This window comes from Sus scrofa, chromosome 7 (assembly GCF_054392235.1).
Source record: "Sus scrofa isolate SSC_HxYL_T2T_F1_AM1 chromosome 7, Sscrofa_HxYL_maternal_Yorkshire_Landrace_v2.0, whole genome shotgun sequence".
In the NCBI taxonomy this organism is placed as follows: Eukaryota; Metazoa; Chordata; class Mammalia; order Artiodactyla; family Suidae; genus Sus; species Sus scrofa.
The window spans coordinates 120,548,921-120,621,009 of record NC_139389.1 but is presented as its reverse complement, the minus strand read 5'-3'; positions in this window follow the sequence as shown (position 1 = coordinate 120,621,009).

Genomic DNA, 72,089 nt, shown 5'->3' with positions numbered 1-72,089 from the left:
ATTGGCTCAAAACATCTCCTCCAAGAATTATTATTAATTACACATTGGATAAAAACACCTCTTCCTCCCCTATTCTCACAAAGAAGCAAGAAATTGACAAAAACATAAAAAAAAAAGAGAAACTTAAACCTAGCAAGCAGTGCTTAAAAGCAGAAGTAAATCGAGGCGTGACTCATGATGTTAGGCATTTATTATTCAAACAATTCACTATTAGTGTCCTAAGTGGTTACTATGTCAAGCTCTGGGCTAAGTGCTAGAGATACAGAAAATGGATTTGAAATAGATTCTTTCTCTTAAGAGATCTTTCCTTAAAGCAGCTTAGAGCATTATGGGTAAAAAAGACCAAGAAAAAAAAAAATTACTATAGGCACTAAGATGTTAGAGCCCTCTGCTTGCCTGCCTTCTCTCCATTTTATTTAGGCCACCGGCTGTCTTCATTAACCCTTTCCCTTAAGTTTGAGCAATCTTTAAAGGGACTGACACAGACATCAGCAGAGATAGGTCAAGGAGCTAGGGGTGGGAGGGAAGCTCTACCAGCTCTGAGAACTGGAGGGAGCAATCTATACCCAAATGCAGATGGCACTGGATGGTATCTATGGTTCCCTACTCGAGGTCTTCAAAGCAGTCAACATTGACAAACTTTGTATGCAAACACTACAAATATCCATCGTTTGACGTAAAGGCTATGCCTAATGAATTTGATATTTTTGGTATTGCTAAGTTTGCCAAGGGAGGAACACACAAGGCCAAGGCAGTAAAGCAAGAGAGATTTATTAGGGCATCTGAAACGGATGCGATGAGTTCAAGATGGTGCCAGCCCTGACTGTGAGATGTTAGGCTCATAGAGGGTCCTTGGTGGGAATCTGTGGTGGGAATTTATGGTGGGAACTTGTGGCAGGAACAATTAAGAAGGAAGGGAGGATAACACAATTCAAGGGAGAGATGGGGGTCAAGTCCCATGACCATTGTTTCTCACTGCCCAACTCAAATAAACATGTGGCGGGGAGGTTCTCTCACCATCTCTTGGGAAACTATCAGGTATACAAAAATCTTTAAACACCTGAGCTCTTTGTAAGTTAATATTAACATAGTTGTAAGTAGGTTACAAAGTCAAAAGCTGCAGCTTCAAGAATGCAAACAATGCTAAGATATCATGAATGTCTCCTCAAATAGAGTAGGAGTTCCCATTGTGGCTTAGTGGGTTAAGGATCTGGCATTACTGCGAGCTGTAGTGTAGGTCACGGATGTTGCTGGGATCCAGTGTTGCCATGAGTGTGGCATAGGCTAAAACCGCAGCTCTGATTTGACCCCTGGCCTAGGAACTTCGATATGTCATAGGTGCAGCTGTAAAAAGAAGAGGAAGAAAAATAGAAAGCTTTCTGAACCATTTCTAAAGAGCTTAGAATTTAATTCTGTGCTATAGTTTTCTCTACTCTACATTGGAAAAAAGTTTAAATTTTAGAGGAATGTCTCAGAGGCATCCAGCATCTTTCGTCAGCATGATCTTCATGGACCAGACTTGCCTATCTCTGGCTGAAACTTTCACCCACGATGATAACCCTTGATGATCCCAAAACACCTCCAGTTGTTTCATGCTTCTGTGCTTTCTCTCTGAAATGCCCCCTCAATATTGAAACTAGACATGGCCCTGTAGGGCTCCTGGGCACAAATGCCTTTCTGTGGCCCCCATTTCTTGTTTTTAGGAAATGGGCCTCACTCAGCCACCATGACCTTCCCTGAGTTCCTAGGGACAGGTTCAGACAGTGGCTGATCAGGAAGGAAGGAAGAGCCAAGCAACAGTATCCTGGTTCCCTCTCAGGGAATACATATAATAATAAAGACATCTTACACACCTAAGAGAAAGGTTATATTCCTTAAGCTTTTAGAAGTGAATACTTTAAAAATGAACACCTTTGAGTCCTTCCTTCTCCGTCTCCCTAACTTAATTGCATCCTAAACACAATCACCTATAAACTAAAGATTAGGTACCCTGATCGTAATTGCCTGTGGGTTAAAGATTATTAGCACGTGATGTTTTTCAGGAACTTTCCTAGCTTGTTCACATCTCTGATCAATATGCCCTGTTTGCAAGTACTGTTATTCTGGGCAATAACCCAGTAGACCACCATCATAATCATACCAAGCTCTCCTGACTCCAGCTTCGATGACGAAGATCCCCCAAAGAAAGAGGAAGGCACATTTGCCCCAATCCTGATTCCTATCTGAAAACCTCTTTTTCTCCTTTTTACTATAAAACTCCTCGCAATTCTTTCTAATGGGGGAGGGGGCACAGTCTTTAAGGCATTAGCCTGCTGTGACAATCCTTTGCCTGGCAAAGCAGTAAAGCTCTTTTTTTCTACTTTACACAAACTCTTGTCTCTTCATTTCAATTCCACACCTTCAGACAGAGGCCAAATTCCGGCCACAATATCGCCCAAACTCTTATGCATTCCTAGGATTCCAGCTCTGATATCGCTTCTTCCCAGAAGCCTTTTCTCCGCCTTCTCAGGCAAATTAAGCATCATATTAAATTCTGATGTTTTGTTGAGGACGGATGGTAAATTCCAAAAGGTAGGATCGCCAGCCCCTTGAGCAAGGTCCAGCCCAGAGTAGGTGCCCTGCAGTGTTCATTGAATTAAACTGAAATGAATCATCCACTGACTTTGTAGAGATTTTAAAATGGACAAAAAAGGAGCAAACATTGATTTTTAGTTCCAGGGTTAGTCATCTCTTCAATGTCTGTTATTTCAATTATACAAAGAGAATGTCAAAACAATGAATAATTACATTGTGATGAATAAATTGTGAGGGAATAATGTTGTACTTGGGGATCTGAAGCTTAGGAATAAAATGGGTTGTGTCCTGATGGGGAAATGACTACCAAGCATTCACTTTTGTTTGTTTGTTTGTTTGTTTTTGTTTTTTGCCTCTTGAGCTAGTGATAAAAGATCCATCAGAAAGGTTTTTAGAATGACAAAGAGTTGAGTGCTTCTCAAAATGTGATGGATATTTGACTCTCTTGGAAATCTTGTCCAAGTTTATATTTTAGTAAGTCTGGGATGGGGGCCTGAGCATTTGCACTCAGACAGCTCTGAAGCGATGTCTGCACTGCAGGATTGAGGCCACTTTTAAAATAACAAGAATTCTGCATGAATAGAGGGATTGGCACAACTCTCAATAGAAAAGTTTTAGTAATTTTAGTCCCAAACAGTCACTCTGAAACCTAGCAGGACCTTGTGGGGCTCTTGGGCACAAAAGCATTTCTGTGTCCCCCAGTATTTGTCTTTAGGAAATAGGCCTCATTCCGACTCCATGACCCTCTCTGAGTTCCAAAGGGCAGGTTCAAAAGTTGCTGATCGGAGAAAAGAGGGGATGTGGAGACCAGGAAGGAGCAGTCAAGAAGCAATAATGCAGCCTTGGGGCAGGGTCCTGGTTCCTCTTCAAGGGATACACATTACAATAGCTTTGAGTGCTTCTGAGGGACTAAAACCCCCCAAAAATGGAAGATGTTAAGTATTAAGTACTTGATGAAGTATTCTTCATGCCAGAGAGAAGGTCACAGTTTGATAACCCTGAGAACCTCAGAAGCCCATCAGGACACCACCAGAGGCCAGATGATCTTTAGGCTGAAGACATGCAGACTCTGCTCACCTGATCCTTGTCAGCAACCCAACCCCTTGAACATTTTACTATAAGAATCCTCACAAACCTCCCCTGGTCGAGACACAGTTTTGAGGGCATTAGCTCATGGTGGTCTCCTTTGCCTGACAAAGCAATAAAGCTATTCTGTTTTACTCCACCCCAAATATCTCAGAGATGCAATTCAGCATCGATGCTCAGAAGCCAAATTTCAGCACCAAATTCTATATGCAAAAAGCACAAAAAATCAGTCTTAGACTTTTTGTCTTCCTACCTTGTGATTCAGATATCACGATCAATTTTTCTTCCCTCTATAAGTCTGATTTTGAACATGATTAAATACAAATTGGTTGCTAGGAGAAACAGCAAATGAGACTTCACAGTGGGAATAGACAGAAAACTCAGCTGTTAGGTAGCCAAGTGAGAAGAATAGAAAAGTAAATTATTAGCCAGCTTTATTCCTATTCATCATATAGCTTTTAAGAATAACAGGATATCAATTAAGTGCTAGATATCATCTTCCTCTACATTAAATGTGTTAATTGACACTGCATTTCTTAATCAATCTTGTTGTACACTAATTAAACAGCTGCAGATTTTTTTTTTGGGGGGGAATGAAAGAACAATTGGTTACCAACCAATAGCAGTCAATGTATGCTCTAAAATTTCCTCCTCTAGGTGAGAAACCTCTGTTTTTTGTGCTATTTTGTGGGAACTGTAAAAGACAAAACATCAGATATAAGAGAATGTTACCTATTCAGTTGCTTGTTCTAGGATCAAAATGGTGAATATAAAATGGATCTTGTTATCTGGAAAATAACAACAATAATAATGATAACAGCAATAACTATAAATTAAATAAATAAAATAGGGGAGTTCCTGTCATGGTTCAGTGGAAATGAATCTGAGTAGCATCTATGAGGGCCCATGTTCAATCCCTGGCCTTGCTCAGTGGGTTAAGGATCCAGCATTGCCATGAGCTGTGGTGTAGGTCACAGACATGCCTAGGATACCAGGTTGCTGCGGCTGTGGCATAGGCCAGCAGCTACAGCTCTGATTCGACCCCTAGCCTGGGAACCTCCGTATGCCATGGGTGCAGCCCTAAAAAGACAAAATATATAAATAAAAAAGTAGATAAATAAAACACAGAGTGTCAAGCTAATGGGTAGATCAGTGAGAAAAATTCAAGGTCATAGTTTTAATTGGGAAATGTCAGAGGTGGATCCTAAATATCCATTGATGAAGGAAGGAACAGAAATCTGGTAAGAAATTCAAGACACTTGTCTTCAAAACCCATTCACATGACATGGACATCTTTTTAATAAAAGGCTTTTGGGGAAGCCAAAAGTTCACTAAGAGGCCAAAACCTCTTGCTTCCACCCAAATCTCCAAAGCCAATCTCCAAAGCAATGTCATCAGGGTGTAGTGTTCAAAGATGTCCCAATATATACAAAAATGTGACTTAGCTTATAAAACACTTCACAAATTATAGTTGTTATTTTTTTCTATCATAATTGAAAGAAAAGAAGTCATAAATGAAAGCAAATGCAGTCAATCTGTGTTGAACCCATTTTTAAAGAATTGCAAGTGAAGTTTTAAACATCCGTAAGAATCTAATTTTGCTTCCATTGCTTAATGTATGGACTCAAATTCTGACTTAATTATTCTGCAACTAAATTTATATGTCATTTATGTAGTAAATCTCGGCAATTGCTCTCACAACTATCATTGGAAATGTAATTAACTTGGGCTAGATAAGTTTTTACAGTGAGAACTAAATGCAGTGTAATACCAAGGCATTATTTAAAAGGCAAAGGCTAAATACATCTTTCTAAACTTTCTTGTTTGTTTGTAATTTCTTTCCCCAGAAGGCTAAATGTTGAGTTTGTGTTCTTTTTTCAGCTTCTCATTTTAGTCTACTAATTGGAAGTATTTATTTTTCTTTCTTTTTAAGGAAAAGAATTCTTTTTTTTTTAAAGGTCGAACATGAAGCATATGGAAATTCCCAGGTTAGAGGGTTAATTGGAGCTGCAGCTGCCAGCTTATGCCACAGCCACAGCAATGTGGGGATCTGAGCCACATCTGTGACCTACACCACAACTCATGGCAATGCTGGATCCTTAACCCACTTAGTGAGGCCAGGGATCAAACCCGCATCCTCATGGATGCTGCTGAGCCACAATGGCAACTCCCATCAGTTCTACTCTTTGTATTACCTCTCTTACTAAAAACCAGTTTATTTTTAAAAAAGCCTCTCTGTGTGTGATGAAGCAGTTTGATTATATTTTCAAAGCTAAGCTCCCTTTGTCTTACTGTAGTTAAGTATTGAATCACTTTCTTTTTGTAATTTGAAACTAGGGCTTCCCTAGAAGATACATTTTACTGAACTTAGAAACAGTATTTTTTATGACTTATTGAGAATTGACAATATTTCAATTTACTATAAAACATACAATGCATGGCTAAAAAAGAGATAAAAGAAAAAGCAGATTCCCAGGGACAGTGACTACACTGTATTTTAAGTTGACTGAGGGTATACTGACAGATAATAATTGTCTTCCCACAGGTTTGAGATTTGGATGAATCATGACACCACATCAAGATCATGTGGAGTTTCTGTTGTGGCTCAGTAGTAACAAACACAACTAGTATCCATGAGGATGTGGGTTTGATCCCTGGCCACGCTCAGTGGGTTAAGTATCCAGCATTGCCATGAGCTGTGGTGTAGGTAGCAGACATGGCTTGGATCCAGCGTTGCTGTGGCTGTGGCGTAGGCTGGCAGCTATAGCTCCAATTCGACCCCTTGCCTGGGAACTTCCACATGCCATGGGTGCAACCCTAAAAAAAAAGAAAAAAAAAAGTTTTATAATGTAATCTTTTGTTATCATAAATCAATGCTTTTTGTTCAGTTAGTTCTTTTATACATAAGAAAAATACAGAGGATTTTTTTTTTGATGTTGGGATTTTTCTACACATTTATTTATCCTATCCATTCTCATAGGTTCATAGGTTTGGGTTTATATCAACATAAATTTCTTAAATTTATTTCATTTAATTATTATTCATCTGTTTTATTGGGCCTCTTGCTAAATAGTTTCATGTAAATATACATGGAGATGAATAAAAATGAAATCATACACATAAAAGTTAATTTAAGTACAATATAGATCAAAATATAATGTGAAAAACAATGGAGCTTCTAGAAATTACCTAGGGAAATATATTCATGACCTTGGGGTACATAAATATTTGTTAGAATTTATGAAGGGTTACAAAAATTCAACAAAAAAAGAAAAATAATCTACCAAAAAGACTACCCAAATGACCAATAAACATATGAGAATGTACACATCATTTATGATAGAGAAAATAAAATCAAAACCGTATTGTATATCACTATATACCAAATAAAAGAGCTAAAATAAAAATTCTAATAGGACAAAAAAAGAAAAAGAAAAAGAAAAATTCTGACAATACTGTGTTGACAAATACACAGAGCACTTGAAATTCTCATACAGCGCTGATGTGAATATAAATTAGCACTCTCCACTTTGGACAACTTTTTCCAGTGTATACTTGAAGCTGATCATATGTATAGCCTCTGATTCAGAAATTCCACAGAATATGTTCATATAAATGTATAATATGCTCAAAAAAGTTACATCAAGACTCCTCAGAGGAGACAGGTCAAGGTGCATCATAGGAAGATCCTAAACTCACCTCTTCATAGACACAACAGATCTACAGCTACACATGGAAAAACTCTCTATGAAGAAGTCTGGAAAACTAGTTGAGTAGCTCCTCCACAACAAAGGATAAATGCGCCACATCAAGACAAACAGGAGCGGTAGAGACACAGTCTCTCCAAAAACTCCATCCTTGGCATGATTACCCACAGTGAGGAGGGGGTCTCACAAATATGAGCTTCTTGTTTTGTGGTCCACATCAGGCACCTCAAACACTGGGACTTGCATTTGTGAGATGAGCCTCCCAAACTGCTGGTTTGAAAACTAATGGGAAAACCATAGAGATATAAGGAATAAAAAGTCCACTGTTAAAGGGCTCATGAAGACACTCATTTGCCCCAGGAGCTATTGCAATCGCAGCAGTCTGAAAAGTGCCTAGATCATATGTGTAGGAGATTCATTTGAAACTCTTAAGGCATCCTCTGGAGGGGCAGGAATCTGTTAGGACTCTCTGGAGATAGAGGTCCAGGGAGACACCATTTTTGCCTTTCCCCTCTATCTTGCTGGTGCTGGCACTGGTGGGCACCATTTCTTCCCTTTCCTTCCAAGTGACTAGCATCACTGGCCACACGCCACTGGGCATATTCACTCCTACAACACTGCTGCAGCCCCACTGATGAGTGAGACAAAGATGGGCACTAAATAATGATACAAGGGTCAACCAAGCAAGAAGATAAAACAAATGTAATATTTATGTACCCAATGTAGTAGCACCTAAATAAATAAATCAAATATTAACAGACCTAAAGGGAGAAACTGACATCAATAAAATAATGGGGAATTTATTTATTTATTTATTTATTTATTTATTTTTCAAATCTATTTTTTTTTTTATTTTCCCACTGTACAGCAAGGGGGTTAGGTTATCCTTACATGTATACATTACAATTAAATTTTTCCCCCCACCCTTTCTTCTGTTGCAACATGAGTATCTAGACATAGTTCTCAATGCTATTCAGCAGGATCTCCTTGTAAATCTATTCTAGATTGTGTCTGATAAGCCCAAGCTCCCGATCCCTCCCACTCCCTCCCACTCCCTCCCCCTCCCATCAGGCAGCCACAAGTCTCTTCTCCAAGTCCATGATTTTCTTTTCTGAGGAGATGTTCATTTGTGTTGGATATTAGATTCCAGTTATAAGTGATATCATATGGTATTTGTCTTTGTCTTTCTGGCTCATTTCACTCAGGATGAGATTCTCTAGTTCCATCCATGTTGCTGCAAATGGCATTATGTCATTCTTTTTTATGGCGGAGTAGTATTCCATTGTGTATATATACCACCTCTTCCGAATCCAATCATCTGTCGATGGACATTTGGGTTGTTTCCATGTCCTGGCTATTGTGAATAGTGCTGCAATGAACATGCGGGTGCAAGTGCCTCTTTTAAGTAGAGCTTTGTCCGGATAGATGCCCAAGAGTGGGATTGCAGGGTCATATGGAAGTTCTATGTATAGATTTCTAAGGTATCTCCAAACTGTTCTCCATAGTGGCTGTACCAGTTTACATTCCCACCAACAGTGCAGGAGGGTTCCCTTTTCTCCACAGCCCCTCCAGCACTTGTTATTTGTGGATTTATTAATGATGGCCATTCTGACTGGTGTGAGGTGGTATCTCATGGTAGTTTTGATTTGCATTTCTCTTATAATCAGCGATGTTGAGCATTTTTTCATGTGTTGGCTGGCCATCTGTATATCTTCTTTGGAGAAATGTCTTCGGGTCTTTTGCCCATTTTTCCATTGATTGATTGGTTTTTTTGCTGTTGGGTTGTATAAGTTGTTTATATATTCTAGAGATTAAGCCCTTGTCGGTTGCATCATTTGAAACTATTTTCTCCCATTCTGTAAGTTGTCTTTTTGTTTTCTTTTTGGTTTCCTTTGCTGTGCAAAAGCTTTTCAGTTTGATGAGGTCCCATGGGTTTATTTTTGCTCTAATTTCTATTGCTTTGGGAGACTGACCTGAGAAAATACTCATGATGTTGATGTCAGAGAGTGTTTTGCCTATGTTCTCTTCTAGGAGTTTGATGGTGTCCTGTCGTATATTTAAGTCTTTCAGCCATTTTGAGTTTATTTTTGTGCATGGTGTGAGGGTGTGTTCTAGTTTCATTGCTTTGCATGTTGCTGTCCAGGTTTCCCAGCAATTCTTGCTGAATAGACTTTCTTTTTCCCAATATAATGGGGAATTTAATATTCCACTTACTTCAGCATCTGCAAATCAATCAATATGATGCTTCCCATTAATAAACAAACACTAAAAATCCCATGAGAGTTCCCATTGTGGCTCAGTGGTTAATGAACCTGACTAGCATCCATGAGCACATGGTTTTGATCCCTGGCCTTGCTCAGTGGGTTAAGGATCTGGTGTGGTGTATGAGCTGTGGTGTAGGTCGCAGATGTCGCTTGGATTCCACTATGCTGCGGCTGTGGCATAGCTCTGATTCTACCCCTAGCCTGGGAACTTCCATATGCCAGGGAAATCACATGATCTCAATGGATGAATACAAAACATTTCACAAAATTAAACATTTTTTGTGATAAAATCTCTCAACAAAGTGGGTTTAGAGTGAATACTTCAACATAATAAATGTCGTATGTGACAAGCTCACAGCTAACATTACACCCAATAGCAAAAATCTGAGCTTAATATGAGGAAAAAGACAGAGATACAGAGATGCCCATTCTTTTTTGTTTGTTTTTGGTTTTTGTTTAGGGTTGCACCAGCAGCATATGGGAGTTCCCAGGCTAGGGGTCGAATCAGAGCTACAGCTGCTGGCCTATGCCACAGATATAGGAACGTGGGATCTCAGCTGTGTCTGTGACCTATGCCACAGCTCATGGCAACACCAGATCCTTGACCCACTGAGTAAGGCCAGGGACTGAATCTGTATCCTCTTGGTTACTACTCAGATTCATTTCAGCTGCACCATAACAGGAGCTCCAAAATGCCCATTCTTTACACTCTCATTCAACATAGTTTTGGAAGTCCAGGAACAATTAGGTACAAAAAAGAAATAAAATGCATCTGAATTGGAAAGGAATAAGTAAAACTCTCACTATTTGTAGATAACATGATTTTATGTATAGAAAATCCTAAAGATTCCACCAAAAAACTGTTAGAGCTACTAAACAAATTCAGTAATATTTCAGGGCACAAAATCAACATGCAAAAATCCATTGTGTTTTTATATACTAACAATTAGCTATTAATAAAGAGTAATTGAGAAAATAATCTCATTTACAATTGCAACAAAGAGAATAAAATACCTAGGAATAAATTTAACCAAGGGAAGTTCCTGTGGTTGCTCAGCAGTTAATGAATCCGACTAATATCCATGAGGACGCAGGTTCGATCCCTGGCCTTTCTCAGTGGATTAAGGATCTGGCATTGCTGTGAGCTGTGGCATTGGTCACAAACATAGCTCAGATCCTGCTTTGCTGAGGCTGTGGTGTAGGCTGGTATCTGTAACTTTGATTCGACCCCTAGCCTGGGAACTTCCATATGCCATGGGTGTGGTCCTAAAAAGACAAAAGACAAAATAAAATAAAATAAAATAAAATAAAATAAAATAAAATAAAATAAAATAAAATAACCAAGGAAGTGAAGGACTGTACTGAAAATTATAAGGCATTAATGAAAGAAATTGAAAAACACAAATAAGTGGAAACAAATTCTGTACTCACAGATTGGAAGAATTAAAATTGTTAAAACGTCCATACTGCCCAAATCAATCTACAGATTTAATAAAATCTCTATCAAAATCCCAATAATAATTTTCACAGAAATAGCACAAACGATTCTAAAATTCATATGGAACCACAAAAGATCCCTAATAGCCAAATCGAACTTAAGAAAGAAGAACACACTTGAGGCATCATCCTCCCTGATTTCAAACTATATTACAAAGCTATAATAACCAAAACAGTATGGTATTGTACTAGGTGTGGATTGTGAGAAAGTGAAGAGGAAGGGCTCTGTGGGTTTTCTGATTTGCAGTCAATAATCAACAAGTAAAAGCTTTCCAAATAAGATGGTTGGATAAAACTACAGCAAATGAATCAATTATGTATTTGTGCAGGATTTCCAGTTTATAAACTCATTTTTTTTTTTTTCTTTTTAAGGCTGCCCCTGTGGCATATGGAGAGTATTCCTGCATATGGGGTTGAATCTGGAGCTGCAGCTTCTGGCCTATACCATAGCTACAATGCTAGATCTGAGCTCTGTCTGTGACCTATGCTGCAGCTCACGGCAATGCTGGATCTTAACCCACTGAGTGAGGCCAGAGATCGAACCTGCATTCTCATATTAGTCAGGTTCTTAACCTGCTGAGCTACAATGGGAACACCCCAAATTAATTCTAATAAGTATTAAAGGACAATTTACATCATAGTATTTGACCTACCAATGTAGATAATTTTCAAGATGAATAGTGTACATATTGAATCTCAGTTTGAACTTTAAGTTTTTTTCCCAACTTCTCATTCATGCAATAAATATTATACAGTGATCACTGTGAGCCAGAATTTGTATTGGGTCAAAGTAATATAATAATGAGAAAGACAGATATGGCTCCAATAATCTAATAAAGAACAAGGGCAAGATGTTTACCATACAATGAAATAGGACTATGCTATGAATTCCAGACTTCTCCCCTTATTACCCATGTGACCTTTGATACATTGCTGAAAGCCTCTGATCTTCAATGTTCTTTTCTGTAAAGTAGGACCATTATGGTTAATTGTGTCACCTTGGCAGGGTTATGGTGCTGAAATATATGGCCAAACATTATTGTCAATATGAGAGTGTTATTGAGTGAGATCAACATTTAAATTGGTGGACTTTGAATAAAATAAATTTCTCGTCATAATGTCAGTGGACGTCATACAATCAGTGGAAAGCCTTTTTAGAACAAAAGACTGATGTCCCCTGAGCAAGAGCGAATTCTGCAGCACATAGACTTTGGGCTTCAACTGCAACATAAGCTCTTTCTGGTTCTCCAGTCTGCCTTTGGCCTTGAAATGCTACTTTTTCCTAAGTCTCCTGTCTGCTAGCCTCCCTCACCAGATTTTGGACTCACCAAGCATCCAGTTATGTGAGCTGATTCCTTAAAATAACAGTGTGTCTTCATCCTATTAGTTATTTGTTCTGTTTCTCTCAAGAACACTGAGTAATACAAAAACCATTAGCATTTTACCTCATCTAGATATTATAGAGATTAAACACATGTCAAAATCTCCATGTTTAATGTTTCTAGGTGAATCTTAATGGGGTTTCATTTCTTTCCACCTCAAATATAAGGGATATTTTACTTATTTTTATCTCATCGTGCATGCCACGATACTTGTAGACCAAAGTCAATTCAACTTTTGCTGAAAATTGACTTCACACTTTCAAGAGTGCAACTTTCTTAGATCAGGTGTTAACTTTTTATTAGAATGGTAATGTGCCGTGTTTCTTGGGGATGCAAGGTTGACAAGAGCCAATTGCTGACCTTTGCTATTTCTTCAGGCTGATGTATAGCCTGTTCCTTTTTCACTTGTATCTCTAAGAAAAATTGTCTTTTGTAAGTTTCTTGTAACTGACAAGTGGCAAAACAACTTGAGTCTACAAATATATTTCTGTAATAGATGATATAAAAATGATTCTTTCAGATGTGAAGGTGATATTTCTGTACAGATTTAGAAGTACTCAAGAAACTTAAGTTGAATAAGTGAAATAAAGTTAATATTGACATTTTCCCTAATGTATGAAAGGCTATAATTTGCCAATAGGATACTTTGACATATTTTTCCCATTTTCATAGCTATTTTAGTTCTCCATTATCATCATCTCAAACACTTTCGAGAGTGCCCAAATAAAGTGTAGCTTTATAAATGATTCATGTTATAAGTGACTTTTAATTTTTGCCTGTAAACAGAAATACATTCCTGGTTGACTAAGTGAGGCAAAAGAAAAAAAAAAACTCACCAGCATTTCTAAAATAATAGTTTGAAATTATATACATTTTATGGCTGTACCTACAGCATATAGAAGTTTGGAAGTTCCTGGGCCAGGGATTGAATCTGAGCTGCAGCTGCACCTTATGCCACAGCTGCAGTAACAATGCAGGATCCTTTAACCCACTTGCCAGGGACTGGGGATTGAACCCTTGCCTCTTCAGAAACCAGAGCTGCTGTGGTTAGATTCTCAACCGGCTGGGCCACAGCAGGAACTCCCTATATACCATTTTCATGAATTCTCTTGTGCTGTGGCAACCCACTTAGGCAAACGATAAATTCAGAAATGTTTATTCATGGGAAGTTCTTAGAACTTAGATATGTGAGAATCTACAGCCTGTGGCCCAAGGTGGCTCTTATTCCCCTCCCTCTCAATTCAGTTTGCAAAGTCCTTTGATCAGGGTGGGGTTGGCTGTGAAAACAAGAAGTTTTGCTGTTGTTGGGGCCAGATTTTATTTGGAGTAGAGAATGAAATTCATGTCCACTGGTATTGTTGGAAAAACAAGAGCAAGTTTGGTAGAAAACAAATAGGGAAAACACACAGCTCTATTTGTTCTGAGGTTGCAGACCCAGTGAGGGTTCTTATCCAGGAGCTGAGAGAGCCTGGGAAGGGAGACATAAGCTCCCTACACAGCCCTGGCTGATAGGAAATTTATACATAGGAGCAATAAAACCCCAGAGACTTATATTACTTTGTTTCCAAACCTGTTATAAAGACACTTGGAGAAAAGAAGTGTGCTTAGATCAATGGAACACAACAGGGAGTTCAGAGACAGACTCCACATGGTCAATCAATTTTCAACCAAAAAATTCCAGTGGAGAAATGATAGGCTTTTCAACCAATAGTGCAGGAAAGATTGGAAATTCATGCAAAAATATGAATCTCTGTTTGTAAATGACACCCTGTTAAAAATTAAATCAAAATGGAATTCAAATTGACATATAAGAGCTACAAGTATAAAATGTTAGAATTAAACACAGGATAAAATATATATTTTTTTGGCCTTGGCATGCTGTGGCTTGATGTGGGATCTCCGTTCCCAGATCAGGGGTCAAACAGGGGGCTGTAGTAGTGAAGGATTCCTAACCACCACACCACCAGGGAATTCTCAAGATAAAATATTTCTGACTCAGGTTAGGCAAAAATTCTTAGAGAAAATTTTCATGACATTGAATTTGATAAATTTGACTTTATCACCCGCCAGAATTAAAAACTTTTCTCTTCAAAAGACACCACTAATGAAAAGACAAGCCACAGGTGGGCAGAAGATATTTGAAAACTGTATATGTGAAACATAATTTGTATTTGGGATACATAAAGAACTCTTGCAACTCGCTAATAAGGGTATGAATAGATGATTAAAAAATTGGGCAAAATATTTGAACAGGCACTTTGCCTAAGATTATATACAGATATAAAAATTGCTAGTAAGCACGTGAAAAGATGCTCAACATCATTAGACACTGGGGAAGTACACATTAAAAACTACTGAGCCACACACTTACACACTCTTTATAATGGGTATAAGGATAGCTTTCAGAAGACCGGAAATGCTATGTTTTGTTAATTATTTGGAGAAATGAGAACCCTCATACATTGCTGCTGGGCGGGGGCCGGGGGGGAAAGATACAGCCACTTTGAGTAACCAGTTTGGAAGTTTCTTAACAAGTTAAAGCATAGATTTACCATGAAACCCAACAAGTCAGCTTCTAGGTCTTTACCTCTTTGTCTTTTCAATTCTTCACAAACTTAATTGTTTCCTCATCTAAAAAGTACAAAAGCTACCTACTTTGGTCACTTCTTTTAGTCTCTCTCTCTTTTTTTCTTTTGGCTATGCCCGGTATATGGAAGTTCCCAGGGCCAGGGAATGAAACTGTGTCACAACAGCCACCCAAGATGATGAGGGACAACCCCGATCCTTAACCCACTGTGCCACCAGAGAACTCCTGAGTCTCATATTTTTAATGGGCTCCCATATGTATGAAATTAAATGTACGTTTCTCCTGTTACTCTGTCTTATGCCAGTTTAATTATTAGACCAGCTCCAGGACCTAGAAGGGAAGAAGCAAATTTTCCTGCACCTGCCGTGGTGCTAACCTAGCATTGGACTGTGCACAGTGAGGTGTGATCGTGGACACCTGGTCTGACATCTTAGATAAGTTCCCCCCCACAACTAATGATATCAACTTTCATGAGGTTTTTTGAGATCAGTTCTTCCTTATCCTTATTGTAACATGTGCTTTCAACTTCCCCTAGAAGAAAATTTTTAGAATCAGAGCTAGTAGTTGACTCTTTATTAAAGTAGACTGTCCTTCCCTCGAATATGGCACAACCGTTCATTTCCTGCTCAAGGCATATGTTAGTCTTGTGAAATTTCTTCTTCCTTTTTTTTAATTTATTTTTTATTTTTCTGACTTTCGTTTTTTTAGGGCCGCACCTGTGGCATATGGAGGTTCGCAGGCTGGGGGTCTAATCGGAGCTATAGCTGCCAGCCTGTGCCGCAGCCACAGCAATGCCAGATCCAAGCCATGTCTGCAACCTGCTCCACAGCTCACAGCGACACCATATCCTTAACCCACTGAGCGAGGCCAGGGATTGAACCTGCAACCTCATGGTTCCTAGTTGGGAACTCCCAAATTTCTTCTTTCATGGACAGTTTTTTTTTCAACTTGATTGAGATATACTTGATATATGACATTGTGTAACTTTGAAGTGTACAAATTGTGGGTTGGATATACTTATATACTGCACTGTAATTATCATCACCATGTTAGCTAACATTTTCATCATGCCAGATAGTTAACATTTTAAAATTTTTATTTATTTATTTATGTTAGTGGCCGCCTGCAGAGATATGGAAGATCCCGGGCCAGGGATTGAATCCATGCCACAGCTGTGGCAGTGCTCGATTCTTTAGTCCGCTACACTGGGCCAGGGGTGGAACCCATGCCTCTGCAGTGACCTGAGCTGTTCCAGTTGGATTCCTAATCCACTGTGCCACAGCAGAAACTCCAACTTTGTTTTTTGGTAGTGAGGACTTTTCTTTTTTTTTTTGTCTTTTGTCTTTTTATGGCCGCACTGCTGCATATGGAGGTTCCCAGGCTAGGTGTCTAATCAGAGCTACAGCTGCTGGCCTACCACCACAGCTACAGCAACGCAGGATCTGAGCTGCATCTGCGAACTACACCACAACTCACCGCAATGCCGGATCCTTAACCCACTGAGCAGGGCCAGGAATCGAACCTACAACCTCATGGTTCCAAGTCGGATTTGATTCTGCTGGTAATGAGAACATTTAAGATCTACTCCCTAAGCAACTTTTAAGTATATATTCATCTATAATCTCAACGCTGTGGATTAGAGCCCCAGAATTTGATCGTCTTCTAACTGGAGGTTTGTGCTTTTTGACCACATTTCCTCATTTCCCTCCACTCTTCAGACCCTGGGAACCACCATTCTTTTGTTTCTACATATTTGACTTTTACATTGTCCCTTCTTTTACTGTACTATCAAATGCACATTCAGATATAATTACATAATTCTTTATTTGCAGAATATTAGCTCTTCCAAAATTACACTTTCACAGCATACAGAGTTTGCCTTCACTAAACCCTGTGCTATGGAAATGCTATAATCACGTTCAGTAACATAAATGGTGATTATCAGTAGAAGGTTATTCAGCATTCTTTTATATTAAAGTATTCAAATGGAAGGATGCCAATCCCAACTACAGAAAGACTTCTTTTGATTTTGAAACAGGAAAATTTATCTCCCCAGGATTCCTGTGATTAAGTCGCTCCTTACACTCATGCCCCACAGGGAATGACCATGCTTCTTTTGCATAAATACACCATGTGTTAAGACCTCTCTCCTATGAAAGATAACATTGGTATATTATTACCCTGATTTACTGGTTTAAGTGATTATAGCCTAGTGGATTGCTGTTGCCTTATTAATTACAAATTAATTTAATTTGTGGAGGTTGAAAGCATGAGCTGGTTTTCTTTAATTAATTATTTTTGGATGAATTGCTAGAGGAGTCTTTTATAACAGCGATATGGGCTAATGATATAGCCTTTCATTTGTGAAGACCAGGTTGTAACTTAGATGAGAGCCATAAATTATGTGACTACATCTTGTTTAAGGTGACACTCATATGGCTAGATACTAACTTAATCAGTTGACTCAGGGGAAATTGGCCTCATCATGGAGAAAAGTCTGAGGGACTTTCCTGAGACCTGTCTTTGAGAGGGATTTATGAACTGCTCTGTGAATTTGGTGGACTATGAGCTCTGAAGTTGTTGCTTTATCTGAATGTCTTGGGTCTCTTAGGAATTGAATCCTAGCCCAGTCTCATACTAGCTGCATATAATTTGCATGATCTTGGGCCAATTACTTCAGCTTCTAGATTTCAGCTTGCCCATCACAGAATTGGAGAAAATAATTATAATTACTTCACAGGGGTGGTGAGAGAATGAAATTAAATCTCAGGTACTGAAAGCATGAGTAGTACCTGACACATAGTTACATGATCAAAAGAGGTTAGCTGCTTTATTGTTGTTGTTTTTACAGTGATTAACCAACCACCCTTCTTCGTCCATTTCATTCTTTGTGAGTCTGGGATTCTTGAATCTTCTTTAACCTGGACTTAAAAATACTAAAATGAGTTTGTAATAATTTGTATCTAAAATAGCATTTTGTCTTTATGCTGTCTAAATGGATTTTTCCTTGAAGGTGAGAGGCATTTCCTTTCCACTTCACTGACTATTAAATGTAGGACTCATATTTTATGCCAATATGTCTAAAAGTTGATTGGTTAGTAAATTTTTGACTCATGTGTAAATCATTTTTGAAAGTACTTTTTGCAAGTATTATCCTCACTTTTTTTTGTTGTTGTTGTCTTTTTGCCTTTTCTAGGGCCACATCTGCAGCATATGGAGGTTCCCAGGCTAGGGGTCGAATTGGACCTATAGCCGCTGGCCTACGCCAGAGCCACGGCAACACGGCAGCTTGGGATCTGAGCGGTGTCTGTGACCTACACCACAGTTTTTGGCAATGCTGGATCCTTAACCCACTGAGCAAGGCCAGGGATCAAACCCGCAACTTCATGGTTCCTAGTCGGATTGTTAACCACTGAGCCACGATGGGAACTCCTTATCCTCACTTCTTACTCCGAGTATATAGGCATACCTCCTTTTAATATGTCTCACAGATACTATATTTTTTACAGATTGAAAGTTTGTGGCACCCCTGCATCTAGGAAGTCTACAAGTGCCATGTCTCTAATAGCATTTGCTCTTTTTACATCTTTGTGCCATATTTTGGTAATTCTCATTTTGAGCCTTTTAATTATTGCTATATTTGTATTATTTTAAGCCTTTTAATTATTACTATATTGTTATTAAGACCTTCCATATGCCACAGGTGCAGCTGTTAAAAAAAAAATCTTCCCATTTGCAGCAATGTGGATGCATCTAGAGGATATTTCAGACAGAGAAAGATGGATACTGTATAATCTCATTTATATGTTGAATCTAAACAAAACAAAACAAAAATAGAACAAAAATAGACTCACAGGTACAGAAAACAAACAGGTGATGCCCAGAGGTGAGGCTGTAGCAGGGTGGGTAAAATAGTTGAGGGAGATAGAGAGTTACAAACTTCCAGTTATAAAATAAATAATCCCGAGGATGTAAAACAAACAAACAATAGTGTGTGGAGCAGAAATCAACTATTTTCCCCAGGCCAGTGAAGGTCTGGTTTTAATTTTATCAATGAAATCATTAGTTGCATTGCCATTTCTGCTTTCAGCTCCTCCTTATTATCTCCTTTTTTGGAGTGAAACTTAGTCCACAAAGTACATGTAGCAACTTTAAAATGTGGGAATGTGAGAATTCATGCAGGTGTGTTTGCAAACTCAATTATATATGATTGTGTATATATGAATTTTTTTTCTTGCTTTTTAGGGCCGTACCAGTGGCATATGGAAGTTCCCAGGCTAGGGGTCGAATGGGAGCTACAGCTGCTGGCCTATGCCATAGTCATAGCAGTGCCAGATCCAGGCGGTGTCTGTGACCTTCGCCACAGCTCATGGCAATGACGGATCCTTAACCCACTGAGCAAGGCCAGGGATTGAACCCGCATCCTCATGGATCCTAGTCGGGTTCGTTAACCACTGAGCCACAAAGGGAACTCCATGAATGTTTAATTAAAAATGTTTTTAAAGCAGAGCAAGAAATCTATATTGTTGGAAATTGCATGGAGACCAGTATTCTGCATTTCACATCTGAGCACATGCATTGAGTTAAACATCTGTACACACCTAACTTATCCACATGACAGGAGCACTCACTGGTCCTTCAGTGGGTTTTACTGGGAGACTTGTTCAAGGACAGGCTCACACTAAGGAAGAAGTTGCTCTTTCCTTTTAATTGTTGTAGAAGAGCGAAGTTTTAATCGCTTTAATTAATGCCTTGAGTTCCTTTGAAATTCCCTTGCCCTTCTGTGCAGCCATGATAACATCACAGGCTTTTTGTGAATGAGTTCCAGGAGCAGTGAGGGACATTGAGTTTATTCTCATGAAGTAACCTCTGACTTCTTCTCATATAGAAGTAGCTTATCATGGATACCACCTTGGGTTTGCCAATTGCCCTGAACTAATTTCTCACTCCTATTATCAGAGTGATGTTTTATTTAAATAAAACTTCTGCAGAAGAATTTTGTTGCTGTAGTTTTGTTTTGTGGTAGGATAGAAAGAAAAATTATGGGGAAGGATGCATAAAATGATTTCCGCTCCCTTTGGGCTTTTTGTTAGTGTTTTTATTCGTCATTGATGATGATGGATTGGATCTGGAACCAGAGATAGACAGTAGGATAATATATATATTTGAAAAAAAAAGTCTGTAAATTAGACAGTATTGTGATATTATGAATAATTTCCTGATCTTGAAAATTATACTCCAGTTTCGTGAGATGTTAACATATTGGGAACCTGGATGAAAAATGTAAGGAGATTCTTGCACTGTTTTGGAAAATTTGAAAAGTTTTTGAAAAAAATCATTAAATGATTGTTTCCTCACTTCTTTTCAGAATTCATACAATTGTGGAAGATGAATTGTTTTAAAGCTAAATCTAAACCTATGTAAACTAGATGAAAATGTGAAAAAAGAGAGGCTACATGTTGAGGAAAATAGGAAGTCTGGTTGAAATAACAGATTTTGGAGCAAAATCATGAGAGTTTCTGGGAAGAGTGACATTGAGGAAGACCTTAGGGGAAAACATAGAAATTGCCAAAGTAATGATTGTGGTCATACTTGACAGGCTGTCATGACACAAGAGAGCAATTAGATCTTTCTCTCTACAAACGTAATGGGTTAATTAAGGCCAGTGGATAAATATACATAAAAGATGGGTTTGGGGTTATTACGTAAAAGACATTTCTGACAATTAAGTTTATTTAAAAAGGAAGTAGACTGCCTAATAACAGTTTCATTGGAAAGTTAAACCAGAGGATTTTTGCTTTTTAATTCTGCAGAGGGTTTCATAAATTGGGTAGGAAGCAAGGAAAAACAAGCCGTAAGGTCTTTTCCAACATTAGTAGTTCATGCTTTTTTTTCCTCACCAAATATTTGAGTGATGTTTCCAAAGATATGATTTCCTGTATTAATACTCTTTTTGCATAATGATACATATGTGTATATATGTGTTTGTGTGTTTGTTGGGGGGATTTGTTTCCCCCTAAGGTTAAAAGTGTTTAAAATATTTACCCCAAGATGATTTATATGGGTTATATATGTGGATAATATTAGGTGCTGCACAGTACTGATTGAATGTGATTTATTTGTCTGTAGAACAGTAGCCTAAGACTGCTCTAAATATATCTACAGGGTGCAGGTTTGAAATTAATGTGCAAGCATACTTTAACGTAGGGAGCATGCTGGCTGGGTTTGCTGATGTTTGGGGCAGCCAAAGGCTCTTAACTTGATGGATTGTTGTTTCTTTCTTGATCAATGCATGAATCATCTCTCCTAGACCAACAAAGAGAGAAAACGGTGGGTGGGCCTGCCCGTGGCTGGATTAAATTCAAAGCCTGGAGAGAACTTTGCATTTCTGGAGCAAATGTAAGAAGGTATATTTATTTGAATCTCTGGCACATTACTCGTTTTCACACGTATGTTGCCCATGAAGGATGAAAAAGGACCAACACTTTTCTTTACTCAATAGAATGACTTAGATAAGGTCATGGTAGACCATCCTTAGACTTGGGCTTGGATTTTCTGCAACGAATAACCGTTAATTCATAAATAAATCATATTAACTATGAGATCAAAATAAACTCTTGAAAATATCATTTAGGAAATTACAATTTATCCTTATAAAATAAAATAATATTTAAAATTACAGTTTAACACTTCCATTAGTCAGTCTTGTTTCAAACTCTAGGATGAGGGAAGGGGATCTTTTCTTCTGTAGTAGAAGCACGAATGTTACTGTAACAGTTCCTTCAGATGGACCATGAAAATACAGCCTAAGGGATAACTAAGGGACATTAACAAAAGGCCTTGGGGTTTCAGATATTAGTTTTAAGACAGTATTTGGAATATACAGATGTGATAAAAATAAAAGGAATTTTACAGGATAAATTCTTGGTGACTTAAATTCAACAAACAAAAGTATAGTTGATAGAACAGATAAAGAGCCCTATCCATGGAAACAACTGACTACGCTTGACAAAAAAATGGGATTTGAAATTAGGCAGAACTATACTGATTTTGCAATATCGGAAAAATAGCTCATTTTTCCTGAGTCTCAACTTTTTAAATTTTATTTTATTCATTTATTTTAATTGAATTATAGTTGATTTACAATGTAGTTTTAATTTCTAGTGTACAGAAAAAAATATATATACATTCATTTTTTTTTCTTTTTTTGCACTTTAGGGCTGCATCCATGGCATATGGAGGTTCCCAGGCTAGGAGTCGAATGGGAGCTGTAGCTGCCAGCCTATGCCACAGACACAGCAATGCCAGATCTGCGCCATGCTGCAACCTACGCTACATTTCCCGGTAACGTGGGATCCCTGGCCCATTGAGAGAGGCCAGGGATGGAACCGGTGTCCTCATGGATGCTAGTCAGTTTCTTTTCCCCTGAGCCACAATGGGAATCCCCATTCTTTTTGATATTTTTTTCTATTATGCTTTATCACAGGATGTTGAATACAATTCCCTGTACTATCCAGTAGGACCTTATTATTTATCCATTTTAATTTTATTTGTAAAGTGGATAAATAATGTCAGTTTCAAAGGAATGTTTTGAGAATTAGAGGAGATAACCTTGGTTGCTTAACAAAGTGTTTGGCACAAAATAGACACATTAAAAATTTAATTGAGAAATTAATCATGGGCAGCTGTAGCTCTGATTTGACCCCTAGCCTGGGAAACTCCGTATGCCTCAGGTGTGGCCCTAAGAAGATAAAAGACAGAAAAAAAAAAAAAAGAAAATTGTGGGGAGTTTGGGGAGTTCCCGTTGTGTGGCTCAGCAGGTTACGAACCTGACTAGTATCCATGAGGATGCAGGTTCAATCCCTGGCCTTGCTCAGTGGGTTAAGGATCCAGTGTTGCTGTTCTCTGTGGTGTAGGTTGCAGGTGATGCTTGGAGCTGATGTTTCTGTGGCTGTGGCGTAAGCCAGCAGCTGCAGCTCCAATTCGACCCCTAGCCTTGGAACTTCCATATGCTGCAGGTGAGGCCCTAAAAAAAAAATTGCTTGTATAATTACTTGTTTTTCTGATAGACAGTCATCTCAGTTAGGGCAAGACTAATGTTTTTGTTATTCCAAGAATCTCACACTGTCCCTTGGACTTAATAACTGATCGCAAAGTACTTATGGACTTAATTATTTCAATCATTTTATTTTCTATTCCTCTGGCAATCTGACTGAATTATGGGATTCGTGGTTGATAAACCCTTCTCTGGGTATATCCCCTGAAAGCAAACCTTCTTTAATATTAATATTCATACAGAATGTATGGACAGACTGTAACAGTTACAAGAAATGCTTCTCTAACCACTGTTGGGCGGTTCACTTCTGGGATGGAATACAGTAAAATAGTGCCCTTGGTGAACATTTTGGAAACAGAAAACAGGGAACCATTGTCTGGTATTAGCTCTACAGGCCTGTAGAGACTTAATTACCACTGTAGCTACTTGGAAAGTCACACCTTATAAAAAATGCCAATGAAACTAAAGAGTGAATGTGGCAGTGGGAGGGTTCATTGAGGCCGTCTTGTACCTCAGCAACCACAAGCTTCAAAGTCTGAAAACCTGGCTTGAATTCCTGGTCGTGTGATTTGTTATCTGCTGTCCTTGAGACTCAGTATTCTCTTCTAGAAAATAGGGATATTTACATATATCTTAGACCCTTCCTGAATGCCGCCGGATTGTTAACCAAACTGAGAGTATAATTGTAAATGCATGTAGTGCCATCTTATGTTTCCTGGTCCTCTCACAAGCTATAGTTTGAGAAGCCAGATCTGTCTCTGAAACTTATGTCCATCATGAGTTATCTGTATAAATAATTTACCCTTTGAGTTCTTTTCTTTTTTCTTTTTGCCATTTTCTTGGGCCGCTCTCGCAGCATATGGAGGTTCCCAGGCTAGGGGTCGAATCTGAGCTATAGCCACCAGCCTACGCCAGAGCCACAGCAACGCTGGATCCGAGCCGCGGCTGCGACCTACACCACAGCTCACGGCAACACCGGACCGTTAACCCACTGAGCAAGGCCAGGGATTGAACCCGCAACCTCATGATTCCTAGTTGGGTTCGTTAACCACTGCGCCACGACGGGAACTCCTCTTTTCTTTTTTAATGATGAGAGGCCCTTGGGTGCAGAAGGCTAAGTTACTCATCCTCTCCAATTCACTGGACTCCATTGTCATTGGTCCATGCACGGTTCCTCCCCTTGTGCTTATTTATTTCATTTCAACCCTGTTACTCCATCCCATTACTTTTAATTCCCTTTACATAAACCTTTCCAGGTTTCCTTTTATTTGTAAATGTTCTTATAAAACCTGTCTTAGTACCTTGTTTGCATATAGTTCTTCTAACATATAAATTTTATTGTGCAATTGATCTCTTTATTTTATTTTATTTCATTTTATTTTATTTTTTGTCTTTTTGCTATTTCTTGGGCCGCTCCCGCGGCATATGGAGGTTCCCAGGCTAGGGGTTGAATCGGAGCTGTAGCCACCAGCCTACGCCAGAGCCACAGCAACGCTGGATCTGAGCCGCGTCTGCAACCTACACCACAGCTCATGGCAATGCCGCCGGATTGTTAACCCACTGAGCAAGGGCAGGGACCGAACCCTCAACCTCATGGCTCCTAGTTGGATTCGTTAACCACTGAGCCATGACGGGAACTCCTGATCTCTCTCTTTTTTTCCTACTCCATATTTTGTTTTAGAAGCTCCATCTATGCCGTGTGTGTAGAAATCTACATTTTATTGCGTGTATGTCTTCCCCGTATGGTACCTCTCCATTCCCTCAGTTATGGGCATCTGAATTACCGTCAATTCTCCTATTGGACTGGCAGAGATTAGGAAACTGGGCATTTCCAAGTTATAGGCATGCAAACTCCTTATGAATCGCTAGTATTGTGGAGAGTAGTGTGTGTTTGTGTGTGTTTCCATGTGCATGCATGCTTTAGCAGAGTGGTATAGATCTAGGCTACAGAAGATATAGAAATGTACTCATATGCATGCACACACATGTATTATGGCCTAGAAAGTGTTCTCTTGAAGTCTGGGCAACATAAGTTCATGGCATTCTAGCCTCGGCAGTAGAGGAAGGCAAATCAGGAGGGGGTATGAAAAGAATGTTGAATGTCAGTTCACCATTCCACTGTAGTCTGGTAATGTGTGTTCTGGAAGACAGAAGGAACGTCCTTCTGTGTTCCTTCTGATGAGAATAAGGCAAGATTTCCTAATCCTTCTTGGGCCATGGGACCCTTTGGCAACCTGGGAAAGCTTATGAAGCCCTTCTCAGGATGTCTTTTTTTTTTTTTTTTTTTGTCCACACCCAAGGCAGGCGGAAGTTCCCAGGTCAGGGATTAAATCTGTGCTATGTCAGGGACCCAAGCTGGTGCAGTGACAATGCTAGATCCTCAACCCACTGCACCATGAGGGGACTCCCCAGGATGTCATTTTTAAATATATAAAATAAAATTTATGTGATTACAAAAGAAACCAATCATGCTAAAATTGTTTTCAAAATATAAAAATATTGTGTTATAATTATCTGTTTTTGTTACTGCATTAAATAATAAAATCTAGCATCATGTCTAATAAATAATTCTCTGTAACAATTGTAATGTGATAAGAAAATACCTGTGATGAAGTTGGTGATAAAAATCACAGATCCTACTGGTACGTCTGTGCTTTTTGGTATTCATCCCTGAAGGACAAGTTCTGATTTCCATGTTAAGAATCCTTGGTTTAAGGAAAGAAAATGATCAGAAACTTGGTCGTCACTGGCTGCTTTCAAAGACACCCATTTGAAGTCAGATGATTAGGTGTCTGCTTGTGTCAAGATCATAAATTTAACCTCTAAAGAAGAGGCATCATTGGAAGGGTCATCCTTTCCGATAACTAAGAAAGTTCGAAGGTGGAGAAACACAAGGCCAAGGGTGAATGTCCACCAGGATTTGTTTCATCAAAGTACCTTTCCAACAAGGTCTTTGTTTTGCTTTGCTGTTGCTCTGTGGACCCTGGTGACTTCCTCAGGGATTGAGGTGATGGTGCAGCCAATATATTTGCTAAAGAGGCAAGAGCAGAACTGAACACTCTTCAAACTCCTCTCCCTGCTCCCTCTCTCCACCTGCACTCCAGACCTCTGTATAGCCCCACCCCTCTAGCTCATAAGATCCGAAAAATTCCCCCAGAGTTTCTAGCAGTTTTGTTGTTGTTCGTTCTTTAGATCTATGATCCCCTCTTGCTCCAGTAGTTTCTTCAGGGTTAATTCTGAAGGGAAGCAACCAATAGTTCTTGCTAGTTCATCATCTTGACAGGAACATATTAGTTTCACTATCTGAAAAATAGCAGTTTAACACATACTCTTTATAGGATTGTCTTGAGAATGAAATGAGGCAAAGCCATGCACTTAGTACAATTGCTGGCCCCTGGCAGGTATGCATCCTAACTGCTCTAGATTTTTAGAACATGTGACGTGCCAATGGTGGTCCGGTATGTGTTCGTGTCCACCACTGGAAATGAGGTACATGGCAGAGGTCTTCTCTCTGAAGCAGTGGTCCTCAACCTTGGCTGTGAACTAGAATCACCAAGGAGCTTGTGAAAATCCGGATGCTTAGGCCACAGCCTGGTCAACAGGTCCAACACTGGAATCTCTCAGGGAGGGATCCAAGCACTTATATTTAAAAAAATTTTTTTGTCCTTTCCCTGCAGCATAGGGAAGTTCCCGGGCTAGGGCTTGAGTCAGAGCTGCAGCTGCCAGCCTATGACACAGCCTTGGCAATGCCAGATCCACCTACATCAGAGCTCATGGCAATACCGGATCCTTAACCCACTAAGCAAAGCCAGGGATCAAATGCTTATTCTCATGGATACCAGTCGGGTTCATTACCACTGAGCCACAATGGGAATTCCCTGCAGTTTTAAAAGTTTCTCATAATTCATCTATTTGACAAGCCTGGGGCAGTTAACAGTCTGCTACTCAGGTTTCCATGACAGAGGCAAGAAAAAAGAGTCCTTGCACTTTCTGTCTCTCTGATTGTGGCAACCCTAATTGAATGGGGAAATGTGGGGGCGGGGGGAGAAGGTTTCTCATGGATTTCAATATGTGGTCAAAATTGAGAATCTCTGAATGAGGTCCCTGACCTGTATATTGTTTCCTTTCCACCTCAGTAACCCTGGGTCTTCATTGAATAGGATGAAATTCCTGGGTAAGATATTCAGTGTCTAAATAAACTGACCAAGCTGAATGTTTTATGTGCCCCCACTCACACACAGTCACAAGGTTGATAAAACATGTATTTGAGGTGCTCAGGGGTGGGAGGGATTTGAAGAGGAAGAAGAGAGAAGGTGACATTTCTGACCAGCAGATCATTTTTTCAGTGGTATGAGGACATAGTCCCTATAAGCATTAAAATCCTAAATTTAGGGGAGTTTCCAATGTGGCTCAGTGGTAATGAACCTGACTAGGATCCATGAGGATACTGGTTCAATGCCTGGCCTTGCTCAGTGGGTTAGGAATCCAGCATTGCCATGAGCTGTGGTAGAGGTCACAGACCTGGCGTTGCTATGGTGTAGCCAGCAGCTGTAGCTCTGATTCAACCACTAGCCTGGGAACTTCCATATGCCACGGGTGCACACATGGAGAAAGCAAAAAAAAAAAAAAAAAAAAAAAATCCTAAATTTAGTGAGCTGACCTCTGAGCCCTTTGATAAAGGATCTATTTGCTTGAACTGAATAGAAAGAACACAGTAATATTCACATCATTCATTAGTAGAAAGTTTGTCTCCATAGTGCTGGGTCTGCGGGAGATATATTCTGGTGAAACTGGTGGTTCTGGGTTACATGACTCATTCGTAGTTCTTCTGGCTCCATGTAATTTGAAAGAAACCAGATTCAGAGCATATTATCTGGAGTAATTATAAACTCCAGTGTTTTAAAGTTGTCTGCCAATTCATAGTTATATCTGTGTGTTCTTTCCACGGCGTGAGGCACGGGAGAGGGAGAAAGACTTGGCACCAAGGGCCCTTCCTTGGGAAGAGAGAGAGCAGATGGCCCTGACAGCTGGGGGTGAGGAACTGCAAACCACGGAAGAGATTGCAGTTGAAGACGAATTATGAACTTTCCCTGGAAAATGCAGCTTGAACGAGAGTTCATGGAGGTTTATGCAGCTACATCGAATGAAAAATACACACGGAGCTTCACATCCAGCTTTTCATGGTGACCTTTCGAAACCCTTAAAGCTACCGTAATTGATCCGATGTCGATCGGAAATTCAGCACTAGTAGTGTGATTCTTGTGGGGTTTTTTTTCTTTCAATGTTAACAAAGTCTTCCAATTGTCACTCATTGTAACACTTAGCCAGCAGCTAAGAGCAGATTGCCAGTGCTAGAACGCTGAAATAAGAAAGCATGGGAGGATGAAAATTATCCTTATGGCAGCCCTGAAGGAAAAGAATCTGAGGCAGGTAAAGCATGTCGGCAGCATCCTCCTCGTCTCTTTAACAACATCAAAATTAAAATCACAGGAACCAATCTGCCAGTCCCTCTGACTCAGTGTTCAATTTGGAACTGGTCTTTTTTTTCCTTCCCCATCCCAGTCAAAAGTATCTCTCCTTGCTTGTTTTCTCTGCTCCTACTCTGCTAAGTGGCAGTAAATTTGACAGATGACTCCTTACTAATAGACTGAATGTTAATGCATTCATTAAAAAATAATCACAAGCATCTATGGAACGCTTTCTATATGTCAGGAAATGTATTAAAAGTGTTCACCTATCTTACCTCCAACCAAGGTAACATTTTCATTTTGAAAGGTACCTAATGATTTAATCCAAGAAAATGGCCAACGTGGCAGAACTTTGGGCTCCCAGGAAGGGGAGAAAGGATGTATTTACTGGCACCAAAACATGATGGAGCTTCTCCCATCACATCTGGGGGTCTAGCCTCTATTAGCATCTGTGGAAAGGTATTTATTAGAAAGTATGTAAGATAGGAGTCCAAAGGCCTAAATCATGAACATGAACATCTTTTATGAATAATGTTTGGCAGCCATCACTTAAATGCTCTGAGTCTCTTCTTCAATAAAAGCAATATAATCAACATGACCTTTATGGGTGGTGGTGGTGGAGATTAGATCTCACGATCTATTTATCTGTAATTTGAAATGACCCATCTATATCTTAGTTAAGCTGATCTTTCTCACTAATAAGTCTCCTGTAAATTTTTAGAATCAGTATCCCAAAAGGGATTTTGGGATTTCCAAAGACATCTTTTCAGTGCAATATTTGGAAGTCTTAAAGCCATCAAAAACTTCATTCTAATTCAAGAGAGCCATAAGTAAATATTTGCTATGCTTAGTGTGGATTAAAATTTAGCTGATAAGTGGATGCTTACACCTTGAGGTGGGCTATTTTTAATGAAGTACTAAAATGTTTTGTGGATGACTTCAATTTCTTGCTCAGTTTGTGTATTTTTCTAGGCTATGAGGATATCTAATAAATCCTAGTAAAAATTTAGATACATGACCCTAATAATTTCTACTTAAGCTTAAAACCGTGTTAGCCAGTAGCTACTAAATTATAAATTGTGGTAGTGTTACACAAGCACTTTTGAAAGGTTTGGGGAAATTATTAATATTTTTTTTATGCCAGAACTTATACTTTAATTCTGGCTTAGCCAAAAAAAAAAAAAAAAAAAGAAAAAAAAAAAGAAAGAGAGAGAACAATAGTTTGAGAAATTTGATGCATTTGGGAAATTAATAAAAATGACATAAGGATTTTTCTCTTTAATTTCAGGATGTTTTGCTTATCTGGTATGGAAATTTTTCTCACTAATCTTATAGGTCCATATTAAAGGAAAAGGATTCTGCTCTGGAAATTTGTTTTATGGTCACATATGTAATGAGAGAAGTATTTGATGTTTCCCACAAGTTTGTTAAAATCTGGATTATTTTTCTACTGGCATTGAAGGTATTCTAAATAAGGCTAGATCAGAGTTCCCACTGTGGTGCAGCAGAAACCAATCCAACCAGGAACCATGAGGTAATGGGTTTGATCCCTGGCCTCACTCAGTGGGTTAAGGATCCAGCGTTGCCATGAACTGTGGTGTAGGTCTCAGATGCGGCTCGGAGCCTGTGTTGCTGTGGCTGTGTCCTAGGCCGGGAGCTGTAGCTCTGGTTCGACTCCTAGCCTGGGAATTTTCATATGCTGTGGGTGAGGTCCAAAAAAAAAAAAAAAAAAAAGCAAAATTAATAAAATAAATAAATAAGGCTAGATTTATATCCAAGCCTTAGTTTTGATAACGCCTCACTCTCCAACCCTCTGTGCCATGCATCTTGCACCAGATGAGGAAATTTGCTCGGCTTTCTTTACTGGAAGATAAATGTCCCTGAGCATTCTCTCTGTGTTCTACTTATTTTTTTCCACAGCATCTTGCTCCAAACTTTCTCAAAACATTCAGCATGATCTGTGGCTCTGACATCCTGATTCCCCTGGTCTCCATCCTTACCTGTGAAAATAACACCCAAATTTCAAAGTTCTTAAAATTCTTTTTCTTCTTTTTTTTTTTTTTTTTTAAGCTAGGCTTGATCTTTTCCAATGCTGCTTTAAGAAATGTGTTTTCTATTTTCATGATCGTTATTGAGGCACTCAAAATGCTTAATAAATTGTAAATTATTTGAGGATAGATACAGTCACATATTGGCATGGTTCCCAAACCATGTGCTCTTGCACACTGGGGTCCCACAGTGAATTTACAAGGGTGTTGCTGGGTGTTTTCAGTTTTCAAGGGAGACAGTGACCACTGACGTCTGTGGGTCACTCCCTGAGCTACAAGCTTGTGGTAGTTGGTAGTTTCTATATTGGAACATGCTGTATTCCTGTTCATGACGTCATATTTTGCAAAGTTGAGTATTTTGGTAGTTGCTTTAACTTTTAAAAAAAAGCAAAAAAATAATGTGGAGCAAGAAATGAAGATAGCCATATCCACTCTGATCCCAATATTTGAGAATCTGTACTGTATTCAACAGGCCTACCCACCCCATTAAAAAATACAAATAAAGTAAAACGTTTTTCTATTTTCTCTCTTTTTGTTTGTATTACTTTTAAAGTGGCTGTTTACTTATTATGATGTAATAGTTAATAAGTTGGTAGAACTAATTACTTAATAAATGAAACTATTAGACATTTCTTTGCTGTAAGCGAATGCTGTGAAAAACCCCCATTGAGACACTGAGGGGGCTGTGAACCAAGAGAGTTCAGGATCCTTTGGTGTATTACATGATATTTGTATTCTTTGCAACACCTTTATGTACTAAATAGTTAATCAATAGTTTTTTATTCAAAATAAGTTATGCTCATGGTGTAGTAGTGAGCTTACTGCAACAATTTGCTTCTCTTTGACATGAGTAAAATATATGTAAGATTTCAAAGTGAGAAAACAGCAGGCATTAAATATCTAAACATGCATAGGTCTGTGCTAGGAACACTACCTGTGAGATGTAGGAAGAATTTTGCCTCCTAGAGTTCTCAAGATATATGTCATTCTTTCTTTTTTTTTTGTCATTTTACGGATGCACCTGCACCATATGGAGGTTCCCAAGCTAAGGGTCAAATCAGAGCTGTAGCTGCTGGTCTACTCCACAGCCACAGCAATGCCAGATCCGAGCCATGCCTGTGACCTACACTACAGCTCACGGCAATGCCAGGTCCTTAACCCACCGAGCAAGGCCAGAGATCAGACCTGCGTCCTTATGGATACTACTCAGATTCATTCCCACTGAGCCACAAAGGAACTCCTGTCATTCTTAAATTACCTTTTCATGTCATTTCTCTTAATAAAAAGACCTCTACACATATCTAGACTCTTCAACATCTGAGAAGATGAAGGGGGAAAAAAAAGGTATTTGACCTAATCGTCAGCTGTGGGGGTGGTTTTAGCTGGACATGAATAGTCAGCATCAGTCAATAAGAGCCACCCAATAAGGCTGCTACAGGTTTGGTTTTAGAAGAATCCTGAGAAGCCTGCCTCTACACATTCACACTGATTGCTCTTTATCATCAGATACTGGGCAAATCACACAAAATACTCACCATCACATGAAATGGGGAGAGTAGTGACATATTAGAACCACACAGTTTCTTATATTTAGCAGAAATTTCTAAAACGTCTTCATGAATATACAATAAATTGAATATTCAGGGCATAGCAATTTCTTATTCTCTGATAGGGGAAAAAAAAATCCGTGTGTCTCAGGCATTTGCTAGAAAGAACAGTCTGGAGCAGTGTACCATGGGAGGTTAGATTGAATGACCAAGGTGAGTGAATATTGTCACGGACAGATGGGTAGGAGAAAGTAGAGAGGTTTCTGGAAGAGGATGAGAGACATAGAAATCACACTTCGCAGATTTTACAGTTATGCCTCAGGCCAGCCCTGGGGCTACCAGATGGTTTGATTGTCATTTAAAATCTGAATTCCTAGTTCATTTAAGAGAAAGTGAACCTTAAAAATATATCTTTACCTTCATTTGCAGTAACTTCTGTCAGCAGAGAGGGCAAATAACAGTTTTCTCGCACATAACTGCTTGAGGTCACCCAATATGATTAACTTTGTAGAAATTTAATAATTTCTGTTACTGTTCAAAAAAAATCTGATGCCGACATTCCTTTTTTTGTCAATTGTTTTTAATAAATTGTGAAATTAGAATCAAGAAAGGGAAGGGAAAAGAAATAGGGAGTTGTTGTCTCCCTTAGAAAAATGATTTGCGAGGGAAATGTGTTGCTTTGACTATTTTTGCATCAGTTCATTTCAAAGGTGGGAGCGATAAGATGTTTGGTTAGTTAATTTTGAATAACACAAATAAAGTTGTTAGTACCTATATTTAGGAGCTGTCGTCAGTCAACAATGGGCTTATAATGTTAAGAAAAATTATCTAAAATTTGAAAATAAAGACAAAAGGATGTCTTTCAATGTTCTATTGGAATGTTTAACAGGCGGAAACATAGTTTACTTAATTATCTAGAAAAATGCCCACTTGTTTGATTTCGCTATTTACTATTTGATTAGAGTCCAAACACCAAGAAGTTACATGCTATCTTGAAGATGTCTTAAAATAAAAGAAAATCTCAAAGGTACAGTTCTATTGCTCTCTAGTACGTTGATCAATTTTATATCTATTACCAAACAAATTCCACTCTTCCTTTGACTGACTTACTGTATACATCACCATTTTTAAGGCTTTGAACTACCTTTATCCTCTTAACGACTTTCTTGTTAGTTAATGAGTTGAATAAAACATTAGGCACATGGTTATTCTATGTTCGCATGAGGAGTCATGTTTTTATCTTCTTGAAAATTTGATGGGGCTACCAATCAGACGGATAATCTTTGCAGCATTCTCTGGTCCACCTCTTTAAGTTAATCAGATCTCACGCTATTAACTGCTTAGAATTCCAGGCAGGTTTAAGCTATAATTTGGGTGAGAAAGACGTACTCATAAGAAAAAACTGCCTAGGCAGTTCAAGTTATTCATATGCGTTGACCATATGTCTTCTGGCCAGAAAGGATGCTTTTTAACTAGAATACGTGTTGAATCCCTAAAGCAGACATCACATTATCTTGGCAACTAAATGAAGATTATTTGGGAGATGAAAAGTAGTAGAGAATGAAACTGATAATTGCTGAGTATTTACCACATGTTAAGATGTTGTTACTCATGCTCTAATTTAGCTTTTATTTTTTTTTTAAAAATTTAGAAATATTTATTTATTTATTTATTTATGCCACACTCCTGACATGTGAAAGTTCCCAGGCTGGGGAGCAAACATGTGGCACAGCAGCAGTGATCGGAGCCACTACAGTGACAATGCTGGATCCTTAACCCACTGAGCCACTGGGAGACCCCTAATTTAGCTTTTTAAATAGCCCAAATAGTAAGATTATTATCCCTACTCTACAGATGAGAAAATGAAACTCAAAGAGGTAAACATATTTGGCCAAACTACATTACATGGGTTAAATCCAGGTTGATCTGACTCCAAAATCATGAACTTCCTACTACTGTGGAATTGTACCTGAGGCTTATTTCCATGACATTAGCTAGAAACTATTAGGTTAATAAGAAATCTCCCTATTTCATGAAAATCACATTTTTTTTTTTCCTTTGAGAGTGATCCAAAAGTTTTGGCTAAGAACATATCATGGTGTTCTGAGTACTGTGCCACCAGTGACTCACAGGGTTTATAATACACAGAACCAGAATGGACACATAAAGTAGATGAAAGAAAATATTCATTGAATAATTTTAAGGTAAGAATGTACCTTATAATGATCTCTTGTATAGCATATCCAATACTGTCTTCTGGTTTTCCAGGTTGGAGAGCTTTTCATCATGTTTGTTTTGATGGTGTTAAGTGCTGTGTCCTGCTGTGGAATTTGAAAGAGATGGACCCCTTTTCTGCTTATCTCTGTATATCTCTCTGTGGGCACTTACTGATTTTGTCTAGGTCAAAACAATGTGTCCTATTAAAGATTCCAACTCTTTAAACCATCTCTCCATCAAGAGCTGAGAGACTGCTCCCTTAACTCAGCTCTTAGGACCTCGAGGTGGTGAAAGCTCAGATACTTTTAGATCCAGAGCATCGCATTATCTCTCTGACTCCCCTCTATACACGTTTATGATCATCTTTTTGTGAACAAGCCTTCTTTGAGTTATTCTACTTTTGTGTGTGGTGTTTGTTTCCTGTTGGACCTCTGGCTGATATTCTTTGTGTTCAGAATTTGGAATCAGAGTATTACATAAGCTAGCAGGTAAACCAACAAAAAGGCTCACTATACAGTGACTTAAAAATATTGGACTGCATGTCTCCTTCATTTGGAGAAATCCTCCATCAGAGAAAAGTGGGCAGTTCAGGGCTGGTAAGCAGCTCTGCCATTCTTGACGGCATCCTGGTCTGCCGTCTCCCAGCCAGTGGCAGCAAGGGAAATAACCAGTGGGGTTCCCACCTTATTCTTTTAAGAGCAAGATTTCAGAACGGAAGCCGTCACTTTCTCTGCCTTTGCCTGGGCACTATCTTATTCTCATGGCTGCATTTAGGTTGACAGAAAGGCTGGGAACCGTAATCTTTCTTGGGCAATAATGTACCCTGTTGACATTCTAATACTATGGAAGTAAAGAAAAATTGTTATTGGGAGATGACTAATTTAAGGCCAGAGATTCCTTTTAGTTTAAGGACAGCCAGCCATATACTGACTATACGCCAGGGATACAATATTGAGTAACATGTTTCCCCTCTCAATGAATTGATGACTTAGTGAGAGAAACAGGCACTAAGACACATAATTTCAACACAGTATATGGGGCATACGAATGGTCTGGTGCAGGTACTACAGGAGTACAGGGGAGAGATGGTTAGTGCCAGCTTATAGGTGCATAAAGGCATAAAGAAGGAAGTACTTGAATGGTGCCTGGAGATCAAGATCACGAACTGCTGTCCTGTCACCAAGTTAATCAATGCAAAGCTGCCCATCTTCACATGGAAAAGAGTCCATGAAGATCTGAAGGTTTGCCAAGTTCCTTCTCCCTGATTGAAAACTGACAAAAGTGAAGCCTTCTGTATGAGGTTGCTATAGCTTTTGTTTGCAGCCCAAGAAAAACTGAGTCACTTAATCATGAGCTTTACTGATTGACCCTGAGGACGTTGACTGAGGCAGTGGAAACCAGAAATGGTGTGGAATAGACAGAGAATGATCTCCTTTAGATCTGGTATCCTTTGTGCAATAAGAGAGACAACACAATGTGGAAACAACTCAACTTCTGACTCCCTTTGAGAAAGTAAGGGGCTCTGGGTCAACCTGCACAGCAAACTACATTGAGCTGTTGTCTGTTCTCATTCTCCCTCAGGCCAGCTGCACATTCCAACATTAGAACATCTGAGACTCAATGTGACTGTGTGTCTTAGAAAGGAACAGTGACCTGATTTGCATTCATTCAAATATTATTGAACCTACCATGCACCATGCTAGAAGTCAAAGAGTTTCTTCTAATCCCTTATATCCTTTAAATCTTAACTTATAGAAGGAAAACTGTCCATATCTCATGTTGGCCTTTATGGATTCAACAGCAAACATCTGCTCATGACATGAAAACAAAACAACAAAACCCAACAGAACCATTAGTGGTGGATTTTCAAACTGAGCTGTGGTGAACCTGGAGCTCAGACAGTTTCCTACAGACCATGGCAGAAAGGGAGGGCAAGACTGCAGCTCCAGATCCCTTATGCCTAGTTTGCTTATTTTTCTTTTTTTTGTATTATGTTTTTATTGTTTGTTTGTTTGTTTATACTTTGTTTTTACTGGTATTATGTTTTAACATTCTGCATCAGATTTCTTCATCAAAATAAAACAGGAAAACTAGGTTTGGGGACAAAACATAATCTGTGCAGGTCACTGACGATAGCTGCATTCTGACACTTTTAGTCACACTCCACATTTTCAGGGTCAGGGTTCCACGCATGAAATTTCCCAGGCTCCTTTGTCATTTGGCTTCAGGATGGGCTCTGCCAGTAGAGAGCATGGAAGATAAGAAAAAAAAGCCACTCTTCCTTCTGGGTCGGCCTGAGTCTCCAGCAGCAGTGACTGTGACAGCTGTCATGGGGAAGGTGACAGTGGCAGTGGTCTGATTACATAGGCTCCTGGGATCCCACTCAAGCAGCTCGTGTCCTCCTGCGGAGATCCTCTGGTGGAAACTGATCCTGGGTTCTCATCAATATGTTTTCCCTTTTTGCTCCTCCAGCCCATAAGCTATAACCAGCCCCTGTATTTCAGCCTCTCTGTAGTGATTTCTGTTTTCCTATTTGATTCTGAGAGATCGAAACAGAGTATGGAGGGGTATGGTTGTTTAATCAAATGCAAACAAACAAACAAAAATAATTGAAAATAACTACTGCAAAGCAATGGCTATCAATCAGCCTTTTTTTTTTTTTTTTTTTTAAACCCTTCTGGCTTTTCATCTGTTATAAGAAATAGATGAAAGTAAAGGATGGTGCCCTGAGCATTGGCATGATAGAAAGGCTTTATTCTGAGGAGACTGCCCTTCATTTAATGGTTCATAGACTCTGGGAGGAACACATTTGGTCAAACATATATGTCTCAAGATCTACACTAGTTAGGAAGTAATAATTTTGCTGGTATAACCGCTGATCTAGATACACTCACTATACAGACAGTCTTAGAAATGGGTTTCCCTGACTTGTCATCAGATTGTTTACTGCGAGGACAAAGAGAACAGTGGAGGGGTGCTCTGTGTGGCCAGAAAATTGTGGTGGGGTATTTCCCCTTTCAAATATGTGTGTTTGCTCACCACAGTGACTTAAGACTGGGCTCACTCAAGGTGGATCCCGTTCCCCTGCCATTATAACAGAATTCTATTGAAGGCACATTCATCTACTGAATGTCCTGTCTTGCTTAAGTACAATGTTCAGAATATCATGGGAATTTTTATGCAAATTAGAGCCTTAGCTAGGTATCCCTTGGAAATATAGCGGAAGGGAATTAGAACAGGTGAGATAAAGGTAAAGTCAGTCAGAGGCTAAATTTGTGCTAAAGAGAGAAAAAGGTATGTGGTGGGACCATTTAAAGTCTGACACTAAAAGCTGAGGTAATTGAAATGTGATTGATCACACAATAATGGAGTTCTTCAGACTAAGAATGGAGCTGGGAAGGGCCAGAACTAAAAGGCTAAAATAACCATAAAAAGCAGAGTGAGACCAAGACAAAGGGTCAGTGAATAAGTTCTAATGGACTCAGAAATGAGGGCTAACAGGAGTCCAGCCTTTCTGAAGGGTATACTAATTCAAAACTGAGATGAAAGAGAAACCCCTAACCCCAAGGTGTAGGGAAAAAAATGAAATATCAGTATGTGTGTGGTAAGGGAATGTAAGAGTCTGGAAATGGACAGAACATCAAGATACAATGGGACAAATTATAAAGGAAGAAATAGCACATGAAGAGCCGGTGAGAAATGAGGGGTTGAGTCTGAGAGTTTCATAAAGTAGACTAAAATATACCCTTCTGGTGCATGGGAAGCAAGATCAAGAAAAGCGTGTTTTCTTTTTCTTTTTCACAGTACAATACCCCAAATCACAGAAATGAAGGAGGGGTCTGCATTCTGTAATTCTTAACAGGGACATTGCTCTGACTTGGCTAATGGATGGCAGTGACCATATAATTTATTGCCCTCAAAGGACAATTTTGAGAGTAACGAAGAATGTTATAGATGATTACACTGGACAGCAACGGACACAGAACTGGTCCCATGCAGTTAGGACCTCTAGTTATTCCACGTATGGGGAGGAGGATGTAGGAGAATTGCTATGGTGAGGGAGGTTAATGCAGAATCCAGACAGGACAAGGGAAGGGCAGCTCAAAACAAACAAAAGCAAACAGGCAAAAGGCTGATCACCAAAGTGATCACAAAAGAAGTGTTAAGAGAGCGGCAGTAGAAAATGTGGTGGTGCAGGGGAGGAGGGGAGACTCCTGGTGTCAGGGGTGTCCTCTTCCTTCCTCTCTCTCTTCCTCTCTCCTCCTCTCTCTCTCTCTCTCTCTCTCTCACTCTCTCTCTCGCTGATTTTTTAACCATTCCCTCATTAATCACGTACACTGAAATATTGACTGAATAAGAATGAACTGCAATCTGTCTGCACATTCCTCAGTCTTTAAAGTTCGGAAGAACAGAGCATGCGTGTAGGAGGGAAAGGTGGCAGAGCCCAATTTCCTCAGGGAGCCTGACAGTGATTAATAGACGGGTCCTGATTTTTGATAGATGGGTTAAAAGGGTGAATTTCACTGCGTTGTGTCTCTGATCTCTGCTTTAAAATTTCCTATATCCTTGGGGAGTTCCCGTCGTGGCGCAGTGGTTAACGAATCCGACTAGGAACCACGAGGTTGCGGGTTCGGTCCCTGCCCTTGCTCAGTGGGTTAAGGATCCGGTGTTGCCGTGAGCTGTGGTGTAGGTTGCAGACGCGGCTCGGATCCCGCGTTGCTGTGGCTCTGGCGTAGGCCGGTGGCTACAGCTCCGATTTGGACCCCTAGCCTGGGAACCTCCATATGCCGCGGGAACGGCCCAAGAAATAGCAAAAAGACAAAAAAAAAAAAAAAAAAAAAAAAAAAAAATTCCTATATCCTCCCCTTTCCTCCAGCTCTACCTCAGTTATGCTGACCCTGCTTCCCAGTTTTGCGGGGCATCTCTAAAACTTTCTACTTAGTTGCCTACAGTTATACCCTATGTATTCAGTGCTTCATGCTCTGAAATTTTCTTCCCTTCTTCTGGCTGGCCTTCTGCTGGATGCCAGGCAGTTTTACCAGAGAAGGTACTGGTACACACGGACAGTTCTCCAAGTGTGGGTGTGGTGAGCAGAATCTTAAAGACGTCCTTCTGAAACGCTTGTCTCCTGATCATTCAGTCAAACTCTAATTTAGGTTCCACTGAAAGTCTTTTCAGATGGAATTAGGTTACTAATTACTAATCGATGAACCTTAAAATAGGAAGGTTATTCTGGTTTATCAAGGTTGTCTCCATGTAATCAGGGAAGGGGAAGGCAGAAGAACACAGGAGACGTGGCAGAAGAGGGAGTCAGAGGAAAGATGAGAAAAAAGAGGAGAGATTTCAAGAGTGAGAAGGCTCGACCCCCCATTACTGGTTTTGAAAATGGGGGGAGGAGACCTTGAGCTAAAAATCCCGGTGGCCTCTGGGTGCTGAGGGTGACTCCTGGCCAACGGTCAGCAAGGAAATGGGGACCTCAGTCCTGAAACCACAGGGATTGAATTCTGCCACCAAATGAATGTTCTTCGAAGCAGATTCTTCTAGAACTTTCTGAGAGGAGCTCCATCTTCTGACACCTTAAAAGGCACAGAAACAGAAACCAGCCATGCCTATTGGACTTATGAACTACATAGCTGTAAAATAATGCACTTGTATTCCATTAGCTGTTAAATTGTGGTAATTTGTACAGTTGGGGGAATAGGCAATAGATGAACAATTCCTTGAAGGCAAGCTCTGTGTCATATTAACCCAGAATGCCCTACCCCCAGCACACTTCCTGGCAGACAGTCAATTCACAGACATTTTGGGAACAGAATGCTCAAGTACACAGAGGCAGAAAGGAGGGGTTAGCACTATGGAACCTGAAACCTGTCTGCCTGGGGTTACTTCCCTGCTCTACCATTTTCAGCTGTGTGACCTTAGACAAGTTGCTTAATCTCTCTGGGTCAAATTCTTCACTCATAAAATGAAGGTAACAACAATACCCTATTCATAAGTTTGGTTGTAAGGATTAAGTTGCCTGTGCAGAAATGTGAATGAGTGAGTGTGTTTGTGCACCCCTGTGGCGCGTGCACGTGTGTAATGAGCCTAGACTATAATACCTAAAATGTAAATGCTAGCTCATTTTAATACTCTCACTGGGCCACTGCTGATGTTGTTCTGTTGTATCCTGACCCCTTTTCAGCCAGGCATCCACTCTACATGAGGACAGGGCCACGTTCTCTGTGCATGGCTGTATCAGGAGCACCTAGCCAAGCACGTGGAATAGGTTCTAGCGATTATTTTTTCCATGAGTAAATGAATGGGTAAGTGAAGAACACATTTCCAAACTGCACAGATAGGCAGCATCAGCAGACTATTAGATCTGACAGGTGTAGGAAGAGGCCTGAATGTATTTTCCTGAAGGTATATTTTTGAAAAAAAATTCTGATAAAGGCTTGTTTTCTCACCATTTTTATGTCCTGATAACTGTGCAGTACAGTTAAAAAATCAACTTCAGGGAGTTCCTGTTGTGGTGCAGTGAAGTAAATCCAACTAGGAACCATGAGGTTGCGGGTTCGATTCCTGGGCTTGCTCAGTGGGTTAAGGATCCGGTGTTGCCATGAGTTGTGGTGTAGGTCACAGACGCAGCTGTGACGGATCTGGCATTGCTGTGACTCTGGCATGGGCTGGCAGCAACACCTTCGATTAGACCCCTGGCCTGGGAACCTCCATATGCTGTGGGCGCAGACCTAAAAAGACAAAAGACAAGAAAAAAAAAACCAACTTCAGGTCAAGTTGGTGAAATAAGTTCACACTTTAATATGTCTGTTTTGCTCTAACCATAGAGAACCAATAGGAAAACATAAAGAGATGTGAAAACATAGAGGGAGCCTTGCCGTCATGATAAACACTCTCTGGTTCAGACAAAGCAGGGAAAGATAAAATGGTTGAGGGTGGGAATCTGGGCAAGCCGTTTCCTGGGGTTAGAAGCTGATTGTGGGGCCAGGGGACCAGTGTCTGAGCACTTAAAGAAAACTTTAAATGCTCCTCTTGAGTTGGGGCCAGAACCAGGCTTAGCACTTGAATCTGAAAGATGATGGTGACACCCACTTCAGAGGTGGGCGACACCTCCCCCCTCTGCCATACTGAAAGCTGAGAGAGGAACTGTGGATTCCCATTGCTGGGACTGCAGCTTTACAGAAAACTCCAACCTAAGATGTGGGGAAGGCAAAGACACAGCGAGCTGGGACATGAATCAGGCCACTCACAGCTTGCCTGTTGCATCCTCAATATCCTTGATATTTCTGTGCGGTAGAAGTTCCACCACCACCCAGTGAATATTTTCATATTGAGATACAATTAACATATAACATTCTGTAAGTTTAAGGTGTACTGTGTGTTGATTTGATACATTTATATCAAGCATTGTGATGACCACAATTAAATAGTGAAACTGCAGAAAACTAAAAATAAACGAACTTGAACTCTAATATACAAATGATCTATGAAAGAATAATGCATTTTTCAGCAGACTTCTCATGAATAACTGCAGATTCATTTATCCAGTGGAGTGATATCTTCAAAAAATTGAGGAAAAGAACTATTAGCCTAAAAATTAATTTCTAAGCAGTTATGTCCGGATTTAAGAGAAAGAGAAATAAAGACAATTTCAGAGATACAGAACTAAGAGGGTCTAACATCTGCAGATCCTTACTGAAGGCTAATTAAAAATGTACTTCAAAAAAACAAAAAGTCATCCCAGAGGGAAAATGGGATATAAGAAATTAAGATAAGGGCTGTTTATAAGTTAATGAATTTGTTTAATTAATAATTATTTCAAAATGTCATAACTACTTTTACAAATAATAATAAAAAAGACAAAGCCAAAGCACCAAATCTAAATTAAAATAAAACAAGCCTAGTGGAGGTAGGGTGGGGGAACTATGTGAGTAATTTAATTATGCTGAAATGCAGACCATGTTAAAAAGAAGGGTAAAAATATTGACTAAGGAGTTCTCATTGTGACTCAGCAGGTTAAGAACCCAACATAAGGTCGATGAGGATGCAGGTTGGATCCTTGGCCTCACTCAGCAGGTTAAGCATCCCACATTGCTGCAGCAGGTGTAGGTGGCTGGGATGGCTGGGATCCTGTGTTGCTATGACATAGGCTGGCAGCTGCAGCTCTGATTAGACCCCTAGACTGGGAACTTCCATATTTCACAGGTTTGGCCCTAAACAGAAAAAAAAAAAAAAAAAAAAAAAAGACTAACTTTGGATTTGCTGGTGGTGTTGGGGTGTTTAATAGATAAGAGTATTTTTGAAGACTACTAATTGTAGCACTAAAGATAAGGGATATTTTCTACAGCCTCCCAACCAGCAGATGAAAAAAACATTGGGGAAATAGAAAGCTTTATTAAAAGCCAAGAAAGCATTATTAAAAAAATTGAAAAAGGAGTATGCAAAAAAAAAATAAAGTTTAAGTAAAATATATCAGAAACCACAATAAAGACATATTTAGGAGTTCCCGTTGTGGCGCAGTGGTTAACGAATCCGACTAGGAACCATGAGGTTGCGGGTTCGGTCCCTACCCTTGCTCAGTGGCTTAACGATCCGGCGTTGCCATGAGCTGTGGTGTAGGTTGCAGATGCGGCTCGGATCCTGCGTTGCTGTGGCTCTGGCGTAGGCCGGTGGCTGCAGCTCCGATTCAACCCCTAGCCTGGGAACCTCCATATGCCGCGGAAGCAGCCCAAAGAAATAGCAAAAAACAAAACAAAACAAAACAAAACAAAAAATTTAACTTATTGATTAAAAGAAACTAAGTTTTTTTTTTTTTTTTTTTTTTCTGTACCTATAGCATGCAGAAGTTCTAGGGCCAGGGATAAAACCCATGCCATAGCACTGACCTAAGCCACAGCAGTGACAATGCAGGATCTTTAACCCACTGAGCCACCAGGGAACTCCCATATTGCTTAAAAAAAAAAAAAAAAAAAAAAAAAAAAAAGCAGATCAGCTGAAGGCTCCTTCCTAAGAACCTCACAGGGTAACTTGCATACATATTCCACAGAACAGAGGGGTATGGGGAAAAAAGGTGCAGGGCATCCTATTGGGGTTCCACTGAATTTATTCAGATCCCCACTTAGGATTCACATAGAGAATTTTTCTCTTGGGGAGAGAAAAGAAATGCGAGGATGATATGGGAATTAACTCTCAAAGCAGTTTCAATTCTCTCCATGATGCTGTATTACTCAATAAGAAGAAAAGGAAGCAAATATGGCAAAATATTAAGATCTGATTAGCAGGGTTATGAAGTCATGGATATTCATATCGGCATCTATTCTCATCTATATGCTTAGGATAATTAATAATTCAGAACAATTAAAACAAAAGTCAAACTGACTAATGAGATGTTTCTAGGAATTTACTTGTTCTCTCAGTCTTGGTTTCCTAAGTTTTCAACAGTGAGAATTTAAAAAAGAGTATATGTGATTTGAGGAAATTAAATCCTCCTGGGTTGTGTTCTTTTAAGTTCTGAACTTCGCTAACTGTTAATGTGTCTTTAGCTAATGTATTAGCCTCTCTGAACCTCCGTGCCCTCCTTGATAGCACTTGTACCAAGAGAGTCCTGGTGTCCCTGTTGTGATGCTGCTCATTCTGCTACTGTTTTTACACTATGACACTAAACAAATGTCAGTGTGAGAATACTTGGATGGGAAATACATTTATTCCGACTCTGGCTCCCTTCTTGCCTGGTCAAATGGACTGTGTTGAAAAATTTACTTCTGGTTTCCAAATTTCTCTTCTAAGAATTCATGCTTCTTATCTATGTATTTACTTTTTTTTTTTTACCTTGTCAACAATTTAAGGATGGATAACATTGGATATAACATATTTCCTTTTATTCTTGAAGATGCTTGATGATGCGATATTTGCATGAGATGAAGTCTATCCCACATACCAAGAGATGAAGTCTATCCCACATACCAAGAGAAACTGGTTGGTTGAGATCATGTTTAAGGTAGGGTAAGCAGATTATTTTGAGAAGGTGGAAAGGAAAAACAGCAACAACTAATAAACCTCACACTGTATTAAAAGCAGTCATGGTTAGCCTATATGAACACAGGGCACATGCCAGAAAAAGTGCTGGGAGCCTTCTACGCATCATCTCACTTAATTTTTACAACAATTCTGCAAAGGCTGTAGAGTTATTCTTAGAAAAGGAGGCTAACCAAAGAGTTCCAACAATGCAAAAACAGAGAGAATCAGTCTGCAATCTAAATTAATCCTATAAATCCAGCATGGCCCTACTCAGCCTTAAGTGCTCCAGTATGTGGCTGGTGTAGTTTGTTCCACTGAGCTTTTGTCCCTTCCCTGCTTGGTGAAGCTTCTGTGGTATGATTAATTTCAATTAAATTACTTAAAAAAAATTTTTTTTTTAGGGCTGCGCCTACGGTATATGGTAGGCCAAGAGTCAAATTGAAGCTGCAGCTGCCAGTATACGCCACAGCCATGCCAGATCCAAGCTACATCTGTGACCTATGCTTCAGCTTGCTGCAACACTGGATCCTTAACCCACTGAGCAAGGTCAGTGATCAAACCCGCGTCCTCACAGTTACTATGTCAGGATCTTAACCCGCTGAACCATAAGAGGAACTGCATCTCTGGTGTGACTTTGAAGAGGTATAAATGTTGGTTGGTACTTGAGTGGGGAAATATATATCATTTTCTCATGTCCCCTTCATTGACTTCCAGCAACAATAGCATCCACTTCTCCCATATGAAACCCCAGTTTTGAATATAAAAATCTTCATTTAGAAGCAATAGGAAGTATAATAAATGGGAGTTCCCGTCGTGGCGCAGTGGTTAATGAATCTGACTAGGAACCATGAGGTTGTGGGTTCGATTCCTGCCCTTGCTCAGTGGGTTAAGGATCTAGCGTTGCCATGAGCTGTGGTATAGGTTGCAGACACAGCTTGGATCCTGCGTTGCCGTGGCTCTGGCATAGGCCAGTGGCTACAGCTCTGATTCGACCCCTACCCTGGGAACCTCCATATGCCGCGAGAGCAGCCCAAGAAATGGCAAAAAAAAAAAAAAAAAAAAGTAATAAATAAGTGGGATACATTTAAACAATAGAGTTTTCCATTAACAAAAACATTGTAAAGAGATGTCAAGGAAACAGTTTACACAAATCCATCTGCTTCTTGTTCTGAAATATTAAATCCCTGTAATGTGCAAAGTTCAGCCCTTTCTCCTTCATGAGCCATCATGTAAAACACATTGAGAGTAATAAGAGATTACCTCCTCTACTGTTGTTAGTTTTTGAGCCAACATTTGAGGAACTTTAGAATCCATTTGTACATAACACATAATCTCATGAATCCCTTCAGGATAGCATTTACACTTTATATAGATGTTATTAAATTAATTATCTTTAAAAATTATCTTAAATGTGAGCATAGTTTAAGAATAATTTTTATAAAATTTACTTTAATGGGATATTTAGTAGTCTTTGCCTGGTAATGACACACTTTGTTTTCTCTGTTCAGTTCTACTTGGTTAATCTCAAGTGTGTTAAGAGAAAGTGTGATTTGTCAACATAGGGTTTTTTTTTTTTTTTTTTTTTTTTTTTTTTTTTTTGGTCTTTTTGCCATTTCTTGGGCCGCTCCTGCAGCATTTGGAGGTTCCCAGGCTAGGGGTCTAATTGGAGCTGTAGCCACTGGCCTATGCCACAGCCACAGCTCATGGCAATGCTGGATCCTTAACCCACTGAGCAAGGCCAGGGATCGAACCTGCAACCTCATCGTTCCTAGTCAGATTTGTTAACCACTGAGCCATAATGGGAACTCCAACATAGGGTTTTTTAAAAGTTAGTTTTATTGGAGTATAGTTGACTTACAATATTGCATTAATTTCAGGTATTCAACAAAGTGAATCAGTCATACATATAAATCTATCCATTCTTTTTTCCCATATAGGTTATTACAAACCATTGAGTAGATTTCCCTGTGCTATACAGCAGGTTTCATTAATCTATTGCATACAGTAGTGTGCATATGTCATTCCCACCCTCCCAATTCCTCCCTCTCTGCAGTGGCTTCACCTGTGGTAACCTTCAGGTTGGTTTTGAAATCCATGTGTTTGTTTTTGCTTTATAAATAAATTCTTCTGTGTCTTTTAAAATTATATTCCTCATATAAGTGATATTACATGATAAGATATATGCACTCAAGGTTCATTGCAGCCTTATTTACAATAGACAAGACATGGAAGCAACAGATGATTTTTTAAAATAACATTATATTATGTTTGAGTTTTGTGACTAGAGATATAATAATACATAAATTGGAAGTTATTACAGCATCTAAAGTAAAAAAATCTGCTTTTTTACCTTCTTTTGGGAGTTCTTCCATTTTCCTCTCAGATGCTCAATCAGATTAGTCTACATGTTTGTTTCTAAGTCATGACATTAGATAGAGGAGCCTTTTTTTGGTAGGGATTTTCGCCAACTCGTTTCAGACCTGGCTAGTCTTGATTCAAAGACTGAAATGTTATATTGTCACCATTTTTTCTTAAAAAAAATGAGTGAACTATTAGGAACATCTTGCTTGGATAGATAAGACTCTGGTCTTTTGAACAGAGATATGATGAAGATGATATTGAGGCACATTTGCAAAATGATTTTCCTTTTGGTAGTTTTCGTTAACTTGTTTTTCCACATCGATATTCCTCATACTTCTTGCCTTTGCCCAAGTGCCATAATTGGAACAAACTATGACTTAGAATGGAAATAATTAGAAATTGCATAAAGATTGGAGCCACCTTTGTACCTGGTTTCCCTGGCTGGTCCCAGGCACTGTGGTGGGATATAGAGAGTTTTGATGGAGACAGTCTGAAATATGGGGTCCCCTGAGACTTGGAACCTGGGGAGGGGCTTTATTTGTTTGAAGAGGCAGCACTGGTAATAAATGCATTGAGAAATGAAAACCACTTAATAGTGGTATCATACCAAGTGAGGTAAGTCAGACAGAGAAAGACAAATATATGAGATCACTTATATGTGGAATTTAATAAAAATGGTACAAAATAACTTCCTTAAAAAACAGAAACTGTTCAAAATCAAATTTATGGTTACCAAAGGGGTAACATGGAGAGGGGGGGATAAATTAGGAGTTTTAGATTAACATATACCTGTTACTATACCTAAAGTAGAAAACTAACCTACTGTCTAGCACAGAGAAATCTACTCAGTATTCTCAACCTACATGGGAAAAGAATCTGAGATAGAATGGGCTATGGGTGTATGTATAAAGGGTTCATTTTGCTGACCACCTGAAACTAACACAACATTGTAAGTCAACTATATTCCAATGCAATTAAAAAATAAAATATCATCATGATTTAATATTAAATTAGAGTATAATACTAATCAACTCATTCAAGCGGTAAACAGGAGTGATCATTATGTGCTAGATAGTGTTCTTGGGAAATTTTTGGAAGGAATCAATACAAGCCTACTCCCTGGAGCCTTATCACATATTCAGTGCATGTAATTGTTATGTCTGGGAGGACATGTAGTAAGATGGATAAATTACAGTGAGATGCATAAATTACTGTAGTAATGAGAGGTGCTGTAATGAGGAGCCAGGTTCAATTTGAATCACCATCTAGCTGACTTTGGGTAGATAACCCAACTTGGCTTGATTCTAAGGCTTCTCATTTATAAAATGATCACGGTGCCCACTTTAAAAGATTTTATAAGAATTATTGCTCACGTACATAACGTGTTTGTTGTGACTGCATAGGATGGAGTAAATATTTTAAAAAGAGTGGTAGTTACTATACTGCTACTACTATTTCTGCAGCTGCTAATATTGCAAGTCCAAAAATCTTTTCTTGTCCATAATTCCAAAGTTCACCAAGCTTAGAAAAAGGATTGATTTTTTTTTTCTTAACTCATTTGGTAGCAAAACTGATATCACGGATGTGAAGCTATTTGTACACTGTACTTGTACCACTTGGTGTGGATATTGATATGTAAACCACAGAAATAGTAATGTGTTGAATCATGGGGTTTTGCCCCAGTTTCTGTTGCAAGTGTTACATAATGTATTGCCTAGATACCACATAGTTGTTGGTATTTAATTTAATTTGCTTTTTGATAAGCAAACAAAAGAAAAAAAAAACACAACTGTCCCTAGAGTTTTTGAAAAGGGACCGTGGTGTAGCTCATCACCCCTCTTATTGCTATTCCGAGGGTACCATCTACCTTTTTTTATCACTCAGTATTGAATGCTCCAATTAAGATGTGTCTGTCCCTTGCTGAAAGTATAAATTCTCATAAACAGATGGGGTAATTTGTTTATGCAGTAGAGAGCAATTCTTTCTCCAGAAGTGCATTTCTTGACTAAAAGCTTATTCTGCATAGATTTTGTTTGTAAATTTGCATGCTGTGGTTGTTGAGTAAACATTAAAAACTAAAGAATATTGGAGTTCCCATTGTGGCTCAGCAGTAATGAGCCCAACTAGTATCCATGAGGACTTGGGTTCAATCCCTGCCCTTGCTCAGTGAATTAAGGATCTGGCCATGAGCTGTGGTATAGGTCGCAGACATAGCTTGAATCCTGCATTGCTGTGGCTGTGACCTACAGGCCATCAGCTGTAGCTCCGATTCAACCCCTAGCCTGGGGAACTTCCATATGCTGCAGATGAGGCCCTAAAAAAAATAAAATAAAATAAAATAAAGAAACTTAGCAGGTTGTTATCTTCTGCTCATGTTTTGTTATTGTGACACATTTCTTATGTTCCAACGTATTTGGTGAGATAGACAACAATTTCCTTTGTAGCCAGGACACTAATACCAGCAGAAATGTCACAGAAAGCAGTGCTGGAATAAGCCAAGAAAGATACAAAGAAGAAAAATGTCAAAGATGAATGTTCCTGAAATTCACATTTAGGCTGAAATAGGAGAAGGATAAGATTGCTCCATTTTCACAGCTTCAAGCCATCTCTGCTCTGCCTTGGAGGGGGAAAACAAAAAACAAACAAATAAAACCCCACAGAACACAAAACTTACACAAACTTGGTTTCATTCCGCCTACTTCTTACTATTACTTTATTGTTCTAGAAATGGCTACAACTACCAGGAGTTATAGGCAAGGATCTTAAATAGAGGAAGAATATCAACCATGATCCCAGTTCCTTCTTTGTTACCTACCCCTTACAGCCCCTTATTCAGTGAGAGAAGCAATGAGTAAATACATGGGTAAATGTCCTTTGGGGCAATAAATGAATTGGGTGTGCCTTGTTGTATCTGTTGTCAGAATTTCAGGGGCGTATAGGCTGATTAAAGACTTGGTGTCCTCTTTGTCACCACAGGCACAGTTTGGGGAGAAAGCCCAGTGTTTGATGAGAGGGCTCAGAGAGGTTCTGGTCTAAGAGGCCAAGCTCTCATCTTTATGAAGAAGTTGATGTAGGTCATCTTCCTTGTAGAATCCCAGCAAAATTCGACAATGGCGAATCATAAGAAGGAAGGACTTTGGAGAGCTCAGCCTGATCTCTGCATTACTAGGAACCCTTGTACAGAAAGCGGTGCCAAAATATGAAAGGCATTATATACCCCATTATAAGAAGTCACTTTTCACATTTAATGCTCTTAATTGGACCATATCCTTTGAAAAAAGTCACCACCAGATACTTAGTCCAATGGTGAAGTATTAGAAAAAAGTTTCTCTGTCTATTGTCTAAAGTTCAAGTCATTTCAGAAAAAGTAACAATTTTATGGAGTTCCCATTGTGGTTCAGCAGGTTAAGGGCTTGACAAAGTCTCTGAGAGGGTGTATGTTCAGTCCCTGGCCTTGCTAAGTGGGTTAAGGATACAGCACTGCTGTAAGCTGTGGCATAGTTTGCAGAGGCTGCTTGGATCTGGTTTGCCATGGCTGTAGCATAGGCCTCTGCTGCAGTTCCAGTTCGACCCCTAGGCTGGGAACTTCTATATGCCCACAGGTACAGACATAAAAAGAAAAAAAAAAAAAAAAAAGAAGAAAGGAAGAATAAGAATTTTAGTAATTTAACTTATCTCCCTCCTAAGAAATTATATATAGGTGAGTTTCAACACTTGTCTGACACCTGCAAACAGTGCTTATTTGTTTTTCAATAGCCTGTTTTATTCTGATTTTATCCCACATTACATTTTTTAAACAGATGTTTGAAACTCATAATTTGTTGCAAGGGGCATCTAATTAATTAAACTTCTTGCATACTGAGAGTCAAAATAGAATTGTACCCAAATGTAAGCAATAGAAACTAAATTCCCCTGAATCTTTTCTCTAAAATTCAAGTATGTTTTAGCAATGTTGCTAAAAAAGCAGCCTGGAAAGCAGTGAGCCCTGAGAACAACTTTAGGGTAAAATGTAAGTTGATTTAGGAAACCAAAGTTATATTGGAGGATTTCTCTAAATTATTATCTTGAAAGTGTAGCCATAAAATTGTTTTTCTTTGGAGGTTGATATCTCGCCTCACTATCCATAGAGTCACATCATCTATCCTGGGCAGAGCATTTGCTTGAATGTATAACTGGCATTAGTTTAAACGACTGTCTTTGATCTAGTGATGCAATGGTTTCCCAGAAAATCTGAGTATTGAAGACATTTGAGCTCCATTCCCATTTCTTAGTGACTGCAACTGTGAGGTCAATTTGATACACCTCAGAAAGAAGACTTTAACATGCAAAGTGTAATTTAAAAACTGATTTCTAGTGTTGTTTAAATGTATTTGTCCAAACATTCAAAACTTCAGTAGTTGCTAAACCAGTGGTTCTCAATGGGAGCTCTGCAGCCACCTCTAAAGTCTGTTTAGGTCAATTTAGGACAGGAAGTGGCAAGAATGGTGGTTGGGGGGACTGATGGCATTAAATACTTTTCTTTTCAGTAGGCTATGGAGTCTTTGTCATCATTTATTTTTTATTTATTTTTTTGCTTTTGCTCATATTACAGGTATTGGTATTCTTCATTGGATAATAGAAAATAATTATATTTTCATCATTTTTGAATTAAAATCATCAAAATTATGGACTCTGTGGTATGAGAGTGATGCAAAGTAAAAGATGAGAAGATGAGGAACCACCGTTCTAAGAGAAAGCATCCTCTCCCTGACTTAAATTCAGTCTCTCAGAAATGGCTCTGAGCACTACTCCTTAGGCAATCCTCGTTTGTCTTTAGCAGTTCTGCCTTCTAGCCTCCTCGGAAAATCATTTACTCCCGTTCTTGGCTGGTCCGGTTGTAAGGGGCTCCATCCTGCTAAAAGGGTCAGTAGCATATCCTGATAGTTTGTGAAACCAGAGAGGATCTGGTTTCTTTGTTTGGAAACAGATGGCACACTTGTGGGTATCTGAACGTTTAGTCAATTGTTTGCAATTGCAGGGGCAGGGTTAAGGAAACCAGGGAGGAATGGTAAAGGACCCAGGGACCAGCCTGTGCCTGAAAGAAGCATCACAACGACCTCACTGGAATTGTGGCACTTGGAGATGAGCCACTCAGTAGGAGATATAAGTGGACATAGGCAGCCACGACCAACCTATGGACAGCAGAGGAGGAGCCTGGGAATAACCTGTGCTGCCCTGCACTGCCCTCATATTCCTATCTCCTGCCGATGCCTCTAGAACTGTGAGAAAATAAATTTCTGGTGCTTTAAGCCACCCAGTGTGCAGTCCTTGGTTGCAGCAGCCCTAGAAAACTAATGCATGTGCTTGCTTCTTCCCCAATCAACAATAACATCCCAGAAATCAATATATGTCTAGAAAAGGTAGCAGCTTACAAAGGCTCCTGGTCAGGCACATGTACAACCCCTCAAATGGCTAACCCAGAGCTTGGCAGAGCAGGTGTCAGCAGTTTTCATGATACACTCATGCACCAGTTTTTTAATTCCTAGGAAACAAATTGTTGGGGGAATGTAGGAAAATGAGTGAATTTGACAAGTTTGAAAGAGTCCCAAAACTGGAGTCCAAATCAGGCTTCACTCTAGTAAATATCTGTCTGTCTCGGGAGCTAAGCACCAAAGAAATGTAGTTTTTTAAAATGCATTCTTAAAAAAAGCATATGGAGGTTCCCAGGCTAGGGGTCGAATCGGAGCTGTAGCCACTGGCCTACGCCAGAGCCACAGCAACGTGGGATCCGAGCCGCGTCTGCAACCTACGCCACAGCTCACGGCAACGCTGGATGGTTAACCCACTGAGCAAGGGCAGGGACCGAACCCTCAACCTCATGGTTCCTAGTCGGATTCGTTAACCACTGCACCACGACGGGAACTCCAAAAAAAAGGAATGTCCTATTACCAATGCTGTTGATTGCAATGAGGACTACATTGTACAGTAAAATACGGAGTCATGACTGTTGGTCCAAAAGTGATTTGAAGAGGTAGATCCTCAGCATGAGGAAAAGTTTAGGAAAACTTGCAAGAATTTATGCCAGCCTGATTTTCATTTTAAATATGCTTCGTCATGCTGTATGGCCAGAATACATTTTTAAGTAAGTCTAAAAGAATTATATCAGTGCCTATGAAATAACATTTTAAATAATGAACATATTAAATCATTGTTTAATTGGCATCGGTTTATCTTTTTGTAGTATGTATGATGATCGATCCTATAATTGTCTGTATCTTAAATTCATTGTTACCGTATTTGTTATTAAATATTCTAGCTCAAGTGATTCAGATATTTTTTTTGTTTTGTTTTCAAACAAATATTGTGGCACAATATATATAAAGTTTAGTCTTAACCATTTTAAGTGTAAAATTCCAGGGTACTAAATTAGTTCATAATATTATATTATCATGACCACCATCCACCTCCATAGCTGTCTTCATCTTGTAAGACTGGAATTTTATACCCATTAAACAAAAACTCCCACCCCATTCCATTACTTTTCCTGGCCCCTGGCAATACCATTCTACTTTGAGTCTCTGAGAATTTGCTAAGTACCTCAGGTAAGTAAAATCGTATAGTACACATCCTTTTGTGATTGGCTTAATTATTCTTACCAAAGAATCACTCTCACAGCTTGAATTTTTAAAAGTAGCATTTAAAAAGTTCAAGAGGAGTTCCCGTCGTGGCGCAGTGGTTGAATAATCCGACTGGGAACCATGGGGTTGCGGGTTCGGTCCCTGCCCTTGCTCAGTGGGTTGACGATCCGGCGTTGCCGTGATGTGGTGTAGGTTGCAGACACGGCTCGGATCCCGCGTTGCTGTGGCTCTGGCGTAGGCCGGTGACTACAGCTCCGATTAGACCCCTAGCCTGGGAACCTCCGTATGCCTCGGGAGCGGCCCAAAGAAATAGCAAAAAAGACAAAAAAAAAAAAAAAAAAAAAGTTCAAGAATAAAATTTCCACATAGTAGTCATGTGACATATACATATATTTTTAATTGTGTTGGTTGAGCAACGGCTTTAAAGTCCAAGGCTATCCCTTATGCAAGACAAAGATTGTCTTTGGAGAATTATTTTTCCAACATGGTCATTTCAGTGAGGAAATTATCAGAGCCTGAATAATATTTTCCAAATGCACCCCTTAGGTTTTAACGCGTCTCCCTAACAGAGCTCAATCGTGCTATTTGCAAATTCATGGCACTTTCTACACTATTGGTATCTTCTCCTCTGTATATAAAGAAATGGTTATAAGGAGGTTTCTATTAGGTAAGTGAAAATGGAGATACGCGTATTAGTCTAATTTATCACTTTAAAAGAAGCATAAAATCTTACAAAATCATTGTGTGCACATTTTCTGCATTTCAAACCCATAAGTTAGTCCCATAAAATTGACTGGGTAATATAAATTGTTTATGACATAGTAAAGGGAAGATGACATATATTTAAGAAAACATGTTTTAATAATTTTGAAAACTTACCTCATTAAATAGAAACTATTTTCTTTCTCACGTAGTGTAAAATCATAGAATTTTAAAGCTCGAGGAAACCTTAGATCATCAAATTCATGTCATATTTTAGTACCTAACCTAATAGCTTGTATCGCAAACTGTTTATCTTTATTTCTGGCATTTTGTGAACTCTATAAGGAAGCATTACTCTTGTCTATATTACTTATCTTCATTCTCATAGTGCATGGAATCCACACCATTGATCTTTGAGTCAGTAATTTCAATCTTAAGTATCTACAGCAGTCAGCCATGTGACAGCATGTGCAAAACAGGCCAGGTGCTGTCTGAGGAACAATGGTGAGAGTGCACTCTTCTAAAAGGGGGTGAAGGCCAGACTTGAGGACCAGGTGATGGATGAGATACTAAACCAGTCCCACCAGCCCCAGTGTTGCTAGATTCTTCGATTGTTCTTTTTCTTTTCTCCCGTCTCTTCCTCTCCCTCCCGCTCAAACTTGATCTTTCTTTCCTTCCTTCCTTCCTTCCTTCATTCTTTCTTTCTTTCCTTCCTTCCTTCCTTCCTTCCTTCCTTCTTTCTTTCTTTTTCTTTCTTTTTCTCTTTCTTTCTTTCTTTCTTTCTTTCTTTCTTTCTTCCTTCCTTTCTTTCTTTCTTTCTTTCTTTCTTTCTTTCTTTCTTTCTTTCTTTCTTTCTTTCCTTCCTTCCTTCCTTCCTTCCTTCCTTCCTTCCTTCTTTCTTTCTTTCTTTCTTTCTTTCTTTCTTTCTTTCTTTCTTTCTTTCTTTCTTTCTTTCTTTCTTTCTCTTTCTCTCTTTCTCTCTTTCTCTCTTTCTCTCTCTCTCTCTTTCTCTCTTTCGCTGCACCCACAGCATGTGGAAGTTCCCAGGCCAGGCATAGAACCTGCACCACAGCAGTGACCTCTCAACCCGCTGCACTGATAATGCTGGATCCTTAACCTACTGCACCAAAGGAGAACTCCTAGATTGTTCTTTTTCAAGAGAAGTCAGAAACCCAGCATTTTAATGTGAACACCTTCAACTGAAATCGACAATCAATGACATTAATTTGAAATCTCTACGGGGGGAAAAACAAAAGATGTATCTTCAGGCCACTAACTTTTCATTTCTGCTCTTGGTATTTATACCCTAAAATTGCAATTTCTGTTGAAATCGTAATTCCTCTATGCAGATTGACTACAGGCAGACAGGTTTATACCAGGTAAATTGACCCTGTAGGAACAAAATAATGATTATTTTTCAGGTTGTGTGTTTTTTTTTTTTTTTTTTTTTTTTTTAATCTTTCTAGGGCCACACCCGCAGCATATGGAGGCTCCCAGGCTAGGGGTCTAATCAGAGCTGTAGCCGCCAGCCTATACCACAGCCATAGCAACACCAGATCCAAGCTGCGTCTGCGACCTACACCACAGCTCACGGCAGCGCCAAATCCTTGACCTGCTGAGCAAGTCCAGGGATCAAACCCACAACCTCATGGTTCCTAGTTGGATTCGTTTCCACTGTGCCAGGATGGGAACTCCTGACAGGTTGTGTATTTTTTTGTTTGTTCGTTTGTTTTTTTGGCCATGCCTGAAGCATGTGAAAATTTCTGGGCCAGGGAACAAACCTGAGCCATAGCCATGACAATGCTGGATCATTAAGTACCAGGCCACCAGAGAATTCCATCATTTTGTAGTGTTTAATATGAAAATCTGTAACATATTGAGGTACGTAATTTCAATTTAATAAGTAGTTACTCTGTATCTTCTCTGCAAAAGGTCCCTAGCTTTTGATTCTAGAGATAGAGTTATGGGTAAACATGTTTCCTTTTTCCACCTGTTCAGAATCTTCCATGAGGCAAATATGTGCCTTAATTAAATATTCTCTTTGACATACGTCTTTCTTTCTCCTTAAAGACTTACTGGATGGTGCTTACATCATAACGACAAGTTACATATTTGGTTAGATGCTGTCTTGAGCACTGTTCATTATTTTTGGAGGCATTCACAACAGCCCTAAGTACTAGAGTTTCTATTTTTCTTTTCCTTCTTGCCTCCCTCCCTTCTTCCCTCTGTCCCTCCCCTCTTCCTTTCTTCCTCTCTTCCTCTCCCCCCCCCCCTTTTTTTGCTTTTAGGGCTGCATTTGCGGTATATGGAAGTTCCCAAGCTAGGGGTCAAATTGGAGCTGCAGATGCCAGCCTAAGCTACAGCCACAGCAATGCCAGAGCTGAGTCACGTCTATGACCTATGCCACAGATTTTGGCAATACCAGATGGTTAACCCACTGAGTGAGGCCAGGGATTGAACTCGAATCCTCATGGATACTAGTCAGCTTAACACTCCGAGCCCACAAGGGAAACTCCGGGTTTCTACTTTTTAATAGCGGCTCCTACTGTTCTCATTTCACAGGTAAAACTCATGATCTGAAGGCAAATAACTTCCCCATAGACACAGATTTCTCTACAGGATATCTGATTCCACTTCCTATGCTCTTCTTAATCTCTGTGAACACTGTCTGCTCAACATGGGAAGACTGGCATGCCAGTTTGCATCATCAGTGCCTTATGTCCCTGGACTTAGCATGGAACCTGGAATAATGTGAATGCTTTGCACTAGGCGTGAGTCAAAGAGAAGTGTTAAGTTTCTACAGCTACGAATTCTTAAAAACACTTGTCTAGAGTTAAAAAAAAAACAACTTATTGATAACATATGATAAGTTTAAGAAAAGATATATGCCCCATGGGCATAGGAGAAAGATTAAAAACATAATTAATACTAGCTGAAATTTGAAAAGTCCTGGATGTCCAAAATTTCCACCTCATATCATTGCTAGTCACTCTTTGAGTTCACCAGAGTGAGGCTTTGATGTTGATAGATGAACAAATTAATGAATCATTCTATTAGCATTTTAAAAAACATTTTTCTGATGTTAAAGACTGTTATCGGGTACGTGGACAGAAGACCGATCATATTAATTCCTAGTTCAATAAATGGCACTGTCATTCTACAAGCCTATAAATCAGACGCCTGGTTGTATTCTGAGCACCTTCCTCTCCGTCACCACCCATGTGCAATCTGTCAGTACTCTGTGAATCGTATCGTCTCAAACAACAACAACTCTTGAAGCGCTTCATTTCTACCCCCACCACAAAGCAAATGTTCAGTAAATGTTTGCTCTATTATTATAGTTGTTATTTTTGGTTTGTGGTTATTAAATTAATCCAAGTTACTATCATCATTTACTGTTGCAACAACCTTCTAAATTTTTTTCTATGTTAAAACTCATACCATATCCCTCATTTTTTACATTAGAGCATGTGGCTTCAGTAAAATGCTCTTTTACAACACCTACCTGGTATAGGGCTTACAAAATCTCTGCACCCAAGAAACAATGACTTTCCTTAGGTCTTTTGATTTTGCCTTCCTCTCTCTCTCCCCCCCTTTTTTTTTTTTTTTTTTTTTTTTAATGGCTGCACCTGTGGCCTATGGAGCTTCCCAGACTAGGAGTCAAATCAGTGCTGTAGCCACTGGCTTACGCCACAGCCACAGCAACACCAGATTCTAGCTGTGTCTGCAACCTACACCGCAGCTCACGGCAAAACCAGATCCTTAACCCTCTGGCAAGGCCAGGGATCGAAACTGCATCCTCATGGATCCTAGCTGGGTTCTTTATTGCTGAGCCATGATGGGAACTCCTGCCTTCCTCTCTTGAACTATAGGGACTCTGTGTGTACTGGTCTCTTCAGTTGCCGTGTTCATCCCTTTTCTTTATTCCCCTCATCAAGTCCTATTTATCGTTCTTACATCATTGCCCTTGGAAACCTTCCTGGGAGATCCTACACTAATGACTTCCTCCCTATTATACTGTACTTGCTTTTAACACCATGGACTCTCCTTCTGAAACACTAACCATAATTGTAATTTTGTATATATTTATGGCCATCGCTGATTAATGTCTCTATCTATACTATAAGGTCCATGGAGAAGGGTACTATTTACATTCAATATATATCCATTGAATTAGTAAGTAAAGGTACTTGAAAAAATCAGATTCAAGAGCTAATAAAAAGATGCTATAGGGTAATATAATCATAGAAATTATTCAAAAGACCACATTCTCTTCAATATGAAGGCTTATTGTTTACTTTGCAGGTACTCTCCTAAGGCACTCTCCAGATGAACTCCTCTGGAGTTATCAGATTTTCATATTTAGGGTCTCCAGGAGAAATGGGGCTTTGTAGTAAAATAACTATAAATGAAACTAACAGTGTCTGTGGTGTCTGCTATTTGATTCTCCTTAATCCCAAGAAGAAAGTGGATTAAAATTACTCCAAGAAAAGAATGAATTGTGACTTATGGATCCTTAGGCAAATGAATGCATCATTCACATGTTCACGCGTTCATGTTAAGCAAAGAAAGCTTAATGAAGATTTATATCAGGATCTACTTCTTGACTTTAAAACGTATTATTCCTTGGACTGGTCATGCAAGGGAAGTGGTGGAAACCCCATCCTGTGAGCTATTCTGGCTCCATGAGTAGCAGATTAGAAAGCACTCTAGGGACTCGTCTTTCATGAGTTAGGTGGGGTGGCAGTCGTGGATTTGAAGATATAATCTTGGTCATCCATCTCCTCAATTTTTGATAGAGGGTATAAGGAGAAAATGTGGCCAGTGGAAAAGCTTTAATCATTGTTGGATGTTCTTGTAAAATAAATAGCTGTATAGTATGGAAGAGGATTAGATGTTAACCCTGGTGTTTTATATGAACTGATTTAAAACTTCTGGCTTCTTCAAGCATATGTCACTTTACCATGAACTTGTAAACTCAATGTACATTCTTCTGCTGGGTCACTTGGCCATGTGGTTTCATGTACTCTCATTCAATGCTGAAATCTCGTAGTCATCCTGTATTCCAAGGGACTAGAAAAGTGTCTGCCATAAAGAAGGCAGTGGCTCAGCAGTTAATGAACCCAACTAGCATTCATGAGGACATGGGTTCGAACCCTGGCCTTGATCAGAGGGTTAAGGATCTGGCATTGCCATGTGCTGTGGTGTAGCCCACAAAGGTGGCTTGGATCCAGCATTGCTGTGACTGTGGTATAGGCCAGAAGCTACAGTTCTGATTCTATCCCTAGGCTAGGAACCTCCACATGCTGTGAGTGTGGCCCTAAAAAGATAAAATAAAATAAAATAAAACCTTCCAAAAAAAAATGCAGTGGACATTTATTGGTGGATGTATCCAACAAATGAATAAAGGAGTAAATGAAGGAAGGAAGGAAGGAACGATGCAACTCAGCTTCATTTTTGGGAATTATATTGCGTTACTGCCACCTTTGAGAAAGTACCCCAATTTTGATACCTCAGAAAATTCTTTTCACTTTCTATTTTTGCACCTCTTTTGTTCTGACCCTGATTTCCTGTTAGCGGATTTTCTTCCTCTTCTCCATGCTCTCTCTTAAGAGAAATTTCCCATCTTGCTGAATTAAAGGCGCATATCCAATGTACTTTATAACATCAAAACTTTATTCTGACTGGTAAAATCCTGCTGGCTTTCTGCAGTCTACTTTTTAAAAAACCTTTGACATAGGTTGTATTACGAAGTATTGCCACGTATGTTTTCCAATTTTGAAATCAGTGAAAAGGAGATAACTTTTAATTATCTTTGAACTGAGCAGCTTAACAGTTAAACCTAGTACTCAGTGGCGGGCATCCAGAAAATCCATTTTTGGTTTGTTTTTGAAAAGCCAGCCATCCATTCTCTGAGCCAGTATAAAACCTCTTTCATCTGAAAGTTTCAGTAGTGTATGAAGACAGGAATCTCCTGAGATGGGCAGAAAAAGAAAATTTAGAGCGTCTAAGACATTAACTTGAATATTTATAATAATATATTGCAACAATTACCTGTAACAACTACATAATTTGTACTTATTGAACATGGTAAATTGATCTTTCACTTTCTTGCAAAATAATTGTATTAAGATAGAACATATAAAATATGTTGAAGTATCTCCTTAGTAACAGATTCTATAATTAATAAAGATTAACATTTAAAGTGCATAATTTAATAATAATCGTGAACCTACGATGTAGGTATTTTTTCCTCTATTTTGTAGCAGACAAAACTGAGGCTCAGTGAGATTATTGAATTTATACAAAATCACATATTGAGTAGCAAGACTCAGATCTTTTTAACTTGAAAATCCATATTTTACAGCAATGTCTCTTTCTAATTAGTTTAAAGATGATACTGCAATTCAAATTTGAATTTTGAATTACAATCTTCCTTCAATTTCTGCTGTACAGCAAAGTGAATATACTATCTTTTTTCCATACTATTGTCCATCATGTTCTAACCCAAGAGACTGGATGTCGTTCCCTGCGCTGTACAGTAAGACCCCATTGCTTATCCATTCTAAATACAGTAGCTTGCATCTGTATATATGCGTATGACTGGGTCACTTTGCTGTACAGCAGAAATTGAAGGAACAACGACACTTTAATTAAAAAAAAAAAGGTTATACCAAAAACATCCTAAAAATAAATTTTGAGGAGTTTCCGTCGTGGCTCAGCAGAAACGAATCTGACTAGGAACCATGAGGTTTGGGGTTCAATCCCTGGTCTCACTCAGTGAGTTAAGGATCTGGCATTGCCATGAGCTGTGGTGTAGGTCGCAGACGTGGCTCGGATCTTTCGTTGCTGTGGCTGTGGCTAGGCCAGTGGCTACAGCTCTGATTAGACTCTTGTCTGGGAACCTCCATATGCCATGAGTGTGGCCCTGAAAAGCCAAAAAGCCAAAAAAAAAAAAAAAAGCCAAAAAATAAATTTTGAAAAATTATTATTTTTTGGCTGTGCCCACAACATGCAGAAGTTTCCAGGCCAGTTATCGAAACCAAGCCACAGCAATGACCCGAGCCACAGCAGTGACAATTCTGAATCCTTCACCCACTGAATTCCCAGGGAACTCCTGAAAAATTATTTTTGTTATCAGATAGTGGATAACATTGAGGCATTTCAATGATTTTAAACTTAAAAACAATTTTAAGTACTTCCTAAAAACATGATGTTCTCTGAGTTGTGAAACTTCTTTACTATCCATTTTTTAAATAAGTTGCTGTCACTTCAAGGGAATGCTTGTCTGGTAAACACCTACAGCTTTGCTGTGAAAAAGCCTGGTAGAACATAAGCCCCAAACCATTATTAGTGAGCAATTAGATCTAACTACTGGAATATAGACCCCACTGAGCTACAGAAGTAGGTGCACTCCTAAAATGTCCCCTGAAGTGTAGTCCACATGGCATCGCTAAAGAAGCTCTGCTGATTTTTCCTTTGGGAATATGTTTTCTTCTCAAGGTGAGTCAACACAGAGAAAACTTTATCAGGATTTCTTTCACATACAGTCAGTTTGTCTTTTTCATTTGATAACTCCTTGTGCATTAAGCCCTTCCCTTTCTGTCCCTTGTTTCACTGAATTAGAAACAAATGTGGCACCTACAAGATATAATTTTGTAATTTCAGGTATATACAGAGGAAACCGCTCCTGCCTGGAAACTGTCTCCAGTTTCACCTTCTTGGTAATAACCAAAGGTCATTAATAGCTAAGGCTTTCTCTCCACAATTGGTAATAAAACAAAAATAGTGAGAGTAGAGAGATTCTGACTTGCGTGTATTTGGCTCCTGTCAGATCCTTAGAGCAAGTTTTCACTGGGATTTGGGAAAGAGATGAGTACAGTGTTCATTTAGAGCACCATTGAATAAAACTTAGTGTGGTCCCATCTTCACTGGGGAAAGGCATGGTAGGGAAGGAACCAGATGCAATTGCCCTGCTACTCAGCACTCACTTGGCCAATTCAAGCAAGATTCTCTTCCCCTTGTTTGCTTTGTTCTCTTTGTCCCTCTGCCTTTGCTTCTCTTTTCCTCTCAATACCTGTTACATTTTTGCTTTTCCTTCAAATCCATCTTCTTTCTCAAAAATTTTCCCCCAGGTTTCCTTGAAAACTGACTTAATTTGTTTTTAATACATATTAGGATACTATTTAAAATATTTTATTTTGGTTATTTCTTTTTGTTATTAGATCGACCTTTTCGATTTATTTTTTAAATTTTATTGAAGTATATTTGATTTATAATGTTGTACTAATTTCTTTTGTACAGCAAAGTGGTTTAGTCACACATATGCACATAACCATTCTTTTTCAGATTCTTTTCACATACAGCCTATCAGAGAATATTGAGTAGATTTCCCTGTGGTATATAGCAGGTCCCCATTGATCATCCATTCTATATATGATTGGGTACATATGCCAGTTCCAAGCTCCCATCCATCTCCCCCCCCTTTCCCTTTAGTAACCATAAGTTTGTGTTCAAAGTCTACAAGTCTGTTTCTATTTTGTAAATAAATTCATTAGTATTATTTTTAAGACTCCACATTTAAGTGATATCATATGATGTTTGTCTTTCTCTGTCTGACTTACTTCATTCAATATGATAATCTTTAGTTCCATCCATGTTGCTCCAAATGGCATTTTTCATTTTTTTTTTTATGGCTAAGTGATAGTCTATTGTATATATGTACCACATCTTCTTTATCCACCCCACTGTCAATGGACATTTAGGTTGCTTCCATGTCTTGGTTATTGTAAATAGTGCTGCAGTGAACATTGGGGTGCATTTATCTTTTCAAATTACAATTTCTCCACATATATGCCCAGAAGTGGGATTGCTCCATAATATGGCAGTTCTACATTTAGTTTTTTTTTTAAAGAAACCTCATATTATTCTCCATAGTGGCTGTACCAGTTACACTCACACCAACAGTGTAGGAGGATTCCCTTTGCTCCACACTCTTTCCAGTAGTTATTAATCGTAGACCTTTTAACGATGGCCATTCTGACTAATGTAAGCCTACTACTCATTGTCGTTTCAATTTGCATTTCTGCAATAATTAGTAATCTTGAGCATCTTATCATGTGCTATTTGGCCATCTCTCTGTCTTCTTTAGTTATTTCTTATCATGACTGTCTCATTTTCTCTTGTTGATTTGTCAAATTTTTGAACAAAGGATTGTGCCTCATCATTCATACAAAGGTTTTAATCTGACAGAATACCTTGTTGAGCATACTTCATTCAATAGGTTCTCAATTTTTATTGAATTTACTTAGATCTTCATATTAAAGCAAATGTATTCGCTTTTGAGTATGAACTGAGAAAAATTTTAAAGTATATGATCATTATTATGGTTGAATTTTACTTTGAGGTCTTGAATTGTGGTTCAAAGATATATAAAAAAATGATACCCAAACAATCTGAACAGACTTAACTAAAGATACATTTAAATGTAGATATCTCTTTATATCCAATAAAAAATGTTTTCTTTTCAATTTCAGGGGAGAATATTGGCAGAGAAAACCTAGTGTATATATTATGATATCTCAAATAGGTACCTTAAATTTCACTTGGAATCAGTTATTTTCAGTATTAGTTTCTAAGCCACTTATTATTAACATCCAATTATTCAATACTAAGTAACTTTACAGAGTGCTTCGGACTTTTGTAAAGGATACATCCTGGGGACCTTGAATCATTTGTCAATTTTTATAATTTCCTCTAAGCTGCATGATAATATATCTAAATGCTAGTAAGTGGAATAGCATGAATACTGGATATAGCATGATAATCTTGAGCTTGGCCACTATTTTGTTGTCTACAGTCATCCCTTGGCTGAGTAAATTCCTTACACATCATCCAAATATCACCTTATTATGAGCCATATTCTTTTGGGATGATTTACAGGTAAATTAAAAAAAAATTAAATTCATGGAAGCCAAGATTTACCTTTTTAGCCTATACTGGGCACAGGGTACTGTGAAATGGAAGCACCTGTCAAAGAAAGATGAGTGAAATATGAATACTGATATCATTGGTTAAAATACAGTTGTAAGTAAGTTGCTCTGAGGAAAAATACTTGACTTTGTCTGGCAATACCTACAGTGAAAAGCTTCATGGAAACAAAAGACAATGTGATGTTATCAAGGATGAGCAGAGTATAAAAATGTGGATTAGAAATGAATCTAAGGTTCAGGGAACAGCTGAGAATGAAAGTCATTTCAGCCTATTCTAGCAAGTTTCGATTCAAGCCCTGTCCTTCTAAGTCACTTGTATAACTGTCTTATCTCTTTCTAAATCCATAGTCTATTCAGAAGCTCTGTCTGAGTTCACTTGAACTGCTGGTTTAATTAGTCTTTCCTTATAGCCATGAGGCCAATTCTTCTCAGGGTATTTCACCCGTAAATTTATATTTCTCTTGGAAGATTGCTGTCATTTTACTCTGAGTCTCCCCTTCTCTTTCCTTAATGTATTTGGAATTACTTAGCACAGTTTATATTGTAATGTCATACACCTCTGAATGTATCAGCAGTTAGTCTCAAACCACGGTTATTTATTTTGAAAGGGGATTTTTAGTAAGTCAACATCAGTAATAAAATAATAATAAAGATTTAAATGGTAGTTGACATTATTTTTTAAACCACATTATTGAAGTATCATTGACATGTAAAGAGCTGTATATATGTAATGTATACAACTCAATGAGTTTGGGAATAAGTCAGTATCTATGAAAACAGCACCACCATCAAGGCCATAAACACAGTCATCACCTTCCTAAGTTTCCTCCCATCTCTACAAATATTATTATCATTAATATTATTGTTGTCATTTTGGGATAAGAATATTTCACATAAGAATTACCTGCTTAGGAGTTCCCGTCGTGGCGCAGTGGTTAACGAATCCGACTAGGAACCATGAGGTTGCAGGTTCGGTCCCTGCCCTTGCTCAGTGGGTTAACGATCCAGCGTTGCCCTGAGCTGTGGTGTAGGTTGCAGACGTGACTCGGATCCCGAGTTGCTGTGGCTCTGGCGTAGGCCGGAGACTACAGCTCCGATTAGACCCCTAGCCTGGGAACCTCTATGTGCCGCGGGAGCGGCCCAAGAAATAGCAAAAAGACAAAAAAAAAAAAAAAAAAAAAAAAAAAAATTACCTACTTAGCAAATTATCAGTATACAATACAGTATTGTGGACTCCAATTATCATTATTTTTACATATTTACACTGAATTATTTTAATCTTCAGCTTTAAGAAGGCTAAATTACACAAAGCCTTAAATCATACATATGAACACTTCTACCTTTTCATTAAAAAATGAGAAATTTGAGCCAAACCCCAAATGATTCTATTTTTATTATTTATTTCTAAATAACCTGCAAGAAGAAAAATAAAGAACAATCTAAAATTTTATTAAAACTTGTCAGTATAATTGTATTCAAAGAGGAAAAATATATTGGCCTCTGTTAAGTCACTTTATGGTTTTGGAAAAGTAAATATGCAATTTCAAAATGATAGCACAATACCACATTTATTTCAAAATACCAGATACATTTTAAATGAATTTTTATCCCTGAATTTAGTGGCTAAAATGTTTTCTCAGCGATCTTACCATTTTTGTTTTGGATAATGCAGAGGGTACAGTTTACTTAAAGGAACATTAGAAGGAATAAAGTGTTTAGAAGAGTTAGAACAGTTTTTTATTTTTGTTTAATTTAATTTTATTTTTGGCTTCCTCTCTTTTTAGGGCCGCACCTGCCGCATATGGAGGTTCCAGGCTAGGGGTCCAATTGGAGCTGCAGCTGCCAGCCTAGCCACAGCCACAGCAACGTGGGATCTGAGCCACGTTGATTGATTGAACATACATCCTCATGTCCTCATGGATGCCAGTCAGGTTCATTAACCGCTGAGCCACAAGGGGAACTCCTAGGACTGTTTTAAACATACATCTGGGTCCCTGACTCAAATGGTGCACCTGCCAGCTGACCTGCACTCACTGGCAGGTCTTACTCCAATTACACTGCTTACTTTCTCAAGTTGGTTTGGACACTTGTACGCTGGCACCTTCTAAGAGCTGAGGCAATGCTGAAGGCTCCAAAGTAAAGATTTCCTCCACAAAACACCAGGAGACAGAGTGATAAATTCAGGTTGTAGTAGGAAGGAGGATATTTCTTCTAACTGGGTTTATTTCCCATGAATTAGCTGTGGGTAGGAAAGTGGTGGTTTTTCCTTGTCATTCATACTCTGCTTGCCTCTAGATTATTCTTGGCTCAAGCTGGAGGTGCATGTATTGTGCCAGTAAGAATCCAGGAGGCTATGAAGTGTGACCTGCCCCTGGATAAGTATAGCTTAGCCCTCTCTCATGGAGCTAGGATCAGCATGGTATAAAGCTGCTCTCAGCGTGAAAGCCCATTTATGGTGAATTACAGTTATTTGTGGCTAGTCTATTTAAGATCAAACTCAAAATGTTTCTCTTTAATTCTGGTTCAGTAATTGGCAAAATTCAGCTAGAGTTTTAATAAATACATTTATCTGCTTCTAGCAGTTGCTTATTGTTAAAAATATTCTAATTTACTTTCTATTTTTCTTAATCAGTTAATATGGGTGGGAATAGACATTTTACATATTTACCACTATACCTTTGAAATATTTTGCTTTTAAATAAAGAAAATCATTTAAGAGCCTACAAAATTATGCAACATTATCCCAAATAGGTTCTTTTTTTTAAACCTGTGTTAATAACCTATATGCAATGATTTAAATCAAAGTGAATGATATTAAAAATTGATTTTGTCAAAAATTTTTTCTTGTTTACTTAAAAAAGAGGTAAAATCTTATATAGAACCATATTGACATTTCCAAGCCTCTTTACCCATGTTATTTAAACTTTTTGGTTTACTGGGTTTTATTAAAAATAATCTTTTGATCTTTCGTTTAGCATCTTAAAGCTATTGGGCTGAAAAATATGTAACCTTCACATTCCTTAATTAGCTGTTGCAAGATTTTGATTCCCAATGGAGCAGAGTGTACCTCTGGAAAAGAGATTTATTAAAGTTTAATGAATGATTTATAAATGCATTTCCTATTGGAAAAAGAAAATTTTGCAGCCCTCAAGCTCAAGAACGTAATCTTTTTCTCTGAGCTAATGTGTAATGATATTTATACAGAAATAGAGAAAATTATAATGGAAATATGGGAGGTTTTGAGAATATTTTCCATCTATGAATTATAAAGGCATTTACAAGTATTAGTTATAATTTCTATGAATCATTTTTAGTGTTTTATTTCCAGGCTTATCAAGTTATATCATCTAAAGAAGTCAGATGGAATCAAACTGCTTGTTTTCTGAACTAATGAAGGGATAAATTATATGAATAATATGAAAAACAAATAATAATTTAGATTTATTTATAATTTACCTTTAAATTCACTCTGCTTTTTTAGGGAAAGTACATTTTTTATAGAAAGGCAATGAGGAAATGCTGTAACTGAACTTGAGAGACTATGATGTCACCCAATGCACACATATACTTTATTATCTATGTACCTAGTAGGGCTCAGAAATTTAGTAAAAAACAAAACAGGATAACTAGTTAAATTTGAGTTTCAGAAAAATAACAGTTTTTAGTATAGCGTGATCTTTTTTTTTTTTTTGGCTATGTCCACAGCATACAGAAATTCCGGGCCAGGGATTGAACCTGTGCCACAGCATTGACCTGAACCATAGCAGTGACAATGCTGGATCCTTAACCTGCTGAGCCACCAGGGAACTTCTATGATAATTCATTTTATGTGTCAACTTAATTGGATCATAGGATGGCCAGGTACTTGGTTAAACATCATTTCTAGGTGGCTCTGGAAGAGATTCACATTTGGGTTAGTAGATGGAGTGACACAGATCGGCCTTCCCAGTGTGGGAGAGCATCATCCAATTGGCTGGTGGCGTGAAAAGAATACAAAGTAGAGAAAGGAAGGATCCACTTTTTCTGCTTGACTGTTTGAGCTGAGACAGCACGCTTGCTCTGGGTGCTCCTGGTTCTTGGGCTTTCAGATCTGAGCTAGAAACTATAGCAGCTTCCTGGCTCCCAGGACTTTTTATTTGCTTACACCACCCACTATCCCGTTGTGTCCAGTTTGAAGATGGAAGACCATGGCATGTCTCAGACTCTATAATCATATGAACCAATATCTTATAAGAACTCTCCCATATACATACATGTCTCCCCATATATGAATTTCCTATTGTTACCAACCAGGGTTCTTGCCTTTTTAATGAATAGAAATTAATAAGAGGCCAGACAAGAAATTCAAGCAAGACTTTATTGGGACTCTCGCTGAAGCAGGAGGGAATGAAAACAAGTAACGTGTTCCCTTACTTGCTCCCCGAGGAGGGGAGAGCTGGTTCCTTAGATGGGATAGGGGCAGGTGGAGGGGTTGGGCCAGAGAGATGGCTTAGGTGGTCTGCCCACCCCTTTGGTGGCGGCACATGAGCAGTATCCTGCTTTTGCTCCTGCATCCTCAGAAGAGGAAATTGGGTTTTTGGTCTTTTTGTATCTTGTTGTCCATAACTTGCCTTAACTGTGCATGCATGCAATTATTTTTGGTCCCTTATAGTTTCTTTGTATTCTGCCTCTTGAGGAGACATTTGTCTAGATGCAAGCACTGCAGCAAATGGTCCTAGGTCCCAGGTCTCAGCCTGTCTCACTACTGGCTCTGTTTCTTTGGAGAACCCTGGATAATACATACTGATCCATCATATGTCTCCAATATTTATTTCACATGACATACCTCCATTAAAAATTGTTCCTTGCTTATCTGTCCATACCTAACTATATAACTTGTAATTAATCTTACAACTTTAGGAAGAATTTTTACTATACCTCCATCTCATTGGTTTTCAGTAGTCTTCTAGAGTTTTAGCAGATGAAAAATTAGGGGGGAAAAAAGTGAGGTGAAAAGTATTCAAGAAATGTACATATCTCTATGAGAAAACCCACTGGGTCTCAAAGAACCTTTCTCTGGCTCCCTCTGGCCTCTTCAGAGCAAAGCTTGTGATAATTCCATGCAGAAGCCAGAAATACTTCTCTTTAGAGGGCTCACAGCATAATACAAAATAGCACAAAAATCTGGCTTTTCAGGTGTCTCCCCTGCCCTGTGTGGTGGAATCTTTAGAAAATTAGCTGAAATTCTACCATAAAAATCACTGTAAGTTTCTCTTGTACACCGACAATGACTGGATTAACCAGGAACATTCTGTTCTTGTGGCAATACCCATTTCCAATCATAAAATTAAAAGCTGAGTCTTTGACAGATGTTAGGGGAAGTTTCATTATTTGGACTAAAATGATTTCATCCTAATTTTATTTTCCAGCTGCTGGTTATAGAACCTTTACAAGATTTAGGCACCTCAGCTCATTATAGTACTGTACGCCCACTATATCTCCATGCATTATAAATGTTGAATTAATCAGAAGCGCAAAAGAGAGAAAGTGAATGTCAGTTCTGGGAAGGAGCGAGGTGGTATGGGTCACTGTTAAATTTAACAACTTAATTTATTGGCAACTATTTTTAAAGAACTTTTTAAGCTCTTTCCACGTTTAAATTAAATTTTAATATGCAGGAAAATTCTAACTCTCATACCCCTTTTTCTCCCTCTACAGATGTAGTGTGAATTTTTTTCCCTCTCACCCTAAACTATTTGATGTCTATATTTAGCTAGTTATATTAATGGATCAGGGCTCAGAAGACAACAGTTATCTATCTTTTATTTTTTCATCTTTTCTCATAAAATCTGTAAAAGGAGAAAAATATGCTACTGTTGTGTTGTTTTTCTGTGTCTTAAATATATCTGAACTTTTTGTTACTAAACCAATCTTTTTTTCTGGCATTTTAAGGTTGATTCGTGTCAATCATTTTGGTCATAGAAATTCTTTTAGCTTTACAGGACTTATGTAGTTTTTAAATATGTATTAAATAGTTACTCTAGACTATTTAAGCTTTTTTTTTTTTTTTTTTTTTGTCTTTTTGCTATTTCTTGGGCCGCTCCCACGGCATATGGAGGTTCCCAGGCTAGGGGTCTAATCGGAGCTGTAGCCACCGGCCTACGCCAGAGCCACAGCAACCCAGGATCTGAGCCGCGTCTGCAATCTACACCACAGCTCACGGCAATGCCGGATCGTTAACCCACTGAGCAAGGGCAGGGACCGAACCCTCAACCTCATGGTTCCTAGTCAGATTTGTCAACCACTGCGCCACGACGGGAACTCCTATTTAAGCAATTCTAAACCTGATGATATTTGTCATTGTTAGTTCCTATATTAAAAACATAGCCCTAATTATTGTCAAGGATGAACGTGTGCAGTAATTGATACTGTCAAAAGTTTTATTCCTAAATTTTTGGTCATTTTGAACTGTTTGTTCAAATGTAATAATAACATCGAAACCTAAAGAAGCGATAGCTATAAAAGTGGAGCTCCTTTGATTGATGTGCTGCTCACTCCTCCTATATTCCCTCTGTCGAAATTGCTGGAAGGTTTCAGGAACCCTCCGGAATTTGGCAAAACATACTTTGAAGCACAATGACCTCTGAAAATATTATAGGAAGCAGGAACAATTATAAAGCACAAAGTACAGAAAAAAATGAGAGAAATGGTAGTTCATTAGTATGTTTGTTGTATTTTCTAAACCTTGTCTCCTTTTTAACATTCAAGTTGACACTAGAGATCTATGGATCAAATGCAATGCCCTTGGGGTCCCTTAACTTGCTCTAGACATACCTTCTTTACAGTAATTACATAACATTATTACAATTGTTTGCATATATGTCTCTCACTCGATTGGGCACTAGGGCATTTGTGTTCTGGGGCACCATATCTGGCCGCAAGTACCCTCACATGTCCTCAGGGACGGGTTGGCACAGACAATCCTAAAACTGGTGAGGGAGACACCCAGCATTTAAACGGCTAGGCCTTTATCTTCTCTTGAGCTGGAAGGTGCCACTGCCATATTGATTCTGTCCATGCCTCAGGCTTCTCTGGGCTTCCCATCCAGCCTGAATTGCACATTGAGAGTCAGAGACAAGGACCTGGTGACTTCTCAGTTTTTAGTTCTGATCAGTGTCTAATTTAATTTTTTATTTTGTGTGTGTGTGTGTGTGTGTGTGTGTGTGTGTGTGTGTGTGTATGTGCATATATGTGTGTTTTGGCTGCATCCAAAGACATGGGGAAGTTTCCCAGCCAGGGATCAAACCCAAGACACGGCAGTCCAGTCCTGAATCCTTAACCTGTTCTACCACATGGGAACCCCTTTAATCTGTAGTTTAGACACACAGAAATTTAAATCATTTTACTTTAACATAAAGTTATGAATTACTCCCCAAACTACTTTTTGTTCTTTTGCTCCATGTTTCTCAGTGTCCTTTGCCAGTGTTTTCGCCGCACCTCCACAACCAAGCTAACAACACAAAGTACCTCTGCTTCTCTGCTAGTATTAATTTTGATGAATTGCCCCTTTGAATCATTTATATCAAAGCCTAGTCACCATTCTCCTCAAATTCTCCTTTATCTAGTATTGCATTTTTTTTTTCAGTTTTGCTTTTTAATAACATAGGCTTCCAGTTTGATTAAATCTCACATTAGTTTATGAACTTAGAATTATAGGTCTCTTTTATTTAATACAGTCTGAATGAACTTTTGATAAATCATAAGGATTTTCTTGACAAGCAGCCACACCATATGGGTTAATTCTACCGATATCTTCTCTATCCATTGAAATGTTTGGGTTCTCCTGGGTGATCTTCCTCGCCCCCGACCCCTTCTCAGGACCTCGGTCTGATTTGGTCCCTCTGGTATCTTCTCACAGAAAGGTATCTGTGCTTACCCTATGCAAATGGAAGTCTTGGAAGTCAGAACCAACCTCATTTACATTTTAT